General features: G+C 34.5%; 2 protein-coding genes, 1 long non-coding RNA gene and 1 pseudogene across 5 annotated transcripts in view; all 4 read right to left on the bottom strand.

Moving 5' to 3' along the window:
* The window catches only part of LOC111372548, a 15,573-nt gene extending 15,190 nt beyond the window's left edge, over positions 1–383 (bottom strand). The window contains exon 1 of the long non-coding RNA XR_002698793.1: positions 372–383. This is a non-coding gene — a long non-coding RNA (uncharacterized LOC111372548). The remainder of the gene's footprint in view (positions 1–371) is intronic.
* A 10,561-nt stretch (positions 384–10,944) lies between these two features.
* LOC111372551 (UDP-rhamnose/UDP-galactose transporter 2) lies at positions 10,945–14,864 on the bottom strand. Its single transcript, XM_022994902.1, has 6 exons — positions 14,415–14,864; positions 14,151–14,316; positions 13,380–13,564; positions 12,444–12,644; positions 11,574–11,735; positions 10,945–11,465 (listed from the first exon to the last, which is right to left on the bottom strand). The coding sequence occupies exons 2-6, from the start codon at positions 14,278–14,280 to the stop codon at positions 11,109–11,111; spliced, it is 1,035 nt and encodes a 344-aa protein (XP_022850670.1). The 5' UTR covers positions 14,281–14,316; positions 14,415–14,864; the 3' UTR covers positions 10,945–11,108.
* Positions 14,865–30,645: 15,781 nt separating this feature from the next.
* LOC111372550 (chaperone protein dnaJ 10-like) lies at positions 30,646–46,716 on the bottom strand. Of its 3 annotated transcripts, none has more exons than XM_022994901.1 (11): positions 46,557–46,716; positions 46,193–46,362; positions 43,771–43,830; positions 39,480–39,562; positions 39,200–39,356; positions 38,325–38,454; positions 36,367–36,525; positions 31,944–32,122; positions 31,779–31,859; positions 31,545–31,679; positions 30,646–30,958 (listed from the first exon to the last, which is right to left on the bottom strand). In XM_022994901.1, the coding sequence occupies exons 2-11, from the start codon at positions 46,277–46,279 to the stop codon at positions 30,869–30,871; spliced, it is 1,161 nt and encodes a 386-aa protein (XP_022850669.1). In that variant the 5' UTR covers positions 46,280–46,362; positions 46,557–46,716; the 3' UTR covers positions 30,646–30,868. The 3 variants fall into 3 exon arrangements, with proteins under 3 accessions (XP_022850669.1, XP_022850667.1, XP_022850668.1); XM_022994899.1 differs by having other exon boundaries at positions 31,545–31,682; positions 46,557–46,715; XM_022994900.1 differs by having other exon boundaries at positions 31,545–31,682; positions 46,193–46,302; positions 46,557–46,715.
* A 4,457-nt stretch (positions 46,717–51,173) lies between these two features.
* LOC111372545 lies at positions 51,174–55,535 on the bottom strand (annotated as a pseudogene).
* Positions 55,536–57,332: the final 1,797 nt, after the last annotated feature.

Below are 57,332 nucleotides of genomic sequence, written 5' to 3'. Positions count from 1 at the left end.
AATTAAAATTCCAAAATATCCCTTCTCATTTAATTGCAGGTAGCCCCTTTAAATTTCATAAATTTCAGAGAGATCCCCCTTTTAAAATTTGCAATATGACCCTAACTCATTAATTGTCGAAGGGGGCTTACAATTTTAGAAATTGCAAGACATGCCCCCTCCTCCATTCACCCTCAATTCAACTATAAACCCTAAAGAATTTTCCTTCCCTTTTTTTTTGTTTTCGTTTTTCCCTTTTCTTCTTGGCGACGCCGGCATCGACCAGCGCCACCTCACCGACAGCAACGCGTCGTGAGCGTTGCCCAGCAGCCGGCGCTGCTGCTACTATTAGCAGCCGCGAACCCGCCACTGCTCTTCCACTGCCGGCCTACAGGTTTCCCTTTTTTTTTTCTTTTTTTTAATTATTCCAATCCAAAAAATTATTTTATATTCAAAATCAAATTCTGAATATGAAAAATTATTTTCTTAATTGCTAAAACAAGAAAAACAATTAACTTTTAATTGTTCCAAGTTCCAACATGCAAAGTAATTTCTAACAAATACAAAATAGGTTCTGATACCACTGTTGGAAATCTACTTAACATGGACAGCGAAAAATTAAAACAAATTTCAATTCCCATAAAAAATCGTCTTTGTATTTAAATAGAAATTGTGATAAAAGTGATACCTTTTTCATGATTTGCAAACTCCTTTGCCTTATCTTTGTTCCAACAACTTGGATCTGTCTCCCACAGCTGTCCAATCGTCCAACCTCCAACGGTGATCCACATAGAGAACAAAATTGTAGTGTTAGGATTTTTCTTGTGCTAGCAAGAATAATGAAAAATCACGATAATTTTGAAAACTCTAATCATATTTATATAAGCCCGAACGGGCTTAACCTGACCTGGTCCAACTTTTAATTAACCTATTTGATTAAATCCGGTCCGTGAATTAATTAATCCATTTAATCAATTCAGGCCTATAAATAAGCAGCCCAATTAATTAATTTATCCAACACTTGTTAAATTAATTAATTGACAAATCACAATCTTTCAGTTCTCCTTTTGTGTGCGACCCATCAGGTTCCCGATCACAATGTCTAACGACGTGAAATATTATTTTGATCTAATCAAAATTGATAAATTAAAACACCTTTTTAATTTATCACCAATTACACTCGTCGTTCCAGATTGACATCTAGCAATGTGTCAAGGCAAAACACGTGACGAAAAATGTCACGTGGTATGACAAAACCAAACTCGTTACCAATCCCACTATCGAACGCTAGAATTAACCACTGACACTCAGATAGTTATCCATGTGGAATCTCTCGGCGGGTCTCCAATGTTTTGTTCTATAGCAAAACATCCATATGTTCATTTAAGTGTCACCACACTTTAGCTTATGAGATCGGCTACTTACTTCACAAGTAAAAAATGCCAATTGTCTATCCGTAATAAAGATATCCGTATCTCATTATTACTTACGACCACGGACGATTTAAGATTCAATCATATGTAATTTGTACCTCACAATCACAACTTCTTGTGATTAACAAATTACAAAGATTTTAATCTACGGACTCTATTATTTAATTTAATTGTCTATTAATTAAATAATAGACCCGTTATTAAATTGCATTAATTATATATCAAAAGTATTTATATCTAAGGTTGATTAGACTTAGGGCATAACACTTGTAGTTTGACAAAGCATTTAATAAAAGTTTTAGCAGATTTTATAAAAGTTAATGTGCAGTTAAAAAGTTGATAAAAATTGTGGGTTCATAAAATGTGGGGTTAAAATTAAAGTTTAACTAATCGAAATGTTGATAAAATTTTATCAAACAAGCACATAATAGTTTTATTCATCGATGTCCTACCATGGAGCCAATGCATTTCTAGAAACTACATATCCAAAATTACTGATCTATTAATGACATACAAAAAACGAGGATTGAGATAATATCCAAGTACATGAAAGAGACATTGTCTTCGCCATCCGAGAACCAGTAAACTCACCAAAGCACCAACAGGGCTACTTCCTGTAAGGACCCTCTACCTTAACAGTGAGCAAAACCTCACACTCACTCCACAATCTCCACAAAAAATTGTTAAAACTAAATTAATGAGCAATTTAATTTTGTCCATGGATATTCATCTCACACATGCCAAGACTGAACATATAATCACGCATGACAAAATCACACAGAAGAAAATCCATGTCCAAGAAACAGAACAGAAATCATAGAAAGATATGAAGGATTGTGAATTTATGAGACAGATAGAGAAACATATTGCTTCAAGTAGGGAAAAATATGGACCAAAAAAGGGAAAAAAGAGAGAAAGAAATTATAGAACTTCAAGGGGTTTGGAAGACTTGATAGCGCTCAATCACGCTACACGAAAAGAAAGTTTGACATAATGGTCGACATAATGCCATGTGATGTTTTATCATTAGACTGTTTTAAACACAACCAGTTGTCCCATACAATCGACTCCCACCACGACATCTTTGATCATTGCATCTGGCAAATTTTTGGTCAAAGTAGTATTATTCATTTATTAATTGCTCAGTTATTATGCTCTTCAAACTACATATTTCTGATCAATCATGCTACTTGTACAACTTGGTTGGCAACCTGTGAGTTGGCAAACATCATATCTATTCATTTGAAAAATTGTTATGAAATCAAGGGTCAGGATGTTTCCAACACACTAGTTTAATTCATTTCTCACACATTTATTTGTCCCCACAAATGTCATTTGCAACTCAAATGGATATGCTAATCCTGTAAAATAATATTAAAAAAAAGGCAAGAACCAAATTGAGCTGATTTAAAAGTTGAAGCATAATGAAGTTAAACTTCAAACATTTCCAGTATCTAATGCTGAAAAAGGTCTATTTCTATAAAATTTTATGTTCTCTCCATTTGAGGTTCTAAATCTTTGGCCATGCAATTTGAGGTACTATAAACATGGTATTAGAAAATTTATGCTTTATAAAATTGGAAAAATAAACAGTACAAAAGGAAATACTTCCATATACAAATCACCATTGAAATAAAAAGAGGAACTCAAAGTTGCAAAGCTGAACTAACCTGAACAGACGCCTTTGCTGTAGAAATCGCCTGTTTCAACATTTGGACATCCTCTGAAAGTTTCTCCTCAGTCTTTGTAAGCCTTAGTTTATCTTCCCTAACCTTCAAAACAACCTGCAGTAGCTGCTTTCGGAGCTTGACAACTCCCTAATCTGAGTTCGCTTCAACTGCAGCAATCCTGGATATTTTTCTTAACTTTGTACCGCTGGTTTCTTCCTCAAAGAAATCGACAATTTCTTTTCTTTTTAGATAGAGATTCATTGTCGAACTCGACCTGGGGAAGACCCGACAGCAGATCATGACATTTTGTATCAACTATTGATTGCAAGTCCTAGAAGCTTGAGACAATATCAGCAATCCTGTTCTGGACTTTTTCAGTATTAGAGTTATTTTCTGCTATTTCTGCTTCCTTTTCTCTCACTAAGAGTATCTCTAAGAGTCCGTTTGATTGCAAATATGAAATTTGCGCGAAAAAAAAAACAAATTCTAAGGAATTGAATTGCCAAATATTGTTTTTATTAGAAATTGTCAATTATTGTATTTGATTGGTATAATTTTTCACGTGAAAAATGTTGAAATAAAAATATTTTTTAGTGTTCATTTAACATTTTTTACGTAAAAATTGTCAATTAAAATGATAGAATGTACTGGTATTTGGGATAGAATTTGTTTCCAATGCCAAAAAAAACAACGAAAAAATCATCTATCTTTTAGTATTCGTTTCGCTTCGTTTTACATGGAAATTGTTAATTAAAGGAAAATATTTTTTTACAATTAGGAATAGAATTTGGGCAAAAAAAAAAGTAGCCTAGAAAACCAATTCTCACCATATTCTTGAAAACTAAGAAAATTGCCCCTTTCCGAGAAATTTAAGAAAAATGCAATCAAACACCAAAAAAGTTGAAAAATGAAAAAAAAAATTCCATGGAATTCAAGCCCTATCAAATATGGTCTGAGCGACTCTTTAAATACAAAATACTCTCTATTTTAGAGAGTCAATGCTTAAAAATGATTTTCAAGAGACTCTCTAATTTAACTTTTTAAAGTATAGAGTGTGTTTGTCTCTCTAAATTTAGAGAGGCAAACCCACTATTTGTTCTTAACGTATAATTGTCACGAAAATCTCTCAAGAAATGTTGATTTTGGGCTCAGAAAACAACCAAATGAACACCAATTTACCTCGACTCGACCCAAAACTTCCACACTGGTTGCCACAAGTTTCACTCCACAAAGGAGACTATGGTGGTGGTATATGCACTCTACAAAGGAAGGAAAAAAGATGAAGGAAGACACCAAAAAACACTCCAAGTTCACTGACTCCAAAGAAAGCCGGCTGCCTCTTTATTGTCTTCTCTTATTTTCTCTCTTGCATACTGTACACACACACGACTGCTAGAGGAGATGGATGTATATAAAGCCAAACCACTTAGGTCACTCAATTGGGCCAAGACTTATGCAAACGGGTTGTCACTTAACCTAAACTAATGGGCTGATATTCAAGTACAAACTTACCACTAAATGGTTCAACTAACCAAAAGACCATCCAACTAAACTCGGGCCATCCAAAAGTATAGGTTGTTTTCGAGTCAAGCCAAGTCCATGGTATCGATAAATTACAGACGAATGTTTTAAATCATTGCCCGAATTTATTGGGTATCAAAAAATCCAACAAATCTTCACCTTGATACCCAATAAATCTGCAAACAATCAAAATACAAAGTTTATACTTGCAAAATCATGGTAACAAATAAAATTGGTATCACAGACCTTATCTCATGTTTCTAACCTGAAACACATATCATACTTGATACATGTACTCACCAGGGCTAAGATCAAGAACACCCAAATAGAAGTAGATATTCACAGTAAACAATCAAGAGCAAATAAACATGCGATGACGATATATTATAGGATAACACACATAAATCTTTTCAGAATCATGTTCACACAGAACCACGGATTAACACCAAGTTAATCAAACACACGATTAAACACAAATGCAATAAATGTATAAATGACCCTACAAAAAGATTTCAACACACATATCATATTCCATTCCGTATTGCTCAGACATCGAGAATATATATCTCCTCTCATCCCCCACTATGCTCATTAGATTGATCACTCAACTCATGTCTAACTGGCAAATCACATAGATCCTAAGTTTTTGGGATAATCATTTATCACCACATCACTTTTTCCAACCTACATGGAAATAGGTCTCCACCTAAAAGAAGTGATAAAAGTGCCTCTCTTACACTCCACCTGTATAGAGTCTCTTCACAGATAAAGGATTCCAACATTTAATCACCTCTCCACTCGTGATCTAAATGTCACACTCCACATTCCCCATATATATCATCAATGCGCCCTCAAGCATCTGTACTCCACCTTACTAAAAGACATACAACTCACTGCTGCTGCATCTCTAACCCACTATGGCAAATCAATACCTTTTGGCCACCACAGAGATTAGGGCTCAATTTAAATTGACCCACATACCACAAGGTTACTCCAATCACCAATGTTAAAAAAAACTCCACAAAGAAAATGGCGAAGGTGGCACTCGTAAAGAGAATAGAAGAAAAAGTTGGTTACTTCATTACACTCACAAAGAGAAAGAAGATAACTCTACATGGCTGCCTCATACAATCTTACAAACCACGAAGGCTTACAAAAATAAGGGAGAAAATGGGTGCCCATTTTTCTTCTCACGACCACACTCTCACACCACTCAAAGAGCAAACTGAGTAAACCCCAAAACTCAACCCACTATGCATGCAAACATATTATACAAAGTAATAAGATCACTCTAATTTCTGCAATTACATACATCAAACATATTGAATGTGTTGCATATCAACGTTGGAATAAAATTAAGTGATCACACGCATGCAAAAAGGATTACACACAAATACAAATGCAGTAACCAGATTTACTCTCAATAAATCTCACATCGATCATCACTCAACCCAATGATGAGATTCGTCTAACCTCTCTCCTTATCTTTCCTTTTATTATCATTTTTCAGGGCAATCTATTTCACCGTGTCTAATTTTACCACAATCAAAACACATTTTATTTTTCGCACTTGCCTTAGACCTGTGCATGCCATCAATACCAAATAATGACCACAAGTAAAGTATAAATATAATTCACAAAAAATGATCAAAAAAACTTTCCTAAGGTCACATGCAATTCTAATTCACAAAGAATTTTAGGCAAATAATTCATAGGTTTAGTAATAGGCAATGGTTACCCCTTCATGGTAACCCCAAACCTAACGTTACCCCACGTGATGACTTCTAATGTGAAAAGTAAATATTACCCTACACAATTGTTTAAACTGTAACAATAAAAAGTAGAGAATATGACACCGAGCGGACCACATTTGAAGGTCTGTAAATATCGAGAAACGCGAATTCACAACTTTAGGATCGTTACTATCATCATAAAGTCACCAGTAATCACAACAACACAAAACGGCATTTGACACCCGAAAATCGTCCAATTTTCATTGCATAGCTCAAAACTAAAATCTAACAACGCCGCAAGGTTCGCATCACCATCAGCAACATTCTATCTGTTGAAACCATCGTTGGATTCTAAGCCACGCATCAGGCGTTGGCCACCTCCAGACGCGCCTCCACCTGCACAGTCCACTGGTGGTCACCGTTTCTTCAACAGGCCAATAGTTTGGCCGAAAGACACCAAAACAGATCTGGCCAGAAATTTTTCAAAACTAAATAGTTTTTTTTCCTGTTTTCTGCCCTTTTTCAGATCCATTTTTGGCCATTTTTCAATCAATTTTGGCACCCAAAAATCATGTATTTCTCGACAACACAAGCTCTGATACCATTTGTCGCAAAAATTTCTCGAGAAATCTTGATTCTGGGCTCAGAAATCAATAAAAAGAACACCAGTTTCCTCGACTCAATCCAAAACTTCTATACTGGGTTGCCACAAGTTTCACTCCACAAAGGAGACTATGGTGGTGGTAAATGCACTCCACAAAAGAAGGGAAAGATGAAGGTAGACACCCAAAAATACTCCAATCTCTCTAACTCCAAAGAAAACCGACCGCCTCCCTCTTTTCTTCTTTTGTTTTCTCTATTGCATTCTACATACACACAGCTGCTAAAGGAGATGGATGTATATAAAGCCAAACCACTTAGGTCACTCAATTAGGCCAAGACTTATGCAAACGGGTTGCCACTTAACCTAAACTAATGGGCTAATATCCAAGTCCAAACTTACCACTAAATGGTCCAACTAACCAAAAGACCATCCAACCCAAACTCAAGCCATCCAAAAGTATAGGTCTTCTTGGTATCGATAAATTATCCAACAACTGTTTTAAATCATTGCCCGAATTTATTGGGTATAAAAAACCAAACAGATAATTCCATTTAATACATTACAAATTTTAATACTCTACAATTTAAATTTTTCAAATTACATTTGAATTGACTTGTCATTAATATATAAAAAATAAATTTAAATAAAATATGTGGAGAAATTATTAAATATTCATTAGAAAAAATAAAATAAAGAATCAAAATTGAGAGCTTGTTAAAATGTATCGAAAAAATTACTCTCTAAATTTAAAGAAGCTCTCTATTATGCATAAGATACTCTTTATAAATAGAGAGTCTATTAGAGATACTCTAAGGCAAGTAGCTTCTCCAGCTCTTTCATAAAAAATTACTTTTTATCACATTGGCAATCTCTTTCATGCTAATCGTCCTCCACTGAACTTTCGATAGAATTATTTAAAGCGGATCGGGCATCATTACTAGATGAGATTCAATTTCTAATGCCACCTTCTTGACCTGTAGTTCCTCACTTGATGATTTCCACTCCTCTATTTCTTTTGCAGACACTGCTTCAGCATTGCCTACGATCAAGTTTGCATCATTGGCGAAATCCTAAGAAAAGTAAAATCGTTTAATCTTTCAGCTTCTATATAAATGGAGGTAATAAAGGAGAAATTTAAATACACGAGAATACATCCAAGCTTGGAGATGATTCAGCACATAAAAGTACAGAATAAGTTAGACTAATGAGTTGTCTCGGAGAGAGTTAATTGTTCCGATGGCTACTGAACTTAGATCCATGTCTTTGATTGGTCACTAAAGTTTAAAATGTCGAGTTTTGGTCACTAAACTAAGGTCAATGTTTTCGATTGCTCATTGAAGTTTAAAATGACGAGTTTTGACCACTGAATTTTGAAAAATATTGTACATTATCATTTAACTTTAAAAAATATTGAATAGGTCAGTGATCAAAACTCGACATTTTAAACTTCAATTACTAATCAAAGACATGGACCAAAATTTAGTGACCGTTGGAACAATTAACTCTCTCGGAGAGTAGCGTTCGCTAATTTTGTTTTAACTGCTTATCATCTTAAATTGCATTTTTGGAGAGAAATGTTGATTGATCATTGTAAGAGAAGATGTAATGTTGCTGAGACACATTGAAGCACCTTGCTTACAACATAAATGCTTCAAGCTTCAGCCGCCACCATCAAACATACACCAAAAACCCCCCACCCAATTATTGCCCAAGAGCTGCACGGTGAATAGCCGCCACCACCATTAAACTTACCCCCAAAATTGATCGGTTGATTGTTATAATTTTGAGGTGAAAATAACTCCATTCTAGTTTCGAAGCCAATTTTATTCGCGAAGGAAATAGAAGAAATGGCAAGTTCTTAGTCTCAGTCAATGCTAGGCTTTTATTATTACTTATTGTATCTATGGGCAATAAAAAAAAATGGGTAAAAGATTTTGATTTTTTGGAAAATTTTGTTCAGTTTTGTAATATAATTTTACAATAGCCAGTAAAACTGATTTAGTGCAAGGACGATGCGTATATAATTCGATTTTTGGCAATGGGTGTGAGAAGGAGATGTTGCCGGCAGTGGTGTGTGATTGGTCTTTCGAGGTGGTACCGTTGATAGGCAGTGGTGATGGTGGCTAATTTTAGGGAAAACAGAGTGGGACGACGTCGGATGGGGTGGGGAGGTTGAAGAAGACGACCCTTTTTTAATTTCTTTTCTTAGTTTTTTAAAAATTTTAATTTTTTTCCTTATTTTTTTATTTTTTTGTTCAATTGATTTAATATGTTAATTATCAAGTTACAATTTTAACCTTTTTTTTGTCAAAATTTATTTTTCTTGGTCAACTAACAGTCAAAACCATCCATTTGGATCTCTACTATTTCTGAAAGGTTAAGGATCTTCGCTGACACAAATTGAAGGTTAGGATAAATCGCAAAAAAGTGAAAGGTTAGGGACCACCGTTGCTACAATTTTTCCAAAAAAAAATGAAATTTGCATAAAATACATGCCACCATATTGGCATCAATATGCACAATAATAATGTGGATCCCTCGGATTCACCAAACTAGCTAAATAGACTTGAAATACAAATGTATCTTACATCTGTTTCACAATATATTTGCATTCAAAATCTTGTTTTTCTTAGCGTGGGGGTGAGGTGGTTGAAAAATGAATATAGTGAAAATTACAACCTTACCTACTTTTCAAGATTTTCCAGAATCATAGTGAATGTTCAAAAATCAGATATTTTGAATATTAAATATTATAATACAAATTTAATTAACCTTATTTTCATTTTCCTCTCTCCCTACATCTCGCCTGCTCGCCCCTCTCTCTTCCTCTCTCCTTTCATCAACTCAAGTAGCCGATGATGAAATTGCTCCAGTCGACACTTCCCCCCTTTCCCCCCCCCCCCCCCCTTTTTTTCTAAGTGGAGCGTGGTTGGCAGTTTGGTGGAGGTGGAGGTGGAGGTGGAGGTGTACGGTGTGGTGGTGGCGCGGTACCGTGGGTGCAGTGGTGGTGGCGATTCAGTAGTGTGGTATTCAATTCTTTACATTCAATTTTTGTTTGGTGGCTGTGGTGGTGAGGTGATGGTGGTTGTGGTTGTGGGTGACTGATGGTGATGGTGGTGGTCACTATGGCAACCAATTGTGATGGTGACTGATGGTGGCGACGGTTGCTGTGATGATTGATGTTGATGGTGATGGGTCGCTGCGGCAACTATGGTGGTGGCGTCGTTTCTCTATTGTGGTGATGAATATGTTCCTATGTTGTAGCGTTGACACGTTGTCATGAAGTGGTGGTAGCTTTGTTGGTAGCGGTGCTTTGTTGTTGTGGTAGCGATAATGGTGATAGTGATGATAAATGTGGTGGTCGTTGTCGGTGGGAAGAAATGTTGGATGCGTATGATTAATTATTTGGTTGATTGTGACTAATAATTGATGAATTTGTAATATGTAACCTATAAATTGTGATTGTGACTCACAATCGATTAAATTGTGACCGAACAATTAATTTTGACCAATTAATCTAACAATTTGCAATGAATATATGAATTGTGACTAATAAAAATTTTGATTCTCTGACCAATGAAACCTATAAAAATTTTGATTCGTGACCCAAAAATTATATGTGACCTATAAAAGTTTTGATTTGTGACCGAAAAGTAAGTTGGGAACAATAAGTTGATAGGTTGTGACTAATTTTTGGATTTGTGACCGATGAATAAAGTGTAACCTACAATATTTTTGAATTGTGATCGTAAAATAATTTGACATAAATTTTCTGATTTGTGACCAAAAAATAATAAGCGATTAACTAAATCATTAATTTGGAATCAAATTGTACAAATCTGTGACCTAAATATATTTAACTAATAAAAGAATTAATTAATTAAATAAATCATAAATGAATTTTAATAAAAATCTGATTTTTTAAGTTTGAAACTTGTTTTCTTGATTTTGAAACATGTGGTACTTAAACTCTATGAAATTTTCCCATGAATATACAACAAGAATCTGATGAACATATACTATGTAACCTTCAATTCTCAATTTTAGATAATTTCTTGATCATCAAATGGGACCATGTCTTGCCAAAATAAATTAAATGGGACAATCACTATAAACAACACAAAATATGCTGCTGCAACAATAGCTTGACCCAAATATGGATGTCGACTTACCCAGACCGAGCAAGTTCAACATCCTTGACAGTAGTTTTGCCGACTTCCTCCTTCAGTAATCTAATTTCCTCGTCAGTCAAACTGGTTTTTGAAAGGGGTGCTACCTTGGAGTTAGCCTGCTTTTCAACCTCAACTGCCCAACTATAAATAACCATGCCAACAACTGCAATAAGCATCCCCATAATGTTCTTAAAAGTCAGCTCGGAGTCGAATAGCAGCCATCCTAATGTGAGGACGGCCACTGTTTTCATGTGGCCTAAAACTTGAAAGGAAACTGCTGAAAATCGTCCAATGCAAAGATATTGGCTCACGTTGCAGAATACAGCTAGAGAACATGAAAGGAGTATAAAGAACTGCAAATATTGCCAACTCGCATCAGATGAATAGACAACTAATGACTACTACAACTACAGTGTACTAAACATGTAAAGAATCTAGACAAGTGAGAAATAGGTGCTTACGATGACTCCACTAGAAAACTTGTAGTCCAAAATTAACTTTCCAGAGAGGTAGTAGTCCAGTATAGGACCAAACACAAGAAGAGAGCCAGCTTGAATAGGAGCGGTTTTGCTCAACAGTTCAAACGATCCAATAGAGTACTTTTTCTGCAGAGAACCTATTGACTGAATCAAAAGAATAATTGTCCAATCAAACATCTGCCTGCATAACATGGGAGAAGAAGATTTTTGAAAGAATATTATAGTAATGCTTCTTTTTTCATGGGAAGGAATTATATATATATATATTTTTTATTTATTTATTTATTTATTTATTTATTTTGTTGGTGTGGCCACTTATTATACACACATTGAGGGACCCACAACTACTACCTCATCCAACATTCATTTTTATCTGTTTATAATTTGAACCGTTTATAAACACTTTCCAAACATGCTTTTAGTCTTGGCACAAAGATTCTGCAAGATTTTGATGAAGCTTGTACATAAACTGGATTAGGATAGCTTCCCAGATTGAGCAGGATAAGTTCAACCGAATGACTGATAAGGTGTAGTATGTAGATCCACCAATAATTACTATAAAAAAGCATAATTTCTAAAAAAATCTATATTTAACATGCTTTACCCATCCACTGAACAGTTAACAAATACATCTGACCACACGACATCCAAATATTAACACTATTCTGAGAGGAACTGGAAGCCATGACAAAATCAGAATTCATCACAGGCTACTTAGAAGCTTTAAAACAACTCAAAAAATTGCATTGTATGTTATCTTGAGAACCATTTTAAAATTTGATAATTGGCATCAAATTAAACCAAACCTTTCAACACATCCAATATAATAGGTATAGAATTAAATATACTCACAATTTGCTGCAGTGACGTGGACAAAACTGCAACACAAGCGCAGAGAAAACCCTTGGCATTAACTTTAACATCAGTTACAGTGCAAACACCGACACCTATAACCACAACCACAACAGCCATCTTAACTTCCTTTGCGTAATGCTTACTGTGAAGAATCCATTCCATCACACAGACCACAGGAATCATGCTCAGTTTTGATATCTACACCAAAAGTACAACAGTACATTAGCTAAATCCAAAAGGTAGTGATTCCCATGCAAATAACAAAAAGGAAATATGGCATCAGTTATTTAAAGAGTTGACATCTATGAGGGAATTTTACAGCTTGAACAAAAACTGTCAGTTCAGAAGAAAACTTTTAGTTCATTTCTCAAGAACTCCAATTCCAACTAAAACAATTTTAACATTGTTAAAACAAAATTAAAAAATAATTAACCACAAATGCCAAAGTTAAACTATTTATGAAAACAAATACTAAATACTAATGATTGTTGACTGAACATGCCTGTATCATCAACCTCAATATGGAGAGACATTCTGCAAATCTCGTTTGTCAAGAAGTTTGTTAATGGTAATAATGATAGATTTCTTCAGAAGCTTGCTTCATTTTAATCAGATTTTTTACTCCCTAAAGAAAGGGCAAAAATTTAATTGCAAATTGATAAATCGATGGATGTCATCAAGTTTCACCCATCGTGCAGCCAGGTCTGTTTTATTTACCAGTAAGACAATGTTTGTGGTCAATACTTCAAAGTAGGTCCAACAAGAGTTGGGTAAGAAATGAAAAGAGTAATTAAATTGCCAAAAATATATATGGATGTATATACAAGTATACAGACATATGTATATATAGACAAGTATATAAAAGGGAAGACTTGTACACCATCATGTAACATAAAAATAAAAACTTGTGCAGTGTGTCACTGAATATCATACTTGGTAAAATCCAACCGAGTTTAGCATGAGACTTAAATTCATCCCTGTGATTGACATATTGGCAACAATTGAGAACCAGAGAAGTTCCCAAAGAGGGACATGCTTTGATGCTGAAAGGCCTGTGGCACTGGAGACCATACCAACAAGTGCAGTAACGGCAAAGTGGAAACCGGTCAATGTTGTAGCTGCGTTAAGCAAAACATGAAGTATTAAGAGAGCTGTAGAGTTTGGTCTACCTTTCAAGCAGCATAAAAACATTTAAAAATCATAAAATAAATTTCACCATTAAATTATTATAAAAGAACTGATTATTAAATAAACAACTGCAAACAGATCAGTTAAGAATATGCAGGCAAGGCCCACAGACTTTAGATCATAGTAGCGTATTTCCTTCTTAAATCTAAACCTGAGCATGCCAATTGCATCAACCAAAATGGAACTGAGGCCATATTTGCAACCAAATTCACCAAAATAGATTGTTTGCAGGCTTTATGAACAGTTGAAATGGTAAATGTATATGGGCTAAATTTTCCTAACATTAACAAAATCGACAAATCCCGCAGTTCAAAAACTGATAAACACCTCAGGATCCAATCCTGAATAGATTACAGTAATCAATAAACTACTATCTAAAGTTGAAGGCAATCCAACAAAAAACATCTACAGGAAACATGAATTTTGAAATTAACACCCATCAAATTCAAAATTCAAAATTCAAAATTCAAAAGGCAAATTGACAAGGGGACGAGATCTGATAAAGCAGGGACTAACCAAAACTGAAAGCATAGCCGCTGGATGACATGAGTTGCTTGTTGGCCATAATGATTCCAACAGAACTGATAACATTCATTGCCCATGCGCCCACATCAGATACTGCCGATGATTTCTTCTCCGACTCCATTTCTCTCCCACTAATTCAACTATTACTCTACGTTTACTACAAAATTACAAAACAGCACTAAATTCTTGTTTAATAAAGTAAAAAATAAGCAAAGATACACCCCAAGAAAAAAAGTAATTGAACAGATCTCACACCTAATATGTATATGTTGCACCGACGAAAACAACTGATTGACAAAATTGAACAAGAGAGAGAGAGAAGACACTGAGTAAGACGAAGAAGACAACCGATTATGACGAAGAAATGAATCTAAAACATGGGATTTATTTCTTTTTCCGATTTAGAAATATATATTAAAAAAAAAAAAAAAATTCGAGCCTGCTTTGTTTGTCCTGTTTAAGGGGTGGTGGAATGTGGTTTGGCTTATTTATGCGAATGCGTAAGGATCGATATGGGGAGAAGCGAATGAGATACGTGAAATTCACATGAAAATGGCCAGACGTTTGAGATTTCACGCTTTTACTCTCTGTGCCTAGGTGGGTTTACTTTTATGCAAGTAATCTTGGATCCGGCATTGCCCATCTTCCTCGAACATGAAGTTGTATTCCTGATTTGATCCGCTGCCAATCAAATATTTTCTTTCTTTTACCAGAATCTTTTGTCCGTTAAGAAAAGTAATATTTCCTCCTTAAGATAAAGATACAGAGGTATAAGTTACTTTATTTGTTAAGAGTATAGTTAATATTTTAATATATCTTTATTTAAAGAGTTTTGTTATCAACAAATACAAAATTAATCTTATTTAGACCCGTTTGGAAAGGATTTTAAAAATTGATTTTTTTACTATTAGAAGAAAAGTGGGATCCACCTGCAAGAGAAGAAGTCAAAAATTACACTGAAATAACGAAATAACAATCAAAAAATCCCTCCCAAACAGGCTCTTAGATTATTATTTAATGTAAAGATATATTACAAAAAAAATAAGAAAAAATTATATTTTCTACTATATTAATTATATATTCTTAATCAGTTTGAAAATGAAAACAAGCATATTTTTGTGGGACGAGGAAAGTAATATGAATTTAGATCTAATAAAAAATAGTGTAAATTCACCCAATGGTCTACAACCTTTCTTAAGAGTAACATCCATATTCTAAACTTTGTAATGTTATGTGTACGGTTTTTCCACGTGAAGGAAAATATTTACATAAATGGTAAATAGCTACCCTATCTACACGATGTTTGAGTAAAAGGATGAAATTGTTCAAAATGAACAACATTTGTAATTTAAATGGTCATCGTTTCGCTTTTGGAAGAAATGAAATATTTTTTAGACAATCTTACTCTTTCAATCAGATATAATGTGCATGTTGCAAGGACATTTTATACTTTTTCAATCAGATATAATGTGTGTGTTGTAATGGCATTTGGTTTTGAATTGGAAGTTTTCTGTTAGGTAAAGATTTCACGCATTTTGTTAAAATCTTATGGACGTGACTGTACGAATAATAAATTGAGGATAGACTGCCAAACTTATGGAAAGTAAAGGGTCCCTAAAGTAATTATCGAAAGAAATACAAGGAAATAATGAAATTATTACTTTCCGATGCCACAATCAATATTTACCCTAATGAGAAACGGTGGAAAATATTACTTCTCATTTTTCTTATGGTGCGTTTGGTCCAATAATTTCCATGAATTTCTCATTTTTCTTAGGGTGCCACAATCAATATTTACCCTAATGAGAAACAGTGGAAAATATTACTTCTCATTTTCTTAGGGTGCATTTGGTTACCAATAATTTTCATAGAAAATGTGTTTTTTCCACCAAAATTCATATTTTTGTGATATTTGATTGTCATTTTTTCATGGAAAATATTTTCCTACTTTTGGTCATGTAACCATATTTTTCTAAAAATCAAGGAAAATATTTTCTTTAGGAGAGGTATGATTTTATTTTCCATGGAATTCACCCCCCTCCCCCCTCTCTCTCATCATCCACTCTTTCTTATTTACCCACAATAAAAAACAAACAAGTATAATATTTTCTAGGTTAAAAATTAAATCAATCAAACACTTTTAATTGACAATTTTCATGCAAATTAATTATAGACAATTGAATTATCTAAAATTTATTTTATTTCCATACTTGCAATTAAATGTACCATTAATGAATTGGAGGTTGAACACTATAGCGGGTCTTGATTATTTAATATACGGCACAACTAACTTCGTACTTTGTAAGTACTAAATTTTTTTTCAATTTTTGACGTTGACTTTTTTTTTTTAAAAAAAAATAAAATAAAAAAGAACTAATGTCAATTGCGTATAACAAATTTGTAACACAATTGCACAATAAACTCCTCGACCACCGAGCAAAAGGGATAGCATGTGGCCTAAGGCACATTAAAAGTTAATTTTTATAATTTTTTACCCCCCACTTTTTTGATAGTATTTGCACCGTAGAAAATATTTAAAATGAGGACATTGTCCAATAGAGTTGATATCTTTAGAAACATAAGGTACTTATATTTATAGTGACAGTTAATGAAATACAAACGTACCAAGGATAGTTGAATTAATTATTTTCTTCAAATTTGCAATGGGTTGAATCCTGTATGTGTTGACCTCGAAAATTGGACCCTTCATGTGGCCAACCGATAGCCACTCCATGTATCCTCCTTGTGCACAATCAACGCACGGTCAGATGCACACGGTCGGAACCAGCGGGGGTAGCGGTGACCGTATACATTCCGACGGTCAAGTTAAGCTCAGGTGATCGGAACAGTACCAAGGTTATGCAAAATAGTAGGGAGGAGAATGTATGTTTACTTGCTATGGAGTGCTAAGTAGAAAGAGTTTCATTACTTTTGTCTCTTGCCAAACCTTGAGTATTTATAGGTGAGGAGATCCGTTGGATGTGAAACACGTGTATACATTTGAACGGTATGAGGCGTCAATCAGCCGCGTCTGTAGAGTGGGCGGGTAGTTACTTCTCCCGAGTTGAGTTGACATAAAGTTGATAGGTCACATCAACTAGCCTCATGGAAATGTCAAATCACTTTAAACCTCAGGGACAGAAAAGATCTTGTCAAAGATCTCATTCTGAAATCGGTTATGGATCCTCAGGCCGAGGTCCACGGGGATCATTTCGCCTCGGATTTAGGGGGATAGAGCGCTTCAATCAGTTTTTTCAGAATTACCCCTATCTCGTAGTGTGATAGCAGATCATCTCAATTGGAACTACTTAGGGGAACCACTTCGTATGAGCGTTCCATACCTCGCCTCATGTGAGTTCAGTTCGGGGTGCAACAGTATGTACTATGTAATGAATAACTACATCAAAGCCTTGATAGCTAATTCAATCATTCACTACATTCATTTAGATTTTAATTGTTAGTTCGTATTAATTTTGAAGTATCGTAACTTATACATTACTAAAATATAATTTTTATATCATTAATAGTTATACAATGTTATATATAAGTTTTAATTTAAGGTGCGTTTAATTACAACTATGGAATTTATATGGAAAGAAAATAAATTTTAGATAATTCAATTGTTTAGAACTTATTTTTAGAGAAATTAGTAATTAAATGTGTTCGATTGATTAGTTTTCAACCTAGAAAATATTATACTTATCCATTTTTTATTGGAGGGTAGATAAGAGAAAGTAGATAGATAAGAAAGAGAAAGAGAGTGAATTTCACCTCTCCCTAAAGAAAACATTTTTTCCTTGTTTCTGAAAAAAATATGGTCACGTGACCAAAAGTTAGAGAATATTTTTCATGAATAAAATTGTCAATCAAACACCTTAAAAGTAGGAATTTTGATTAAAAATAACATTTTTCATAAAAAAAAAAAAAAAGCCAATCGAACACACTCTTATTGATATTCAAATAGCGTAAAACTAATAACATATTAACTATTTTCTAGTTTAGATTTAAAATAATGCGTATTTTGATAGGTACCATAAATTGTTATCCTACTCTCGACGGGCATATTAAATATTTAAACAAAATTAATAAAAAAAAAGTAATATTTCACATAGCATAGCATGGAGTAATGTTTATTTGCTAGAAGTTCATTGTATTAAAAGGGCATAGTTGAAAAATAAAAGAAATGAGATTCCAACTTCGTTACTTTTCATTTTAACCTATTTTGGTATATACAATTTGAGGATGACTAGTAAAAGTTGATCCCTCTAAAAGTAAACTTTTGTAAACTTCTAGGAAATTAGGGTGATAATTTCCTGGTACATTGGACAAACCAAATAATTCTCTCTTGTGCTTCATTTTTTTTTTTAAATGTTTGTTTATTTATTATTCGTGTCAATAAATATTTTCATTTCTATGGCCTTAATATATAATCTACGAGCAGAGAATGAGCATGGATATAGAGATGTTTTAAAAAAAAAAAAAAAAAAAAACACTTAGTTAACTATTCGAGGTTGGGGGTACATTATGGCGATAACTCACTAAAAATTGTAGCATGTCGATCTCCCTATGAGATGAAGTAACTTGCTATGCTGGAAAAAGGAATTTTAAAGTTTGACATACTATATTCTATGAGAGAAGGAAAGATGTTCTAGTTTCTTGAAACTAATACATTATGCTCACGGGTGGATCTAGGACTTTGACTCAATTAGAATGGTCGTTGATCGTCAATATTGACCGTTGACAGTTAATGACTGTATAGCGATGTCGTTTATTAATATTAAATTAAATACTATTAAAAATTCTTCGATCTATATATAAATACACTAAAACGTAAAAATTGCATGTTTATATCAAATTATAGCTCAATACAATCCAAAATAATATAAAATACATGATAGATGAGACTTCTTTGTGTTATCAATGCTTAACAAATTGTTTGCTCGAGTGAAAGCGGTTGTGGGATTAGATGCACCACTATAAGAACTAGGTTGTGATTTTCATTTCGGTTGAAAAAGTTAATTCCATAATAAGTAATAGAATTGAACATTAATCAAAGATTAAACGTAATTAAAATTAATTTTAAAATATAATCAAAGTTTTAATTTCAAATTCCCAATACCGATTTATCACAAATTATAAATTCTCCAATTTCTGATTTTCAATTTTCATAAATCACATATTCACATTTTATAATACTTAAATTAATTTCTAATATCACAATTCACAGTTGATATATTCTCAAATAACACATAAATCAAAACTCAATACTCACAAGTCGCATCAAATAAAGTATCAAAGTATAAAATACTTAAAACAACAAAAACCAACAAAGATAATAGTCATTGACTCGCCTAGAGTCTTGCCTGCAGAATTGAAGGCAGAGGGGTCAGAGTGCAAGTGGTCATTGTCGATGCAATCTGTTGCAGTGGCCAAAGAAGTCGCGTCACGATCAGATGAAGGGGATGAGCGTGGAGGTAGGGGGATCGTTTTGATTTTTTGGTAGTTTTAGTAATTTCCTCATATGGGAAAAATTTATAACTCGGATATTAACTATGGGCATTTCAACTTTTAGGTTTAATGTTTCAAAATTCAAAATTCCGATGATAAATAAATAATTAAAAATATTTTATTAATTAAATATATTAAAGTCATAATTATACAATTAATGATCACAAATACATACTTATGGGTCACAACTTATTTATTAGTCATATATTATCAAATCAATTGGTTACTTATTATTTTTCGATCACAAATAAAAAAAAATTATAGGTTAAAAATTATTTTATAGTCACGAATCAAAAATATCGTAAGTCACAATTTGTTCATCAGTCACAAATAAAAAAAAAAATTATAGGTTACCATATATTTACCGGTTACAAATGACAAATTATATAAGTCACAACTCAAAATTTTAAATCACTAATTATTTATCGATCACAAAATATCAAATTTATTTGGTCGAAATCTCAAAATATTAGTCACCAATTAACCAATTTATTGATTATTTGGTCACAACAACCAAATCATGTGCGACCACCATTATCATTTGTGACCATGACCTCGACACCGAACATCAAATAGCACGGTTGTCAAACACTAGCACCGCCAGAGCCATCCCTACAACCTCTCGACCACTGATCAACACCGTTGTATACCACCAGAGAACCGACCATCACTGTACCCAACAACACCACCATCTCAAAAATCACAATCTCAAAATCACTGCACCACCTTCTAGTCACCTCGCAAAATCGATCTAAAAGAGTACCCAACCTCTGCACCACCACCTCACCACTACCACCATCCCAACACCAACACCAATACCAAACAGTTGCAAAGCAGCATAATAAAAAAACTGCTGCAACATTACCCAAAACCCACATCAAACAACTGCAGTGTCATCTCAAAATCCCATCACCACTTACGAAAACTATTGAACCTTCAAACAAAAGGCTACTCGATGGTGATTAAGTGTCGCTACAACAACTAAGATCTGAGCACGCGCACAGTTCACTGCTGCATCAACACTAAGATCTAAGCGCCACCATAACGGGCATTTCAGAGCTTCTCCAGGCAAATAGAGTTGATAGACCGACTATTGATAGTCGCCGATTTAGAGTGCCGACATCGGTGAATAAAGAAACTTAGCAATGATGAAGAAAAAAAGAAAGGGATAGGGAGAAAAATCTTAGGGTAATTGGCGCAAAACGTACCTACCTTTCAACTTCATTGTGTAAAACGTCCTCACCTTTCATTTTTTAACATTTTTGCCCTCAAATCAACCTTTCGTTGCGATGAAGGTCCTTCCGTCCAATTGCCATCCATTTTGCCGTTAATTAAAGAGAGAGACTCAATTTCTTGCTGGTCAACAGGGGTAAATCGTCCTCACCCAACTGAACCCTTCATTTTCATCTTTTTCTTTGAACAACAAGAGGCAGTTCCCATTCCATTCCCTTCTAGTTCTTCAAAAATTTCCATTTATCTTCCATTTCTACAATTTTTCCTCCATTCTCCTCTCGTATGGGCGCATATCAGCAGTCGGCGTAGTGGAAACCTACGTTGAGAGTTTTTCCAACAAGCGACGCGACGGTAAGAATCATTATTTGTCGGTATTTTCATTTTCCATTTAATATTTTGGTGCTTTGCATGATTGAGTGTATGTGTAGGATTCTGATAAAGTTTATTATTGTTACACAGGACTTCAAGGAACAACATGTTTCTTCTGTTTCTGAGAAAGCCCGGCAATGATCAACCCACCTCCAGCACCTTGTTAGGATGAAAACTCTCTGCCAAGTTCTATTAATTTTTTGGATTTTTTTTTTTTGTTGTTCAGTGCACAAATTGTCATCAGGTAGTGGATACAATATAGCACTTTAGGAACCTGTTTTTGGTGTTTAGGAACCTATTTTTGATGTTCAGAACTTATGTTGGCTGCAGAGTGGATATTTTGCACATTTGAAATGAATTGTATCTATTTTTGCTTCAGTTTTCGTTTATCTTAGCTTCAACAGGTAGTGGTTATTTTTGTTTCAGTTTTCGGTCAATTGGTGGATGAATTGTGCTCAAATTCTGTGATAGAATTGTATATTTGGGGACTTTTGAGTTGGTGTGTATCAACAGGTGGTATATGAAAGAAAACAGGGTACGCTCTCACCAAAAATTTTTATAAAGGTAGGGATGTTATTCGCAAATTTTTCTAAAAGGTAGGGACGTCAATCGCCAATACTTTTTATAGGTAGGGATGTCTTAAGAAAAATTATAACTACGTAGGGATTTAACGCAATGTTCATTAGATTCGCAAAAAAAGTGAACAGGACCCGTCATCTTCACCAATAAGCCAAAATGAGCCAGTACCACTGAAATGATAAATACACAGCACCCATTTCCACTTGATCTTCGCCATTTACCCTATGGTCACAATAAGCATAAACTAGAAATGAAAACCTAGTAGTTGTCTCAATAAATTGACCATCTATTCAATACATGTCTTGCTACATTTTTCTAGAAACCCAACATTAGAGCAGCAATGGTAGACCTGGTGGTTGGATTTCACCATATATGTTCTTCAAGACAGTTTTTTCCTTCATATAATATAATAATTTAAAGTATTTTCACACCTATTTTTCAGCTACTGTTACTGTGTGGACTACGTAGAAGGCGGGAAGAAGGGTTCAGTTGGGTGAGGACGATTTTACCCCTGTTGACCAGCAAGAAATTGAGTCTCTCTCTTTAATTAACGACAAAATGGATGGCAATTGGACGGAAGGACCTTCATCGCAACGAAAGGTTGATTTGAGGGCAAAAATGCCAAAAAATGAAAGGTGAGGACATTTTACACAATGAAGTTGAAAGGTAGGGACGTTTTGCGCCAATTACCCAAAAATCTTAAGTCAAAACTAAATTGTAGAGAGATAAAAGATATAGGATATTATCAATAATTTAATTAACACCCGATTTTTGATTAAATAAACCTCAAACCTGATTTTTAAATGGAAAAACTTAAATACTTGTTTATATATAATTTCCTCATATGTAATTATATAATTTGTATTGGTTTTTTATTTTTTTAATTACATGCCCAAATCAAATTGAAAACTAAAAAGCTCATCATTATCCAACAAAATTAAAAAAGGCCAACGGTTTACCTTCCCTCTCTGGCTTAGCTTTCTTCGATGACTCCTCCCACAACACCGTTCATGGTGCCGGCAGCTTTATAGACTCCACTGAAAATTCAACCTTACGGAGTTAGCACTGGTGGTCGCACCATCTTGCTGGGTGCTGACTCCGCCACTAATTATGCTTGTGAGTAAAATAATTTTTTTTTTTATATATCGTATTATACCAATATTTTGTGGTATTCTCTATAGAATTGTGAAATAGTATGAATTTGGTAATTCTAATGAAAATGACTACAATGAATGTCAATTAGTACTAGGGGGTCTCTCGTGTCATAATTTAAATTGAATAGTCAAATTGGAATATGTAACTGTAATCTCAGCATAAAGCATTCCAATTCTCTTATAGAAAAGGAGAAAATTGTAGCAATGGTTCTAATTTTTTTTTTTTTTTAATAACCTTCAATTTGTGTCAACAAAAGTCCTCAATCTTTGAGAAATAAGCACACGAGGTCCAAATTTCATCCATTTGAACGTTAATTGACTAATGAAAGTGGATTTAATTTTGATCAAATTGAAATGGGTAAAATGGAAATTTTGCTATTTTATCCATAAAATAATTTTAAAAAACCAAAAAAGAAAATAAAAATAAAAAATCTTCTTCTGCCACATTTAACTCACCCTATGGCCCATCCCCAACACATAACACCCATCCCCACCCCAAACCAAAACCCAAAAAGCAATTATCCAATCATCGACCTACTATAGTCGACCACCACTAGCCATCGCGAGCCATCACTAGCCACTACCACAAACCAAAACCAATTGAAAACCACCATCTTAAAAGCTTGCCAGCCTCATCTCTCGTCTTAATCGGAATTGTAACAAATTGACCACTTGCAAGAGCCAGCAATCCGTTCTGACTTCTTACGGGAGTTGATGGACTCGATCATATGGGGCTTTTGACACCAGAGTGGAGGCTCTGACAAGAGGGGCCGTTCTTGAGGGCTCTTGACTACCTGAGTTATTTCCGTTCCCATATCCCTCACGCTCATAGAGCATACAATCGATGCAGAACTACTAATAACCTTAATTATTCTCCATATATAACAACTATTAACATGTGTTGGAAATTTTAAGCTAATTTCCTTTATTTCTATTTACCCGCGTGATCTTTTGTTGTTATGAGAATATTAGCAAACTGGAAAAATAAAGAATATAATGCACAAATTAAATAGACCGTCAAAACTTTTTACTATATGAAAAATTGTTACAATCATATGGAATTTCACTCACCAACCCAATCCCTAAATATTACAAAGAAAAATAAACCTGAACTTTACTACACCTACTTTTCTACCCTTTGTACGAAAAGCCTTAAGATGCTATTTTCTCTCAGATAAACTCTCTGGCCATACCAAAATAATAAAATGCATCCAATATTTATAGGATCAATAACCAAGTAGTAGAGTTTAGTTTAAACTCAAACAATACTCCTTTAACTCAATAGGGATTCATTTATGTGCAAGACTCTAAAATCGACTCTAAATTGGAGATCAAATTCTGCAAGGATTCTACTCTCAATTTTAATTAGAAGTCTTCCATATAATAACTTTCTTTTATTGTTTCCAATAGAAATCCTCCAACTTTTGACTTTTGAGGCAATTACCTAACAATCTCCTCCACCTTGCCGAAAACGAGTCAAAATCTTGTCATACCTTCTACAACTTGCAATCACAATATTTGGAAAAAAACAAGTAAGCCTTTGACACACTTTAACTGTCCCATACTCCACCGTATGAGTATAACCACTCGAAATTATTCATGAACTCCGAGCATTTCGTCAGTTACATGTCAAAATAACCCTGTTGATAGTTATGCTACAACTATCCCACTGAATTTCCAGAGAGCTTATCAGCCATCGACATCACAACACCACCATATATCTACACACCTAGCATCAAATGTTAGTCAATATTATGTGCAAATATGCTGACTGGGCCAGTAAGAACACATCTTCTATTATGGCAACTGGCATCATGCCGTGAGGATGTTCCCATCTTACTTTACAGCACCGCATCTGTGTCATCTTCCTCCAAGAGAGATGCATTGTTCGACCCTAAGCAGTTAGCTAATCTTGCTCTACCTTTTGGACAATTTCTCTTCACGTGGCCAGTCCAACCGCAGTTCCAAAAGTTACTTTTTTCCTCGTGGAGTTGCTTTCTTCTCCTTTTCAGTCACAAGCACCTCATTATCAGATGAAGTATTATGTTCCCCTAATCTTCTTTTTCTGATATCAAGTTGCTTGTCACTTCTGCGAAACTCATAGTTTCATTCCCATACATCAAAATTGGCTTGATATGTTCATAGGTAGATGGAAGAGACTAAATGAGCCGTAGTGCCTTATCCTCATCATCTATCTTCACTCCAATAAACTCCAGTCCTGAAACAATCCCGTTAAGAACACTTGGATGGTTTGAGATTTTCTTACCTGCCTTCATGCACAATGAATAAAATTGTTCATTTAGGTACAACCGATTTGAGAGGCTTTTCGTTTGATATAGTTCTTCTAGCTTCTCTCATAGTTCATTTGTAGAGGATATTCCATGAATATTTGCAAGAACGTTATTAGGCAGACAAAGATGTATCATGCTTGCAGCCTTCAAATTCAATTCTTCCCAATCCTCATCGCTCATACTGGATTCAGCTATCTTGTCAAAACTCTTAGTTGGTTTTCCTTTCAAAACCTTGTGCACTCTAGCTTGAATCAATAAATCCCTAACTTGTACTTGCCATAAGCTAAAATTGATTCTCCCGTCAAATTTCTTCATTTCATATTTCAACGACGGCATATTTTTCTGTTGCTCCAATACTTCGAACTATTTGACGCTCTGATACCGCTTGTTGGAAAATTTTACGTCAATTCCTTTTATTTCTATTCACCCGCAAGATCTTTTGTTGTTCAAGAGAATATTAGCAAATAGTAAAAATAAAGAATATAACCCACAAGTTAAATGGACCGTTAAAAGTTTTCACTATATGAAAAATTGTTACAATCATATAGAATTTCACTCGACAACTTAATCTCCAAGTATTACAAAGAAAAATAAACCCGAACTTTACCACACATACTTTTCTAACCTTTACACCAAAAGACTCGAGATGCTAAGCTCATAATATTTTTTTCGCAGATAAACTCTCTGGCCATACCCAAAATAATTAAATACATCCACTATGTATAGAATCAATAATCAAGTAGTAGAGATTAATTTAAACCAAGACAATACTCCTTTAACTCAACAAGAATTTCTTCATGTGCAATAAATTGGAAACCAAATTCTGCAAGGATTCTGCTGTCAACTTTAGTTAGAAGTTTTAACTATATTTTATTATTTGCAATAAAAGTCCTCCAACTTTTGACTTTTGAGGCAATTATCCAACAACAGGCTTATTAATTCTCTATATCATCACAATCTACTATCTTAGTTCCCACTTTATATTGACTTGCACTTATAGAGCCAGCACCATCATTTTCTTCCTCCTCGCCACTCGAGTTTTCCTTCTTTGGTACCAGAGCTATCAATCTCCTATCATCAGTATTTGAATTACTGGAGAAAGTTTTTGTTTGATTTTTATCTTCCCCTTTCGATTGATTTGCTAGCCATTTCAATACATCGTCCCATTTTGATGGAGTTAGTTTTGAGATCGTGATTTTCAAATAGGGGGAGATTTTTTTGTGTTGTTTTGTTTGAGATGTTGGTTTTGGTTTGTGATGGTGGCCAGCAGTGGTGGATGGTTGTCGACAATAACAAGTCGATGGGTGCGCAAGTGTTTTATGATTTTTGGTTTGGGTGTGGGGAGGGTGGGATGTTGTGGTTTTCAAATTGGTATTGGTTTGTGTTAGTGGCCGACGATGGCCAACAGTGGTAGGAGGTGGTCGACGACAACATATGGGTAATTAGGTAATTGTTTTCTAGGTTTTGGTTTGGGTTGGGTGGATAAGATGTGAAAGAAGATGATTTTTTACTTTGATTTCTTTTCTCTTTTCTCTTTTTTATTTTATTTTTTGGTTTTTAAAAATTATTTTATGTATAAAATAGCAAAATTATGATTTTACCCATTTCAATTTGATCAAAATTAGTTAAAATCCACTTTTGTTAGTCAATTAGATGGAATTTGGACCACAAATGCTTATTTTTCTAATATTGATGATCTCTATTGGTACAAATTGAAAATTATGGTAAAGTTTGCAAAAAAATGAAAGGTTAGGGATCGCTGTTGCAATTTTTTCTTAAATACAAATTCTCCATTTTTTTGGATTTGAACTTACGCCCGACGGTCAAGTTTGTTTTTATTATTATTATTATTATTAAGAGGCAAAAACGTAAAATCCTAAATTTAATGCTAAATAAATTTTAAAAAAAATAAATTGAAAAACGTAAGGAAACATATCCCTCTGTTACGGTGTTACCTACAGTCCAAAAGTTCTGGAAACAAAAATTTAAAAATTGTCAAAAATATTGTTTTTGGACTTTTTGAGCAGCCGTGGGCAGAAGATTCCCTAGGTAGCACCGAAAGTGAACAGAAGAATCACTTTTTGACTAGAAATACGAATAATTGATATTATTATTTTAATTATGCATTCATCCGTAAATATAAAAGTAGACCATTACAATTTACACGACAATTGTAATATATGAAAATATAAGGGCCTGTTTGGGAGCGATTTTTTCCTTCAAAAAAATTGATTTTTTGATCGTTATTTCACTATTTTAACCACTATATTTGACTTCTTCTCTCATAGGTGGACCCCACTTTTCTCCTAAAGGTCAAAAAATCAATTCTCAAAATCACTCCCAAACAGGCTCTAAAAAATTGTCTTCGCGCCTTCTAATTCTTCTTGACTATTTGAATAAATTTACCTTACAAGAGTAATTAGCAAAAAAGTCCATATTGTTTGCATTCATTGCTAAAATAATCGCCGTCGTTTCAAATTTAATATTTGCACCCTCATTTCAAACCTTTCTTACGAAATTGGTCATTTCCATCACGTTCCCTTAATTCCACCCTGAAATAAATGCATGAAATTCACTCATATTATTTGACAAGGGTAAATTAGTCAAATCACTATATCTATATATATATATATATATATTATTCTTATTTTTTGTATGTCCTCTCTAAACTTTTTTGTAAATATCATCCTTATGGTTTGATGTAATTTACAAGTTTAAACTTTAGACCTTAACTCAAAACATTGTCGGCAAAAATCTTCCCTAACCCTTTAACTATTTGGCACAAATAATCATTGAATAGTCATGGAGTACAAGTTCTCAATAATATTTGCTACAATAAATACAAAATACCATAGTGAAAAAACAAAATAACATTAACTTGCTACACAATAGATACTTACATTGTTAACCAACCAAACATGATATCAATAATTCTGATATGCTGTCCCCTAGGGCATAGCCTAGTGGTGCAAAGGATAAGAGTGAGATTATCTCACGCCTTGCTGGGAGTTGTAGTGTGAGGGTTCGATTCCTGAGATATGGAATTTGATTCTTTGTAGGCGCAGTGTACAGGCAGCTCTTGTTCTCTGGCTTGTTGGGGCACATTCCGCGATTTACCTCCCTTACAAAGCTCTAGGAATGGAGCTGTGGAGGCCCTCAAGGTTGGAGTTTAACCTCTTTTTTGAATAATTCTGATATGCTAAACTACTTGCTTTGTATATTTCTTTGGGCTGTTAGACAAAAATTGATAGGATTTACAAAAAAACAACTGCAGCAATCAGAATTTTAAAAGTAAAAAAATATTTGGATATCCCCACATCCTCAGGTAGCATTTGGTGGTGGCAAAGTGCTGTCGGTTCTCTTATTGTGCCTGTAATTTATTATTATTATTATTATTATTATTATTATTATTATTAGGGTTAGGGATGTGGAAATATGTATATTGCAATCAACTATTCAGACTGCTGCAATCGTTTTTTTTTTTTGTGTAAATCTTATCAATTTTTGTTTATCAGCTTAATGTAATATACATAGCAGGTAATTTAGCATATCAGAATTATTGAGATCATGCTTGGTTGGTTAAAAATGTAATTGTCTATTGTGTAGCAAATGACTATTATTATTATTATTATTATTATTATTATTATTATTATTATTATTATTATTATTATTATTATTATATTTTTTTAATTGTGGTATTTTGCATCTATTGTAGCAAGTTAATTTTGAGCACTTGCACTCCGTAACTTCTCGATGATTATTTTTGTGCCAAACGGTTAAAGGGTTAGAGATGATATTTGCTGACAACGTTTTGAGTTGAAGTCTAAACTTGTAAATTACATCAAACCATTAGAATGATATTCACCAAAAACTTTTAGAGAGGAAAAGAATAAAGCGACTTGACTAATTTACCCCTTTCAAATAATGTGAGTGAATTCGATGCATTTTTTCATAGTGGAATTAACAGAATCTAACGAAAAGCAAGAAAAGTCTGAAATAAGGGTGTAAATGCCAAATTTGAAACCGTAGGAACTATTTTAGCAATGAATGTAAACGATAGGGGCATTTTTTTTAATTACCCTAAAGATTACAAAAACACAATTTTTACACTGAAATATAATTCAGTGGTAAGATCAGAATAATTTTAACCAGTTGACTAGGTAAGATTCTAATATAATTCAGGTAATTCCACACAAAATATCCACCCTCCACCCCTATTAATTAAGTACCAAACCCACCACACAGCAACGCCCTTATCTACAAGCCAAATTGTATTATTGGATCTGAAATAAATATGCCTTGACCTCAAAGAATATACCTACTCGATTTATGATTACCATCTCATGAAAAAGATCAAAAAGTCATTTTCATGGCACCGACACATTATGGAAAAGTATTGGACACAATACACAACGAAATAACATCAATTCATAGTTTACTAACTAAACAAACTACCGAGGGTCGGAATGGAGCCAATTTGAGAGACTTGATTTTCCTAATTATCGAGAGAGCAAGTGAAGGTTTGTTTTCCGGGCTATCTTTTTATTTGTGGACACTTGACTCTATATATATTTATAAATTAAGTGGCATGCACGTGATGAATGAGGTTTCACATTGACCAACTCGACATCGATTATTTAATTGGATCGGACTTATTTAATTAAACAACTTTTTTTTTTGGGCCAAATGCTTGGGTTCAACCCCCTAGCTCACTTGGCCCATTTGCCTACCATATATATGTGAATCCACAATTAAGGTACGTTACTCAAACCCTAGCCAAACAACCTCTCCATTTTCTTGTTTTTCTCCAACTGTTGACTTGACCGTCTGCGTTCAAACGATTACCAAACTCGATTGGCAGCCTTTACCTCTAAACGGGTTGTTCCAATGTGCAAATGGCGTTTATGCGGAGAGAAGGTGGTCGAAATTCTATTGATGTATTTTTTGATATCAACACTATATTTAAGGGATGCGGCTCAATGTACAGGGAAATATTTCACAAATTTCCTACGGGAAGACAGTTGTCAGGTAACAGCCATAGGAAATCAGTGAAAAATTTCCTCCAAGTATAGCATGATTCTACTTACAAGAGGCAAAAAAAACCCAAAATTTTCACATGACGTCAATATTAGCTGAACAACAATCAGGCGAAAATGGAAAAGAACCATGTTGACATGTGGCATCCTACCCCTAAGTGCGACTAAATCCAAAATAACGAATATATGGTATGCTTGTTTGTGCATGTGTTCTTGTAGGAGGACGGGGGAGGACAGATTGGGGTTGTGGAAGAGACGAAGAGCATATCAGACAGCACAAGTCACAACATATCTACTTATGTTTTAACCAGTACTATGCAACTCAAGAAAATGGGATCACTGTCAATAAAGCATTAGTCCAACGATTGATCAAAGGCTTGAACAGCAGCAGCACCAACATGGAATTTCTAAATGGCATGTACAATATGACACAAGCACATTCAAGAAATAATACACACTAACTTCATCATTTGACAGGAAAAATACAAACAGCATGCTATACTGTTCAAACTCTACAAAAAATGTCAAACTCTAGATGTTTATGTATGTCTCTGAGCACCAGGCGGCGCAGCTGGCATTGGGAAGTTGAATTGAGTTCCAGCAAATTGTGGAGCCTCCACGTATGGGCTCTGGAAAATCCAGTTGTACAAAAATTAATGGATAAAACAACGCTGGATGATGTTAGGAAGCATTTATTAAGGTAATTTTGATCGAAACAAATTTGAAAACATTTTCCTCAAAAAAGTAGATATTTTAGTGGAATAGATTCTTAAACTTGTTCATTATAGAAAGGAAAAATATAAACCAAATACACTGAATAAAACGATATATCCTTAAGAAGCATAGATGCTAATGTCACACCATATAATTATCCTTAATGATGTATGCTCGTTTTGAACATGAAACCACGATGGGGGTTTTCTCATCCCCCTTTCTTCTGTTTAACTCCAATGTCAGCCCCAAAGAAATAAGGAAAATGTGTGCCTCCTTGGACTTTCTCCTTCTTTCTTTTTTCCATTTTATCATTTTCCTCTGGTTAGATTCCTTCTTATTCGTTTTTCTTCTGTGCGAGTGTGTTGCTGGGGATTAGTAAAATCGTCTTATTCTAGAAAAGTTTCACTCTCTAAAACGGGATGAAATGCTTTCACAGATACTCTTTTAACCGTCATCTTTTACAAATAGACAGAGAGTTCTAGGGGGAAATGAAAGCACTACCTGGGATGCTATTGCGTTGTGAGATACCTCTTCATCTATTGGTGATCTTGCTGATGTATTAAAAGGAGGAGCATTGCTACTTGGTTCACTTCCATTTAGTATATTTTCAGTCTCATTCCCATTCACTGACTTCGTCTTCTGATGCATCCCAAAAATATGTTTAGTATTTTATATAATGAATGGAAATATTTTATATAACAGGAAAATGACGATGTCTTTGGGCATATAAATTACCTGGAAAACTTTGCCCAGGGTTTTTAAACCCTTTGCTCGCATACGAAGGTCCTCTCTCTTCACATTGTTTTCTTGAAGAACCTAAGGAAATCATAATACATCATAATGGAGAAAATAAAATGGTACCTAAAACATTTAACCAAAAACTTCAGAGTCCTGAACAACCATCTGACAAACACGGCACAGCGTAGCTTCAATATCAGCCACATTAAGCTTCCAGAGGGAATCGGTCATCAACTTCTTGTTTGATTCCATGTATTTTTGGAGTTCGTCCTCAGTGTAATTTCCCTCTTCACTAAGGTGTCGTTTCATGTCTTCTTGTAGCTGGATCAAAGCCAAAGCACCTAAGAAAATTAATTTAATTCCATAAGTATGTTACAAAACAAATATAAAAAACCAAATAATTCTTGTGCCACATGCTTTGTGTCTTTAACACAGAGTCCAAATCCAAATGAAGGTGGGAAGTGGTAGCCTAACAACCATCACAACATTTTGCCAGCTTCTTCAAGAACTGGGATCATCAGATTTCACAATTTGGGAGAGAAAGAAGAGGACCCATATAGCCAGCCATGATAAGTAGGGGATATTTGAACTGAGTTGAAACTAATATGCATAATTTCAAGAATTACAGTAAGAGAATAGTTCACCTATAAAACTCACCCTAAATACCTGGCTACAAACCATGCATGTAGTTAGAACTTTTAAGCAAAAGAAACTGTCTAATGATCAAACTTTGAAGACAAAACCCGAGTATATTGAAGATATGATCTCACATCTTTCTGATGGAACACCATTCCACCGTGGTTGCGATAGGATATATGACTGGTTTATATTAATATGTGTACATTCTACATGTCAATATGGGTATAACCCATCTAACCAATTTGCAGGGAGAAAGATCTGACTCGAATCCTTGTACGCATCAAAAGCCACTGAATACTATCCAGTTATGTGAGCCCGAGATGTGGGGTGATCCACGGATATATGTACCATGGATTGGAAACAACAAATATGTCACATGTGATCTGGGGAGCATGTAATACCTCATCCCACCCGAGTTTTGAATGATAGTGCAATTGGTTTTCCAAGACTTCGATAACTTCTATCTGTCAATATGGGCGCACAAGCATTTTGGGCTAGTTGGTCAGTCCTGAACTATATTGGCACGAGCAATGGTCAGACTAGTCTCCTTCCATCTATATTATTGCAGATCTCACCCTCAATTAAACAAAAGAAAAAGAAACATTATCCCTTTGCATCTTAAAAACAAAAGGAATGTTGAAATTCTTCAGCTTTAATTAACATTTGTCATTAATATTATGTTAAAATTGTAGTTTATCTTGTAACACATTTTAAAGATTTGCAGAACTAATAGTGATTTTAAAGGAAGTAACCAGTAAGAAATTCACATTATACTCACAAATACACAAGTAACATACAAAAACCCCTTTTATTACATTTTTAACAGTTTGCATCAAGTTCCTTACAATTAAACAAAAGAAAAAGAAACATTATCCCTTTGCATCTTAAAAACAAAAGGAATGTTGAAATTCTTCAGCTTTAATTAACATTTGTCATTAATATTATGTTAAAATTGTAGTTTATCTTGTAACACATTTTAAAGATTTGCAGAACTAATAGTGATTTTAAAGGAAGTAACCAGTAAGAAATTCACATTATACTCACAAATACACAAGTAACATACAAAAACCCCTTTTATTACATTTTTAACAGTTTGCATCAAGTTCCTTAAATTTGAACCTAATTAACTAGGACGTCTGCAACTTCCATTTTCCCTTTTTAACTTTAACCCACTTTTTTCCTGCCAACAAAAAAAACTTGGAACAAAATGATAATAACCGGTTGGTGTAATTTTTTTTGATAGGTAATCAAATATTTTATTAATCACGGATAATATAGAGACGGTGTATTATCAATTAATACAAGAAAAAAACAACTTAAAATTAGGCAACCCATCTATACAAATAGAAGCCATAGCATTAAACCAAGTATACAATGTCATATAAAACAATTCTTTAATCTGCTCAGTTGTCTGTGTATGATCATCAAAACAGTGACTGTTTCTCTCCCTCCACACACACCAGACAATGCATCCTGGAATAAGATCCAAACAAGTGTGCTATCATTATTACGAAATTTTCTCCTCCATGTTTTCAGTACATCCTCCATACACCGCTGAAACACCCAATCTATGTGTTGGGAAGCCAGAATATCGTTCCATAAGAAACGAGCACCTTCGCAATGAATAAATAAGTGGTCAATCATCTTCCTATTCTTCCTACACATATAACACCATTCCGTAACATAAAAACCCCTTATTCAGAGGTCATCCACTAATAACACCTGTCCCCTCACAACCGTCCATAGTAAAATTGCCACCCGAGGGGGCAGTTTACATTTTCATACTATCTTCCAGAGGAATGAGCTCTCCACAAGACCCAATAAGGATCTAAAATAAGTGTCAACTGAGAAAATACCATCCCTCGCCAACCTCCACCTGCTACAATCACTCTCTCCTACCTTGATGTGCACCTCATACAAAGAGGTTAAAAACAGCGCATAATCATCCAATTCCCAATCCTACAAACCCCTCCCAAAAACAATGTTCCAGCTAAGATTCCCATTATGTATATGTAAGACTTCAGTCACCATAGCAGATGGCCACAAAGCAAAACGGTACAGAGACGGAAACTCCACTCTTAACGGTCGATTTCCACACCAACAATCTTCCCAAAATCTGATAGTATTGTCATTCCCTACCACATACATCAATCTATCCCGAAAGTCTCTGCACCCTCGTCTGATATACCTCCATAAGCTCACCTCATAAAAATCACGATCCACGATCGAGCACCATTCCCCTCCATAACACCATATTTCGCCTCTATAATTCCCCTCCAAAATCTCTCCCTCTCCACGCCGAATCGCCATAACCACTTACCAAGCACAGCCTTATTAAACAATACAAGACTTTTCAGTCCGAGGCCCCCTATCCTTAGGGGAGAACAAACTAGACTCCAATTAACCAAGTGAAGCTTCCTCTCCTCCCCTAATCCTCCTCATAGAAACTCCCGTTGAATCCTCAATAATTTTTTTTGCCACTGAGACTGGAATAGGAAATAATGATAAGAAATAAGTAGGGAGATTCGATAGGGGGACTCAATGAGGGTAAGACGTCCTCCCTTCGAGAGGTATATACGCTTCCAACCCGCTAACCTCCTCTCCATCCTTTCCACAATAATGTTCCAAATGTGTATACTTTTAAAATATGCTCCTAAGAGGAGCATAAGGTATGACATAGGCAACTGCGCAACCCTACAACTCAATATAGCCGCCAACTCCTCTACGTTGTTGACATCTCTCATTGTGATAGCCTCAAATTTCCCTAAATTTATCTTCAAACCAGATACAGCTTCAAAGCATAGAAGCAAGTTCCTGAATTGCTCAGCATCTGCATCACAGAAGATCAATATGTCATCTACAAATAGCAAATGAGATACCTGCAATTAGTCAACCATAAAGCCCCTCAACAAACTCTCCTCATAGCCTTCTCAAGCATCCTACCGAACGCCTCCATAATGATAACGAACAGAAATGGAAACAAAAAATTCCCTTGCCTCAAGCCTCTGCTACTCCGGAAATAACCCTCGAAAGTGCCGTTTTCCAAAACTGAAAAGGAGACCGTAGAGATACAAAACTGAATTCATCAACACCGCTTATCCCCGAACCCGCATCGCTTGAGCATATACAAAAGGAATCCCTAGTCCACATAATCATATGCTTTTTGAATATCAAGTTCACATAACATCCCTGGAACCCTGTTTGCAATCTCGAGTCAATACATTCATTTGCTATAAGTAAGGAATTCAAAATTTGTCGACCTTTGACAAACGCATTTTGAAATTTAGACACTACTTTCCCCAACACCTCTTTTAATCTATTTGCAATAATCTTGACTTACTAAGCTGATGGGACTAAAGTCTTTAATATCCATCGCTCCCGATTTTTTTGGAATCAGCACAAATTAGTCCAATAATAAGTTAAAAATTCTGACATTTGTCCATCGCCAAATGTTCCAAGCCAAGAATCCTCAACTACCTAAATTTTTCTCACTCCTACAGTCTTAAAAACTCAATTAGGTGAATATGAAATTTTTACAGCATGCAGTTGGATTCAATAAGAATGGGGACTTCCAAAATAATGTACCGTTTTAGTTGTTTATTAGTGTTTGGATTTAGTAGTATGACAAAATTGAGTTGTTTGTTGTACAAAAATTCATGACGTGACATTCCCGGTTTATACACTGTCCTTTGATTCCCAGTTTCTCTATCTTGGGTCTTGTTTTATCGGTAAAATCAACAAGAACAAGGAACACAGTTGCAATTCATCTCGAACATCCAAAACCAAGGAAAGCCTAGAAATGATGGCCATACTGCTACTTTCAGATACTTGACTTTGAATTAGATACACATCAAGATAACTAAACAATGCAAAATATTTTATCCCAGTAGAAGTATAGAAACCAATCAAAATCAGCTTCTTATCAAAACAGCACACGACAACCAACCTGTTGCAGCAGTTACTTGGGATTTGATAAAGTGTCCTTTGTTCCTGAACCACTCAGCAACAAATGGCACACCCAGATACATCACCTTCTTTCCAAGCTCTTTTGCTGCCTGCCTTACATATATATAGCCAATGGTATTCAGCATATCAATGCCATAAGCTGTAACAGAACATTAAGTTGATGAGGCAGAGACTTTCTCCAATTGCAGTAAATGATGATAAAAAAAGCAGCATACTGAAGAAAAATGAATTTGATCTGTTACCTTGAGCAGGCTTAATAGTGTATCACTGCTTTTGACGTGGCAACAAGGCTAATAAAACATAGCATCATTTGCATCATTGTTATTAGAAAATAACTTATTAACAGTCAATGTTGCAGGGTTTCTCTTGGGAGAAACATTCTCATCAAACTGTTAGACAGCAAATTCACATTGAATCCATCAAGTCAATCGAGACTTGTTTGAGGCAATGCCACACTGAAACCATCAAGTTAGCGGGACTTCATTCCCCTCACAACTTTTTGAATCATAAATTTAATCATCTTCGAAAATATCTTAGCAAGAATACCATATCCTCTAGCATATTGAATTGAATGTCGTAAACTCATCTCCTCTCACGGTGCTTGGTACAGAAATATTTGTGAAACAGGTCAATAAGAGTGATGTTTACTGTTTGAACTTTAAAGCCATGGTGAATTTCTACCATATGAACATTATATATCCAACAATAGACATCCATTGGTGTTTCTCTTTCCAGAACATTTTGCTAAGCATCCATTCTAAAGTGAATTGCAAAAAGGTAGCCCATGATCATATTCACACAAGAAAGCTTTAAGAAATCTCATAAAGCCTACTGGGATTTTGTAAACTCTCATATAGCCTCCTATGACGAATATTGTAAAGAGATCTAGTAAGGATAGAATGGAAATTGGTAGGATACAAAATTATATAATGGTTTGGAGACCAAATTCTGGCCTGTTGTGAGATGATAAACATGACCCATGAACATTATTTAAACTGTAGAGACTGATTTACATAGGCTAGGGACGGAGTGGGCTTTATGATGTAATATTTTTGTGAAAAAGAAAAGGATCAAATGAATGGAAATCGTAGGACAATACAAAGGAGAAGAAGAGTGCTTCACCCTAGCAAAATGATTAGGAAAATTGAAGCAACATATCATCAAATTATCATGATGATCATCTCTACTATTTAAGTGAAAGAATACATACCAATTGGCTGCTGGATTTTCTAATTCTATTTGGGAGATGCAATTAAAAAATTAAGCAACCCTCTTAACTGAGATTTTTCTTCCTGATAAAAGTAGGATGATATCCAATAATACAGCAACACTCTTAGCTAACATTCTCCTAGGCCACTTAGAAATCTCCATAAAAGTGGGTTTGCATTAAAACGACTAATAGCTATAGCATCCCAGTGTACTTTCCATAAAAAATGGACAACTTCAATTTATACAATTACATTAAATTTACACTGATTCTTTTCCTTGCGAATTGACTTGACAGCCCACTGAATCAGCTATCTAATTGATTGAAAAAAAAAAAAAAAAAAAAAAGAAGAGAAGGAGGTATCAATGCCCATCAGCCTTTAGGATTTTTTGAGATCAGCTAGTCTAGTTGGAAGACTTAGGTTTTAAGTCGAGCATTTCAATCACATAAAATTAGGGCTGAATTGCTGTCAAATTTGTATAATGAAGCTAAATAGTTTATTATTATTTATCTTTGAAGCTATCAGGTATTTGGCAATACAGACAACTTTTCTCTTCATATACAATGTTACGAAAACTGTAAGAAAGCTGCAAAGAGACGAAATGGAAAAAGAAAGCAGGCAGTAACTCCATACAGTTCCAGAATTACAAGTCTTAAAATGACATCACTAGAAAAGGCTAGGAAACATGAAGCATTAACTGGAATGGAAAATGGAAAAAATGATGTGTTACCAGCACTGGAGAGCCTTGATACTTCGGCTTCGGCATTACGAATAAATTCCTCTTTATGCCCTTGGACATACAGGTTTAACCGATCTTTTAGTATACTAGCAAGCTTCTCTTCCCTTTCCTTTTGAACAATCTAAACTTACAAGGAAAAAGCCCTCAGTTAAATAAATGCTGATATAATAATAAATTTCAATTCAAGGCAGATACCAATAAAAGAATTTCTCCCTTCCTTTTTGAGGATCACATTGACATCTTAATCACTATGTTAAAATTTCATCCTGCTATTAACTTGAGTAATATTTTCTCTACACCAACATGTTATCTTTTCTTTCAGTCAATAATTAGAAGGCATTCCCTATTCAAAAGAATTTTAAAAAACATGTCTATCCCTATTCTTATATGGGGATTCAAAGAAGAACAGTAATATCCTAATAGACTACAAAAAAGTGCTAATCACTGCCTAGTAGGAAAGTAAAACAATCACCTACTACAACCTATTATCCAGAACTAAAATCCTATCAGCAAAAATGTAAAACCAATAATAACAGAATCCTACACTAGCAAAATAGGAAAATCAAGTTGGATCTGACAATGCTTGAATTGTCCTGCTGCACTTATTTTCAAATATGATCTACAAAAGGGAACCAGAGAAGAAGATAGAAACTAGAAGAATAGATCTCAAAATTATATAAGATATCATTTTCTTTAGTAGAGAGTGGAATTTTAGGAGCAGAAAATATAAGCACAAGGACCTTTTAAACTCCCTTTCCCTTTACTGTAACCTCGTATCCCAGCTAACCTTGATAAAAGAAACCCTTACGGAGCCACACATGAATGATAAGTTCTAAACGCTCAATGTGGAATATTCAAAATTTTACCCTCATTTTCTCTTGCAACTTCTTAGCATCAAACTCTTCTTCTGTAAAAATATCAAGTGAAGCCATCGATGCCATGGCAAGCTGGCCAATGTAGTCCTCAAAAAGCTCACTTCCAAAAAGCATTGCAAAAATTGCTGCAGGATCAATAATTGCTTCCCTGAAAGGTATCAAGGCAAGAAAATAGTCGTCAGAGCATAAATGTTAAAAATTAAATCAGTATATCAGAAGCTATTGACAACGCAAAAGCTAATGAAGTTCATAAATTAGAAAATAGACTGACGTTGAAATTCCCGACTTCCCATGGGCATCATAAGCTTGCCTTTGGGATGAATCACTCAATACTTGGTAAGCCTCTCCTAAAATCTGAAATCAAGGGGAAGATTAGAAACTGAAACATCAAGACCATTCCTCACACATTAAACATGAATATCCACGGAACTAGAACAATAGTTCATTGCTCATCTTTAGCAAGATTCAATCATTGTTTGCATAAGTTTTTTGCAACTGCCCATACATGTACAAAACCAACAGTTAAATGACAGTTCCGACAGAAAAAGTCCAGCTCCAATTTTTGGCATAAAAACAATACATCAATATAATGCCATAAGCCAACGGCAAATTAATTCCCAAATAAAGAAAGAATAGAAGATAACAACAAATTAAATTTTCTCAAGTTCTAAATCTTTGGATCTTGCAAAGTCCTTCTACTTATGCTTAAACTCTAATAATAATAGTCCCCTGTTATGCAAAATTTATAAATTATTTATAAATATTCAAACTTCATTTTTAGCCACACACTTCAGTGGACTCATAAGTACTATATCCACCACTCATTTCTATCTACTTATGAATTAAACAGTTTATAAATTTTTCCCAAAATCTCAAATTTTCATCACCAACTCCTGAAACAACACCAAGCTAAGGAACAAGATGCTTGAATCAAAAGCATTATCATAGACCACCTTTTAATTATCTTACAAGGTCCAATCTCAAGTGCAATAAGAATTGTTGCACTTCCAAGCCAGATGATGCTCTAGTTGATATAGCACATACATAAACTTAGCACAACACAACACATCGCCTCCCATCAACAGCTTGCTTATAATTTGTCCCAGTTTGGACTCCATTAAAAACAAATTTTGGGTAAAGTGTATTTTGGAATAGTAATTTTTTGAAAAATGCGAGGTTAAAAAATAAGAAAAAATTTGGATTTACATGTAATCTTATTTTATTGGAGAATGTATAGTTAAAAATAAAAAAGAAAAATGCATTTTAAAAATAACGGAGCCCAAACAAGGTCTTTGTATTGCTTGCATAAATACAATCTTGAGCTTGTTCCTAGCCAGCCTTGATAAACTCAAGAATAGGCTCACGGCTGTACGAGCGCTTATTCACTCACCAACAAGAGCGTAAGACTAGTAATTCCTATGTTCTTTTCCTTTTAGGTTGTCCAAGATTCCCCACTGCTGCCCCCCGCGGGAGTCCAGGCCGTGTCTCAGTCCCAGTATGGCTGATCGTCCGAAAAGCTTTATTGCAAGCTAAAAACTAGAATGTCTTATCATTTGACATTCGATAAGGGCATGAGATGAGTTATAACCTATAAGTTCTGAGTGAGACTAACACGACTTGACTCCCCTACATGTCAACTTGTTTGCTAAATTTAGGGGGTGTTTGGTGAGGATTTTAAGCCAACTAAAATCAAATTTTCACCGTTATTTTATTATTCTTTGAGATTTATTTTTTAACCATTATTTCAATTCCAGTCGTCATTTTTTAATTCTTCTCTCACAAATAGGAACCACTTTTAATTTTAACAGTCAAAAAATCAATTCTCAGAATCCCTACAAACAACCTCTTACACTAATAGGGCATGGGTCTAAAGGACTGCAGGATTTTGCAGGGAAGCAACCTCAGAAAGAACATTTATCAGCATGTGGCAGCACAATACGTATTAATGAAACAAATTAACTGGGATGAAAATCTGTGGGTGCTCCAGCTGATCCTTGTCAGAAGTTAAAAGAAAAGGAAGGTTTTATTCCAGTAGACAAAGAGAGATGTCCAAGACTCGTGGTAAGATTGATTTCTTTATCTCATGCTCCGGCAGACATTGCATATTTTACGAGTTGTACAAGAACACATGGATTCTGTAATGAGGATCCTAAGGTATCTAAAAGCTACTCCATGGAAACGACTTGTGTTTTCAAAGAATAGCCATTAATGTCATGACAGCTATATGATAGGATCTTTGTATCTTGGGTTGTAACTGGACAGAATTGCAATTGAATACACAAAAAGAATCAGACGGAGATTAAAAGAGATTGTAGTTTGTATTTATCGATAGAACTGGTATTCGTAATTGTCATTGTATATCTGTATTGAATGGAAATAACCAAGAACTTAAAATGAAATCTAGGCATTCTGAAAGAGTTAGCTCCTCTCCCTATCCCACTATCAATTTCTGAATGAATGACAGAATGACCCACCCCCACCACCCCTTTTATTAGCTCTCAATTTATTCAAGAAATGTTCCTCTCCCTTCCCCCACAAAACAAACAACGTACTGGACTATCATGTGAATAATTCCCCAACCCCTACTCACGTGTATCAGACCTTCCCCCTTCAACAAATTGCACTGGTCCAGCAATTTGCACTGCTGCATTTTGGAGGTAATTTGGTAACTAGTATTAGTTAAAAACAAAAGTCAGGTTCCAGATCTAGTTCTGAGGCTGATTTTCGTAAAATAGCTTTAGGCACTAATGAAATCATGTGGGATAAAGCGCTCTAAGGGTCTACAGGTGAAGATTCAAGAACCAACGAAACTATTCTATGAAAACAAAGTTATAATCAACATTGCTCACTAGATAGACAATTAAAAAAAGATTGAGGCAGTATCACAAGCATTCCTTGCATTCCTCTGACTTCAACTAGAAGATTTGTGCACTAACGGAATTGCAAGAACAAGTTTGAAGTCTATGGGAAACAAGCTGGCACGCACAAATTTTCGAACTGCCTCAAGGGAGAGTGAAGATCGACCTAATCCTTAGTTCTAGGAATTTGATTTATAGTTTTTTTTTTTTTTTTTTTACCGTGTATATGTATATGCTTGTAATTAGATGTTATATTAGTCAACTATTATTCATTATAGGAGAGCTGCAATATAGAGCTAGAGATAACTATAGAATTACAGCCTTATTAGGCAACAATTCTGTATGCATATATTTATAGTTTTATTTCAATGAAGAGATAAATTGGTTTCACCAATAGATTCCTCTTCTAGTTCATTGTTCCCCATATTAAAGTTTTCTCTCTGTTACTGTTTTTTCCACACTCAATCGCTAAATATTAAGAGTTTCCCACTCATAGAGTTGGCTTGTTGATCCACTACCTTGACTTCCAGGAATTAGTGTGTGATTATTTGAACTTGTTTCAGGAGCTGTAAAATTCTTTTTGTGCCTCCCTTGTTGTCACAAGGTTGTTTATCCTATCAAGACCTAGCTAATTCATTTGCACCAGGTTTGCCAGAGGCCTCATAGGAATTTCCATTCCCATCGTTAGCTCCATTTTACTTTTTTTTTCACGACCATGCATTCTCAAATGCCTCAGAAACAGTTAGGAGAGTGCGTAAGATTGAATGTGCTGCTAAACTACCAATACACTGCATCAATAGTTCCTTGCTCTCCAAGATGTCTTCCCAGGTTATTAACTGATAAAACTCCTCTGCCTATTCATCAGTTGATTGGCTTCCTTGATGCTTGATGCAGATGTTGCAGGCAGAAAATTCCTCTGGAGTTTCTTTTTCATCTTCCCAAATAATGATTTTTATTTTCCCCTCCAACAAATCGAGTTGAGTAGACCACACCATGCAGACGCATGTCCTCCATTTCAACTGTACTAACTTCACTTTTTATTGACCCTTCTTTAAAATTGTAAAATTACAGCAATAAATCAATCGAGGAGGAGCTGACATCCTTTATTGAAATTATCATTGATCCTTCCCCCCATATGGCACTAGTCAGACTCATAATCAGCATCCCCTGTGTTGAAGTTTCCAGTTGATTAAGGCAGTAGGTCGATGTTTCAACTTGCCTTCTAAATTTGTCTATTTCAACGCCTTTCTCTTCGTCAAGGGCAAAATCTCTACCAAGTTAACAGTGGATATATGAACTGAAAATGATAAACTAGCACGTGCAAAGCCAAGGCTATGTTCTGCTAAGAACCGCCATCATTATTCAATGCAGAAGTAAAAAGAAATGAAAATAATGCTGAACTGAACTTTCGTTTAAGTTTGACTCTCCTAAAGCTATAAGGTCAAATCTCAGTCCTAGACTTACACATAATAAGTTAAACAGAAGACAAAAGAGAACTCAGAGTGCACAATAACATGTGACTAGTCGAAAACACGATATCAACTAGATCAGCAAAATAAAATTAGCCTGCATCCAAAACAAAAGCCGTAAACAAAATATGCTTTAGCTACTTTCTTCATCCAGCTTACAGAAACACATTAAAAAACATGCTACAAAGTGGCAAAATCTAGGAAGCTTCCTAATAATATCTGGAGGAAATCTCACCTGAAAATTTTGTGCTGCCAAAGGATCATTCGGATTTTTATCTGGATGAACCTGTCTAGCCTGCAAAACCCACAAACAAAATGGATAATGAAACATAATGTGAAGCAAAAATAGGACTGATAATTCTCTCAGTCTAATGTAGTTTCAATTCCAAATATGGCAAAACAAAAAGAATGCAAACAGGAATCATACAAGAACAATGCATTCAAAACCATAAATAAATTCCAAATATGGCAAAACAAAAAGAATGCAAACAGGAATCATACAAGAACAATGCATTCAAAACCATAAATCAAATCAAAGAAAAAAAATCTAGAATAACCGTCCTAAGAAACTACCTTAGAGGCCACGTGTTGTTTTCAGGTCCATCCGCCACATATACTTGTAGGAACTGGAAATTAATACGTTCACAGGTAAATAGGATAGACTTATCCGCACAGAATCTCGTTTCCAGGATTAGAATAGTGATGCTTCAGATTAAAATCTCATAAATGAAACCTCACCTTAAATACCAAACACATAACATAAAGACAGGAGAATACCAAGCTATTAGCAGGATTCTACTTGAGAAACATATCATAGAACGAAACCTTATAATGCCATCAACATAATTACATAGCAAAGTGCCTCGTTTCCCTTTCTAGAGTGGTATGAATAAACTTTGAAGTTGAAAGATCTAGATTTAATGAACCAAAAAACCATAAACCCCTTTCAAGTAATTTTGAAATTGCAATCATCTTGTAGTTCAACTTAAAACTGGAAACCTACATAAAGAAGAGAGCTTATTCTTCTTTTAACTTTGATTATATAGCACAATCAGCCTATGGGATTTATAATTTCAGCCCCAACCTTCTATCTTCCAAGCATTAAATCTTCTTTTAAGTTATTTGTTTGGTTGCCATGAAATCACATGAATCCCTAGGCAACTTCTGTAGCCTGCAGGGTTTCTGCATTCCTTAATATGAAACAGATTTACAACACTTCTTCTTAATCTTCAAATGGTTTATAATTAAGAATGAATTTAAATACTCTACGGATCTACTCAGCCTCTTCCATATGGAGCATCGAATTAAGGCTTCCAATGCCTACAATATGTAGAAAAGGAAACGATAAAAAGCCGCTGCCCAAATGCCAATGCAAGCTCAATCTGCAAAACACTTAAAACAGATATTTCATGGAACACGAATCCATTTCGGTACTGCTCTTTTGCTAGAGAGCTGAAGATGAGATTGTAGATGGTAGGAGAAGTGAGATATTATAGGACATTGGCCATCACTCACTTCATTTGGATAGAAATGAAGGCGAAAATATTTTAGGAGCGTTTTCCCACATCTAAGTTCTTGTGGGACAGGGCAGTATTCCTGTCATCATTTAAGGCTTTGGCAGCAGACCACTTAGAAATCAATCCTTAAATGGAAGTGCAATGCGAATTTTAGAGAAATTTTGGGTAACCTCGTTCCGAAACCTAAATGCATTTGTCAGAGTAAGCTCCCACCAAATCAACTGCGAAAAGATTATCTCATGTCTGTTGAACAAAATATAGAAAACTTTTCCAAAGAAGTTCCTTCAAATAGGAGTCATCTTTAAAGAAAACCGTGTTCAGAACCAGCCCTTTATTAAGAAGAAAAGTTAAAGCAAAAGCATCAGCCCTAGTATCGTTCATTCAATTGTGTCAAACTAAATTCACTCACCACTGGCATATTATTTTTCAAACGTCTATTAAAAGAAGGATACCACAAGTTTTACCCTCTTCACTTTTGTTAGCAGCAGATTCTACCATGATTCAGAAGGCAAGAGTTGCTCTTTGTTTGATCATGTAAACCTGGCCACTACAAGTGTGCAAGGTTGTACCCTTCTAAAAGATCAGACTCTTGTGTAACACTATTAAGCTTGCACAACAACTTGCTTAAAGAAAAGAATTTACTCCAACATCAATCTACATTCAATTGGGAGAGATATATTTCTCTTACTCAAAAGTTCTCGAGAGGCAAAATTTTATATATCATAGCACTACAATGTCACCAGAAACTCCTTGCAGAAACCAGTATTCTATATTGTCAAATCATATTTCTAAAAAACGAAGTATCCTGCTTTCACAGTTGAGTAGAACCCAGTCTTCTCCATTACATTCGTTGAACATGTAGTTCACCTCACAAAAATCGTATTACTCTCAGATAGAAGTAACAAATATAGCCTAAATATTCAGTTGCAAAGTGCTAAATTAGCTTGCTCAAAAGTCAGAAACCCCGTAAAAGATTATCCTGTAGCTGATGAAGTAAAAGTAACATATTTTCTTTTAAACTGAGTTTCCTAATCCCCACTAATTCTTCAAGCAAACAACAAAAGCTCAATCGTTCCAACTAAATAAAGAAATACAAAAGTACGCTTTCATGAATTTAATCGGTAAACGGATTTTACATACCTTGATATAATAAGCTTTTTTTATCTGGGCCTCGGTGGCCGTGGGGTTCACACCCAAAACATCGTAGTATTCTGTCTCCTTCACCATCGGATCTCAGAACGGTTCCCGACCTAGATATTCCGATTATAAAATAACTATTTGAATCAAATTACGAGATGGTTTTTTTAGTTCTGCAACAAAATAGAAAAATTCATCATGGTTCTCAGCAATTTAAAGAAAAACAAAGCAAAATCGCATATGGCATTTATTCCTTTTTCTTGGAAAAGCAGTAGGAAAATGGGAGAATCTTGTCCAGTCACAAATTGAAAGAATGAAATTCATCTGGAATATGAAAACAGTATTAGAGTCGAATTCGAATTTGGACCTGGAGTTTATGTCGTGTTCATTCCTGGAAACGGTTGGACCCAGTCGCAGTGTATTGTTGGGGCCTGCCTCGTCGGCTCTTACTCAGAAGCTTCACCTGCGATTTCCACCTTAGATGTGTGTTTTTCCTCTTCGCTTAAGATTTGCTTGCCGTTTGTCCTATTATTTGAAAACTTAAAAGGTTTTGAATAATAAACCTTTTTTTTTTTTTTTTTAAAGGATACGTGATTAAAAAATAAATAAATTTTATTGGTACGTGTATAGAATATTTTATTATGTGCATATGTGGTAAAAGATAATATATGGTAAACAATTTAAAATTTTAAAGGGTGGCAAACAAGCACTAAATTGTAAGGGTGCATCTGATTGTCAATATTTTTTTATGAAAAATGTGTTTTTCCACTCTAATTTTAATTTTTTGCTGTTTGATTGGCACTTTTTTAGTGAAACATACTTTCATACTTTTGTTAACGTGGTCATATTTTTTACAAAATCAAGAAAAATATTTTCTTTAAGGAATATGATTTTATTTTTAAGAGAATTCACTATGTCTTTCTCTCTCATCTATCTACACTCTCTTATTTATTCACCAATAAAAAGTGAACAAGTATAATATTTCTAGGTTTAAAAATAAATCAATTAAACACATTTAATTGACAATTTTCATGTAAATAAGTTATAGGCAATTGAATTGTCTAGAATTTATTTTCTTTTCATGCAAATTACATGCTTGCAATCAAACGCACCCTAAGTTCAAAGCATGTCATAATGAAGACAATAATAAGTGAAATTGCTTACTCAATTTTCAAATATCGAGATTTTGCCACCGAGTTCATCCAAACTTTGGATGTTATTCACTAGCTTAACTTTCATTTATAATTTTTTTTTTCATAATGGGGGAAATCGCAGTCGCTACCCTTCGGGTGAGTACTGGGTAAACTTTCAAGCCGACGCAATAGCTTATAAACCACGTTAGTCAGGTAGACAAGCCCGATGTGACAGACTCGACTGAAAAAGTGTTGGTAGGGGAAATTACAAATGGAAGTTAAGTCGGTTAATAACATTCAATGTTTGGATAGATTTATGACAAAACCTTAACATTTTAAATTTTACGAACAATCGAAGATATGAACATAAATTTAGTAATTATTGGGATAATTAACTCCATAATGAAGTACAATAAGAAATTTTAATTAATCCTTATTTGAGCCCCGTCTTTCAAAAAGTCTTTTTTTTTTCAAACTTATTATGAGGATGTTTGGTAGGGATTAAAATTAAATTTTCTTGTAGATTGTAATTAAAGTTTTTTAAAATGTATAGTTGAAATGTTATGGGATCCACAAAAGATGTGGTTAATATTGATTATTTAACTTTGATTTAGATTAAAACCTGATTTTAATCCAGACCGAACACAGTGTGTCAACCATATATTCACCAAATAAAAACAAATTACATGTAAATTCAAATTTTTTTCTACTTTTTAACCATAATCTCGAAAAATAACAATTACAAAACCTATTCCCCCTCCGAAAAAAAGAAAGAAAGGATGAGAGGCTCAAACATACCCTAAATTTGCTCAACTTTTAAGCTCCTATTTGAGCTGCATTCTTTTAAAAAAATAAAAATAAAAAATTTTAAACTTATTTTTAACTATGCTGCGAATACCTAATTATTATATTATTGCATTTAGGATGTTAATGAATCGAGTCAAAACTCGAAACTTGAACTCGATTCGAGAAAAAACGTACACAATTTTTTTTTTGTCCTAGCCAAACCGAGCTTTTGCTCGATCAAAAAGTGAAGGCTCGAGCCAGCTCACTTTTTTTTTTTTTTTTTTTTGAATACCTAATTATTATATTATTGCATTTAGGATGTTAATGAATCGAGTCAAAACTCGAAACTTGAACTCGATTCGAGAAAAAACGTACACAATTTTTTTTTTGTCCTAGCCAAACCGAGCTTTTGCTCGATCAAAAAGTGAAGGCTCGAGCCAGCTCTTTTTTTTTTTTTTTTTTTTAGTTCGTGACAAAACTAATATTTTTTTAAAGAATTTAAAATTTGTGTAATTTATATGAATTGTAAATTAAATAAAAGTTACAACCCTCCTCATTTTTTGAGTTTGAGACCGACTACAATCATCGTAGATAGTTTTAAGATTGTACAGGAAATAAATATTTCGTGTACAATTTTTTTTGAAATAAATAAATTTAAAAATTATGTATTTTTTTGAAGCTACTGCTACCTTAACAAAGCAACTATCTTTTCATTGATTTTTTTTTAAAATTATATTTTCATTATGGGGCCGGCTCGTCCGTGGCTCAACGAGTCACATAGGTTAGCTCTAGCTTGAGCAGACGCCCTGAAATGGGGCTCGGCTCTTTCGAACCACTAGTCGGGTCAGCTCGAGCCACTCCGCCTGAGTCCACGGGCCAAATTTGTACCCTTAATTGTATCCCTTGCAAACATAATTCTTCCCTATAAATATAGAATTTTGGTTTTCAATAAAACACATACAAATCTATTGATTTCTATATTTTCTCTTTAATTTATACTAAGACTACACATTTTTTCAATAAAATATTTTTAAGCGTAAATTCAAAATTTTTTCTTACTATTTAATTCCACGTTCTCCAAAAATACATTATTACAAAAATATATTCTCTTACAAATGCAACTAAAACAAATCCTACTTTAACCTAAAGAAATTCATTGTGTATTAGGCTAAGATAGACAAAAACAATTATGCCCGAGAGTGGGACCTAAGTGGCAAATTAATGCTTGACTAAACTACAAAGATCTACTTATAAGTATATATAAGTAGACTATTTTTTGTTTTTTTGGGGGTCAAATTTGGAATAAGCAGCTTAATTAACTTGAGGGTAGAAGCAAAATCTTTGAAGGGCAATTTCAAGAATAATAACAATAATTTGATAAAGAAAGTTATTAATGATAAAATATCATTGATCACCAATGGTTTATCAGTGGTCATTTGAGTGAAAATCATTATCTGTTAACAATTCAAATGAAATTATTGATAGCAATACCGTCGATTATCATCACTATACCACTATCAACAAATTACTACATTAGTGTCATAATTGATGTCATTCACAACCATGCACCATCAACGTCACCAACGGAGATTCTTTATTCATTTGTATTTCTTAATAATTTAACGACAAAATTTCTCTTTGTAACTTAAAATATTTTTTTGTATATGTGATAATGTATAGATATTTTTAACTATTACTTAATTATCAACGGAATTTTCTTTAGCTACAATTTAGTTTTCATAGTTTTATAACTTTTGTTATCAACTTGTATGGTAAACTAAATTTTTAACTAACATAATTTTATTAGCTATTTTTAATAATTAATCAAAAAATTAAACTATTTTTAACGTATTGATTAAAGATGGGGGTGCGGAATCATTTATTGGGGACTCATTCTCTACCAAAATAAAATGCGTGGTCTTTTTTTAAAAGTCATGGACTCAAGTGCAGTAGACATCAAAGATCGGTGACCTTTATTGCTATTTTTACTTTTTAAGGCCAAAAAATATAGAAAGTATTCCAAATTAGAAGAAAAAAATTATTTTTATGGTTGGACACGTATTTTTATGGAATTAAATCATCCATGTGATGTGGACCAACAATATTAATTGGTGTGCCTAAGAAAATAAGTGTAAAGGTTGCCACTTTCAGTCGTGCTCCCTGTCCCGCGTTGGGGACTGGGATAATGTGGCACCCCTCTATTGGAGGGACGCTTGCCCCTGGTCGGCACCCCTCCAATAGGGTGGCACCCCCTGTTTTTAATTCTGTTCCCAACTCGGGATAGGGAAATTTATTCTGCTACTTTATAAGACTATCTTTTTATTTCAAACTTAATTTTATTTCGAGTCTGATTATAATTCAGTAGTAACTTACTAATTACATTTGAATGTTCTAAAATAAAGGAAACTTTTGAGTTTAAAATATAAATAAGTCGATTAATTTTTGCCCATATATGATTTTCAATTTTTAATCAACTTTTTTTAGCTGAATTAAATAAAACTTTAGTCGAATATGATACAAGGCAAAGGCACATTGAATGAAAATAATTTTTTTTTAAAGTTGAATTTTCTTTTTCGGTGGGGATTATGTTGCTTTATGACTTTAGTCCGTAGCCATGTAATATCGAATAGGTGGACCAACCACGTGCCATTATTGAGCTTTACGGTCCACCTCGTTATCTTTATCATGTTCAACGATGATTGGTCAATTTTAATTGGTTTTCTGGGTTAAGAAAAAAGCCACAGACAAGAAAATAAAATCCTCTTCTTTTTCACTTGGATCTCTTCCATTTTTATCACAGCTAAAATGCAAACTAATGAAATATTGTTGTAGTTCTTCAATTGATTTCAAGTGGTTTTATTCGGCCTGTCTATTACAAGACAACTATTGGCTACTTTCACAAAGTGAAAAGAAAAGCACATATCGAATAAAGATGAAAACTTATGCCAATTATAAGGGTTGACCTTTTCAGATTGAACCACAAGTCTTAACACAAGTAATGCAACATAAATCACTAGTTTTGCCAAAATTGTCAAGAACAACTTGATCGAAAACCCCACAAACTGATAAACTTTCATTCAACTGAATTCCAGCCTCCATTTCGGATTATTCAGGAATCATTTCTTCGTTATCAACATCGCCTTCCTCCTTGATTTTAGGCTTTGATGGACCTTGGCTTGCTCCGGGTGCTTGCTTCTTCTTGATTCCACTCACTATATCGTCAATTCTCAATAGCATACAGGCGGCTTCAGTGGCCGTCTTGAATGCCTGTGCCTTCACAGTGTAAGAATCCCAGATCTAAAAATATAGAGATAACTGTCACTTAATACGTAGGAAATATAAGAGTAGTAAAATATGTACGAAAAGGATAATATGAAATAAAGATAATTCATAACTCAAATATGCTTTAACAATCACAAAAATAGCTAACTATAAGGATGAGAACGAATAGCTCAGAGAGTTGAGAACATTAAGGGTGCAGTTGGTTTCCATTTTCATTTTCAAAATGATTTTTAGTTTTCACCCGAAAATGACTCGTTTTGAGCGTTTTCGACATTTATAACTGAAAACGCTAAAAACGATAAAAAGTCGTTTTGTGTTTTCAGTTATAAATTTTAACTCGTTTTCGAAAACGCATTTTCGAAAACGACAGACCAAATGCGTTTTTCGCGTTTTCGAAAACGGAAGACGAAAAATGGTCCGAAAATGACAAATCAATTGCGGCCTAATAGTTTGAAAATAATATAGTAACAGTAACCACTGGCAAATTTGTGTCAATAGCAGATTACCACTGCAACTTGTAGTTATAACCAAAAGTAAAGCAAAAGGGACATAAATCATACCTTGCGCTCTTTCATTTTAGCAATTTCACCAGTATTCCCATCTATGCCAATCCATTCATTCTTACCATTTGCATGCTATAATATAAGATATAATAGATTAGATAAACTTATAGGCTAGTATATCAAAGTAAACAAAAGAAAATAGATTTTATCTTTCCTTGCAAGGCAGTCATAGTTTGAATTACATCGTGTACGTATTATGCCATAGGTCCAATCAACTTTGGACATAAATACTTTTGATATATAATTAATACAATTTAATGGTAGATCTATTGTTTAATTAATAGACAATTAAATAAATAATAGAATCCGTATATTCAAATTTTCGTAATTTGTTAATCACGAGGAGTTGTGATTGTGAGATACAAATTACATCTGATTGAATCTTAAATCGTCCGTGGTCGTAAGTAATAACGAGATACGGATATCATTATTACGGATAGACCATCACGTGTGACATTTCTTACTTGTGAAGTAAGTAGCTGATCTCACAAGTTAAAGTGTGGCGATACTTAAATGAACACGTGGATGTTTTGTTATAGAACAAAACATTGGAGACCCGTCAAGAGATTCCACATGGATAACTATCTGAGTGTCAATGGTTAATCTTTGACGTTCGGTAGTGGAATTGATCCTTTGACTTGAGGTCGTCATGGTACCTTATATGAGGACAGTCATACTTTGGCGTTGTTGGATGTTGCTCTGCAAAGGGCCGCTAATACGACATCGTTCGAGTACGTCAAGAATCATATGAAGGTTGTGATTGACCAATAAAGGATTCGTCACTCTTAGATAGTAGGAGATTATGATCTGCGTTTCATTCAATTAAGTCGATGATGAAATCATTGGCCAAGGTGTACTAATAAGTCGAAAAGGAGTTTTCGACTTGTATTGACTTAATGGTAGAATGAAAGATATGATCGATAATCGAGATTGACACACTTTCATATCTCGTAATTGATTGGATCATATTGACGGAGGGACTGTAGTTTCACGGTAAACGAACGAGTTTGGTTTTGTCATACCACGTGACATTTCCCGTCACATGTATTGCCCTGACACATTGCTAGATGTCAATTAGGGACGGCGAGTGTGAATTGACGATAAATTAAAAGGGTGTTTTAATTTATCAATTTTGATTAGATCAAAATAATATTTCACGTCGCTAGGTATCGTGGTCGGGAACCTAATGGATCGCACACAAAAGAGAATTGGAAGATTGCAAATTGTCAATTGGTTAATTTAACAATCGTTGGATAAATTAATTAATTGAATTTGTTATTTATATTCCCGAATTAAGATTAATTAATTCACGGACCGGGTTTAATTAAATGGATTAATTAAATATTGGACCGGATAGGGTCGAGCCCGTTTGGATTTATATAAATACATGGCTAGGGTTTGAGGTCCTATGATTTTTATTATTCTTGCTGGCACAAGAGAGAAAACCCTAGTAGCTGCAATCTTATTCTCTGTGTGGATCACCGTTGGAGGCTGGACAATTGGACAGCTGTGGATGGCGAATGAAGATTGTTGGAACTAAAAGAAAAGCAAAAGATTTGCAGAATTCTTCAAAGGTATAATCTTTATCACAATTTCTATCTAAACACAAAGGGATTCTCGGTGGGAATCGAAATAATTTTAATTTTCCGCCGTGCATGTATAAGTAAATTCCCAACACATCGAACCTGCAATTCTGTGCCAAAGCTCGAGGATAGCCTGAAAAGCAATTGCAGCAGCTTCGTAAGGCCACTATTCAGTATATGCACGAGAGCACGTATTACAAAGTTAAATTCAAAAATATGATTTCAAGTGTTTTATATCATAAAAATAAGTGTTAGATGTGCAAGCATAAACTAATAAATAATTGCACATCGGAGCATGGAACACTGTGCTTCACCTTTTCTCTGCCTTCAATAGAAGAATTTCTTTGCTTCAACATAGCCGAGACAGTCAACTCAGTAGCACCTCCACCAGGGACAAGTTTAGGATTTTTATTATGTTTCTTGCTACTGACATTGCATCCTGTTCATAAGCATTTTAAAACTCACAGCGACCGGTTTGTAAAAGTGAAAATATCGGAGCACAAGAATCAAAGATAACTGCAAATTTCTCTCTACTTATTCAGTAGATCCTTGCTGGCACTCCTCAAAAGTACTGTGTATGCTTTATGATCTTTGCAGTCAACGATGAATGAGAAGAACCCCGCTCCATTTTCCTCACCTCAAATAGACCAACTCCAGTAACCATTCTGTTATTGTCAGTTTTTCCAAGCCTTCTAATTGCGTTGACACTTGCTTAAATAATGGCAAGCCAAATCACTAAGCCCATTTACAGTTATTACCAAATCTAGTTTGAACTTCAGTATCTTCTTAAAGGGCAATTGAGAAAAATGATTCTTGGATTTAGTATTTTTCTTCCATTTTACCCGGGGCAACTACATCCTTGGGTTATGCTACAAGTACCAAATGGTTTACCGAATTGACACCATTAGGTAATCTATTTGGTACAAATAGATAAATCCTCCTTGTTAAACATGACTTCTTTCAAAACCTTTGAATTAATCCCCAATTGGCCACCAGGAACCTTTTCTACCCTGATGTACTTTTTGATATCAACCTTAAGCAAACCTTGGCCAAGATCCTCACCTACTGTGGTCGTGGCATCTATTGCTAAATCCTGATAGTTTCACCAAAATAAAAGATTCTTTACCCATAAGTATTGTTGGGTTTCTGATACCCAATAAATTTTGGTCTATGATGTTAATGTGGGTTAATTATTTTTTAGACATAAGCCGATAAATAAAATAAGTCCAATAACCAAATCTATGAGCTCCACTCGGTTCAATTGTATTCTTTCTTGGATGACTTGAATCTTGACCCGTTTACCTTTCTTAATGGTTTAATTAAAATCCTAACCCTAGCATATTTATAAGGAATAAACCCTAGCCATTTTCTAGTATTATTTGTGTATGAGAAAAGAAAAATCCCGGCTGTCCCTTGAAGTGTGTGAAAAAGCCCCCTAGAAGTGTTCAAAACGCTTGTTTACTTTGTGTAATTAGTGGTTCCTTCATAGCCTACCTTTGTGATGTTTTCTTCTTGCCTTTGTGGCCACAAATTATCACCGTTTCTTGTCCTTTGTGGGTAAGATTGAATAGTGACCGATGTGAATTATATTGGTTGTGGATTGGAGCCGGTTGGATTGGTTGTTGGTAGAGAAAAGTACGTTAGACTGAGCTCAAAAAATAACGAATTGAAGACCCTTGGACAGAGCTTTCGCAGCAAGTATAAAAGATTAGATACACAATATTAGAATTCTAAGAGAGAGAGAAATCTAGGGATCTTGAAAACAAATGTAACAGTGTCTTCTATAACAAAAATGATGCAAGAAAAACACCAAAGGATTCACCAAAAGCCTAAAGTGACCTCTATCACTTCAAATTGAATAATCATAATCACAATATAAGTTTGAACAAGATGAACAAGACCTCCATGTCATATTTTAACCTGTCATTGATGGGACTTCTTTACAAAAGAACTTCACGGCACTCTTTGTTCCATCATTAGCAGGTAAAAGTTGGGGCATGTGTCCTCATATATCAATCGCAAAAGATGAACCCCATTGATAAACTTGGTTCTCCTTATAGCTGAATGTAGATCCCTTAGTCACATTTAAGCAGCGATCAACAACTTAAAGTTGAGATACTCGAAGTGGAAAGACTAAAAGCAAACAACAAAACAATATTAACAAAGAGGAATGAAGCATCTGATTTGTTGGTAACATTTCCATGAATAAGTGAAACAAGTTTAAGACAATCATTGTAAGTATTATGCCCTAGGTCCAATCAACTTTGAACATAAATACTTTTGATATATAATTAATGCAATTTAATGACAGATTTGTTATTTAATTAATAGACAATTAAATAAACAATAGAGTCCGTAGATTCAAATCTTCGTAATTTGTTAATCACAAGAAGTTGTGATTGTGAGATACAAAATTACATCTGATTGAATCTTAAATCGTCCGTGGTCATAGGTAATAACGAGATACGGATATCGTTATTACCGATAGACCATCGTGTGTGATATTTCTTACTTATGAAGTAAGTAGCTAATTTCACAAGTTAAAGTATGGTGACACTTAAATGAATACGCGAATGTTTTGTTATAGAACAAAACATTAGAGACCCGTCGAGAGATTCCACATGGATAACTATCTGAGTGTCAGTAGTTAATCTCTAACATTCGGTAGTGGAATTGGTCTTTTGACTTGAGGTCGTCATGGTACCTTATTTGAGGACAATCATACTTTGACGGTGTTGCATGTTGCTCTGCAAAGGGCCGCTAATACGACATCGTTCGGGTACGTCAAGAATCGTATGAAGGTTGTGATTAACCAATAAAGGATTTGTCACTCTTAGATAGAAGGAGATTATGATCTACGTTTCATTCAATTAAGTCGATGATGAAATCCTTGGACAAGGTGTACTCATAAGTCGAAAACTCCTTTTCGACTTATATTGACTTAATAGTAGAGTGAAAGATATGATCGATATTCGGGATTGACACAATTTCATATCTCGTAATTGATCAAATCATATTGACGAAGAGATTATATTTTCACGGTAAACGAACGAGTTTAGTTTTTTCATACCACATGACATTCCCGGTCACATATTTTGCCCTAACACATTGCTAGATGTCAATCTGGGATGGTGAGTGTAAATTGGTGATAAATTAAAAGGGTGTTTTAATTTATCAATTTTGATTAGATCAAAATAATATTTCAAATCTTTAGGTATCGTGATCGGGAACCTGATGGGTCACACACAAAATAGAATTGGAAGATTGCAATTTGTTAATTAATTAATTTAACAATCGTTAGATAAATTAATTAATTGGGTTGGTTATAGGCCCGAATTAATTAATTAATTCATGGACCGGATTTAATTAAATGAATTAATTAAATATTGAACCGAACCGGACCAGACCCATTTGGGTTTATATAAATGCATGGTTAAGGTTTTCAATCCACATGTTTTTTTCTCATAATTATTCTTGAAGATGGCAATCTGGTCCGCCGGCTCAGGCCGCCCGTGACTCGGCTCGGGAAAAGCTCGAGCTAGCTCGGCTCGGGGCTCGGTAGACCTGAGCCTAGGCTCTGGCCGAGCCCCATTTTGGGGACATGGGCTTTGCCTGAGCCGGCCCTTGAGCTCGCGAGCTTTTTAAAAAAAAAAAATTTGAGGCTGCCTTGGCAGCAGCTGGAAAAAGCCCGGGCCGAACCTATTTTTTTTGGTCGAGCTTTTGCTCAGCCCGGCTCGAGCCCACAAAAAAGCTCGGCCATTTTAACCGGGCCGAGCCCGAGCCTAAACTTTAGGCT

The sequence above is a fragment of the Olea europaea genome, unplaced genomic scaffold, assembly GCF_002742605.1.
Source record: "Olea europaea var. sylvestris unplaced genomic scaffold, O_europaea_v1 scaffold101, whole genome shotgun sequence".
Lineage (NCBI taxonomy): Eukaryota > Viridiplantae > Streptophyta > Magnoliopsida > Lamiales > Oleaceae > Olea > Olea europaea.
Note: the sequence above shows the minus strand (reverse complement) of the source record. Positions and strands in the feature narration are given on the sequence as shown.

Excerpts from the sequence above, each read along its gene's own strand:
- LOC111372551 (XM_022994902.1), bottom strand. The coding sequence starts at position 14,280 with ATGGAGTCGGAGAAGAAATCATCGGCAGTATCTGATGTGGGCGCATGG. Across the intron at positions 11,736-12,443 it reads CCACGTCACTGCAGCAAATT|TCAATAGGTTCTCTGCAGAA; the intron begins GTGAGTATATTT and ends CTTTTGATTCAG. Across the intron at positions 11,466-11,573 it reads AGTTTTCTAGTGGAGTCATC|TTCTTTATACTCCTTTCATG; the intron begins GTAAGCACCTAT and ends CAATATTTGCAG.
- LOC111372550 (XM_022994899.1), bottom strand. The coding sequence starts at position 46,279 with ATGGTGAAGGAGACAGAATACTACGATGTTTTGGGTGTGAACCCCACG. Across the intron at positions 38,455-39,199 it reads AGTTGCAAGAGAAAATGAGG|ATTGTTCAAAAGGAAAGGGA; the intron begins GTAAAATTTTGA and ends TTGTAAGTTTAG. Across the intron at positions 31,860-31,943 it reads TGTGCCGTGTTTGTCAGATG|GTTCTTCAAGAAAACAATGT; the intron begins GTTGTTCAGGAC and ends TGATTTCCTTAG.